Source organism: Esox lucius, chromosome 8 (assembly GCF_011004845.1).
Source record: "Esox lucius isolate fEsoLuc1 chromosome 8, fEsoLuc1.pri, whole genome shotgun sequence".
Lineage (NCBI taxonomy): Eukaryota > Metazoa > Chordata > Actinopteri > Esociformes > Esocidae > Esox > Esox lucius.
In genome coordinates this window covers 6,721,999-6,794,087 of record NC_047576.1, presented here as the reverse complement: position 1 = coordinate 6,794,087, position 72,089 = coordinate 6,721,999, and the positions used below count along the sequence as shown (strand labels likewise).

Here is a 72,089-nt window from a genome sequence, read left to right as displayed (position 1 = left end):
CCAACAAGAGACAACCCCATAAAAGACAACCCCAATAAAAGACAACCCCCATAAGAGACAATCCCAATAAGAGACAACCCCATAAAAGACAACCCCAAAAAGAGACAACCCCATAAGAGACAACCCCATAAAAGACAACCCCAATAAAAGAAAACCCCATAAGAGACAATCCCAATAAGAGACAACCCCATAAAAGACAACCCCGTAAGAGACAATCCCAATAAGAGACAACCTTAAGAGACAAACCTGGGGGAAATAAACCTATGAGGGACATTCTGTGTGTACATCTCAACTTGTGAATTGTGATTGGGCCATTATTTATGGGGAATGGAGAGAGGCCTTTATATTCACAGCACATCAACACTCCCAATGCTGGTTAGCATAATTGACTGAATGATCAGACTTAATGATCTACATGGTTTTTATAAGATTAGATGGAGCATTTAAACGATGCATTGTTCTATACAGTTGTATGGTATTCCCTCCCTGATCCCTCGGTGTCCATTCCCTCTCATCTCTCTCCCTGTTATAATAGTTCAATAATATGTTGGAGTCATAGCTAAAAATCATAGTGAATGTACATGGTGAAAGCAAGAGAAGAGGTCTTTGTTCTGAGGCGCTGATGCCTATATATTTTCTTTTGGGGGGGGGGTGACACTCTGAGGTGAGTGGGGGAGTGTGTTACAAACAGAGGCATACAACGAACGGACTCAGAGAACCCTAAACAAAGTTCTAGAACCTTCTAGCAGCCGCTCGCTTCCAGTGGTGACAGGTAATGAGGGACTGGAATGTGACAGCCTGCCAAGCCAATCAATAACAGAGAACCGTGTTGGTCAGCCAAGCTGGTCAATACCGCACGTCATTGGAAATGACCGAACACCATGTCTTTCTTACTGCTTCAGGAGTGTTCCATTAGCCCCCGACTGGTGCGGCGTCTAAGATATTGCCTTGTAGCACAGCTGCATTACTGTGGCCAGGAGTTTAAGTCCCGGCTGCAGCAGACCGACATTACCCAGGGGTCCTGCAGTGGCAAACAAACACTGGCTCCACGCCACCCTGTGCGGATGAGGGGGGTGTTAGACAGGGCTGTCTTGTGTTGTGGCGCACTAGTGACTCCTTGGAGTAGGTCGAGTGCCTGCAAGCTCAATACTGGTTAGACCTGTGTAAATCTGCCCTTTGGTCTGATGTGTACGAATTTGAGATTTTTGCCACTAACCTCTATTTATTTGTGAGACTTGGAGTACGTGATCGAATTCAAGGCACACTCAACCAGCGTGACTACCACAGAATTGGACAGCGACACACCGTCCCATTTGGTTTGCACTTAATGGGACTATCATTTGTTTTTCAACGAGACAATGGCCCAAAACGCAGTGCAAGGGCTATTGGACCAGGAAGGAGGGCAATGGTGTTGCATAAGATGACCTGGCCTCCACAATCACCCAACCTTGACACAACTGAGATGGTTTGGGATGAGTTGGTTCAGAGTGAAGTAAAAAGTGTCAATGAGTGCTCAGCATATATTGGAATTTCTTCAAGACTGTTGGGAAATCATTCCAGGTGACTACCTCATGGAAATGGTTGAGAGAATGCCAAGGGTGTGCAAAGCTATCATCCAGGCAAAGTGTGGCTACTTTTGAAGAATCTAAAATATAAATAAATTTTGATCGGTTTAACACTTTTTGGCTACCACATCATTCCATATGTGTTATTTCATAGTTTAGAATCTTCAAAATTATGCTACAATGTGCAAAATGGTAAACATAAAGAAATACCCTTAAATGAATAGGTGTATTTAAACTTTTGACTGGTACTGAATTTATACGTGTGTGTGTGTATGTGTGTGTGGGGGGGGTGTGTGTCTGTGTGTGTGTGTGTGTGAGTGCGTGTGCAAGCGTGTTTGTGTCCCAGGCAGCTGTTTACTCCTGAGTTTCAGAGAAACAGGTGCACTAGACAAAGATATAGCTAATGCTTCTAGATCTGGGTTGCTTATATCACATTTAGGCTTTGAAACCTTCTATGCAAATGAAAACAGCCTTACAGAATTCCTTAGCCTTTGATGCTTGTCAATTATTAAAGAAATTACTGTAAAATTACTGGTGTAGAATATATAGAATAAGTTATACCAAAATTACACCAAGTTTTGTTGAGGACTGAAAGTGAGTTCTAGAGTGCACAATAAATGGAACAGTTAGATGTCTTCGGGACAGTTGGATGCCATCCGGAGAGTTGAATGTCTTCCGGACAGTTAGATGTCTTCGGGACAGTTGGATGCCATCAGGAGAGTTGAATGTCTTCCGGACAGTTGGATGTCTTCGGGACAGTTGGATGTCTTCAGGACAGTTGGATGTCTTCAGGAGAGTTGGATGTCTTCGAGACAGTTGGATGTCTTCGGGACAGTTGGATATCTTCCAGAAAGTTGGATGTCTTCAGGACAGTTGGATGTCTTCGGGACAGTTGGATATCTTCCAGAAAGTTGGATGTCTTCAGGACAGTTGGATGTCTTCGGGACAGTTGGATGCCATCAGGAGAGTTGAATGTCTTCCGGACAGTTGGATGTCTTCGAGACGGATGTCTTCGGGACAGTTGGATATCTTCCAGAAAGTTGGATGTCTTCAGGACAGTTGGATGTCTTCGGGACAGTTGGATGCCATCAGGAAATTTGAATGTCTTCGAGACAGTTGGATGTCTTCTGGAGAGTTGGATGTCTTCGAGACAGTTGGATGTCTTCTGGACACTTAGATGTCTTCCGGACAGTGGGATGTCTTCAGGACATATTTACGGGACACCAAATCAAGATGAAAAGGCCAAGGAACCACAACACAACATTTAGAAAGTGTTAAATGGCAGCATTTAGGAAGGAGTTTATGCAGCTTATAAAACAATTGACGACGACTAACAACAAGATTAAACATATTCTAGCAGAGAATTTTTTGTTTTTGTTTATTTTAAAAGTTTTATAAGAGAATGTATGCTTTTTCTGTTTGCTTTTACTAGTTCTATTTTCATGTAGAACTTTATAACTAATTGAAAGAACAACAGGGTCACATCTCAACCAACACATCTCAAGCATATATTCATTAATAAACACAATAAATAAAAAAATAATACTAGTAACTGTTTGTTAAATGTTGTTGTTTGCATATTGTGGTATAAGTGGCATAGACACCTTCGTCCTGTACATTACTGCAACACCAGGTTTAGTCCCTGTTTATCCCTCACTGAGAATGGTTGTACATAATTGTTGTGTGCCTCAGAATTTGATATTTACTTTGTACATTCAGCCCCCCCCCCACCCCATGTCTTTGTCCCTCCATCCTCCACTCGTCCCTCCAATTCCCTATCACCTTGGTCAGGTCCTTTCCTTATTCTCTCTATCACCTTCTCTGTTCTCTCTCCTCACTATCTTCCATATCTATTTCCATACCCTGAATATTGCTCCCTCTTACTTCCATCTTTCATCATCAGCGTTATTCTTATCATCCCATCCTCATCCCATCCTTATCACTTCAGACTCTGGTTGTGTAACAGGCTGTCTCCTTTGCACTCACATTCCTCCCTACCCCATTTTCTCTCTCTCAATTTTACCCATCTCTCTCTTCCCCATCTCCTCCAATCTCACTATCTCTCTCTTCCCCACCTCCTCCGATCTCACTATCCCTCTCTTCCCCATCTCCTCCCAACTCTCTCTCTCTCTTCCCCAATTCCTCCCTCTCTCCTCTTTTGGGATGAGGTGACCCTACCTGTCAGCTGCTGGATTCTTCCCTGTTGTTCTGACACCAGCTTCTCCATTCCTAATCATCCTCCTCCTTTTCCTCAATCCTAACCCTTCTTTCCTTTCTCCTCCATTCTAAATCCTCCTTCACCTCGTCATTCAGCACCTCCATCACCACCAACCCCACGATCCTCCACCTCCTTTTCCTGCTTCCCGTGACGAGTGTATATGTGGGCGGGCCCTTACTCAGCTCACGCCTCACTGGCCTTGAAGTGATCCTTACATAATTGCCAACTGTCTCCAGTCATTAGGGACAGCATTTAAAAGAGACATGCTCCACCGACAGCTGGGTCCTCTTGCCTTTGCCTGCCTTTCAGATTGCATTTGCTTTAAAGGCGCAACTAAGTTATATTTAACTCAAAGCCTGACACGAGCACAGCCACCGCGGTCAGGCAGGGTCCTCCTACCTCCCATTGCACCTCCTCCAAGTATGTGGTGAACACAAAGCATCCCGAAGCATCCCGAAGCATGCATGAGGAGGGGTTTTATGCCATTTTGGGGAAGCGCGTGTTTATTGCCTGGTTGAGAAGAATTTTGAGGGTTTTTTCCGCAGTAAAATGAAGATCTTTAAAGGCAGAAATTGCATAAATACAAGAAACGACTATTTTAAATGAAAACATTAAAACAAAACGTTTCATGTGAAATCTCACGAGCAAAATGTCTATTTTCAAACCATGCCAAATCCACCCGTTCACCAAGCACGTACATACAAGCATTGTGTTCTGAGGCATCCTAGGAATCCTTCTAAAGTTGCCGTGTGAGTAAGGAACATGCCCTGAGACAGCTGGGTCACGTCCTGGCATCTATAGACGGAGAGACACAGCTGCCCTGCAGATGAGAACGCCAAGCGAAGACAGGAGGGGAGCCCGCTCCGTCAGTCTGACACCTGATAGACACAGAAAGCATATTAACAATGTTTGCAAACTCAAATGCATGAAGCTTAGCCCTCTTCAAAAACTACACATACGTAATAACAAAGCATTTACAAATGCATTCATTAATAATTTCGATGAGCACCAGTCTTTAACACATTTGAATTTCACATTGATTCCTAAGTCCATCCAGGACATACTTAATATTGCTCCTTATAAAGCATGTGACCTGACCTGAAGTGTGGGCTAAGATGAATATGCCATAATAGACATTAAGCATTACTTGATGTTCCCTAATGTCTCAAAAATTGCCTCATGAATATTTTAAGGATGATAGGCACACAATGCAGATAATCAATAAGAAATTATATTAAAAAGCTTATTGTAACTCGGTGACACATCTAAATCTTTATACGTCGTTGAGACATCTAAATTGTTTGTCAGACAAATGTTAAAGTGACTGTATGGAGGGCCCTACAGGGGGAGAGTTGGTTTGAATATGAACTGCTGGTGCTGCAATTCACCTACCTTCCACAAGGAGAATATATTCACCTACCTTCCACAAGGAGAATATATTCACCTACCTTCCACAAGGAGAATATATTCACCTACCTTCCACAAGGAGAATATATTCACCTACCTTCCACAAGGAGAATAAATTCCCCTAGCATCCACAAGGAGAATAAACTCCCCCAGCTTCACAGGAAGAATTAATTCCCTTAGCTTCCACAAGGAGAATACATTCCTCTAGCTTCCACAAGGAGAATAAATTCCCCTAGCTTCCACAAGGAGAATAAATGCCCCTAGCATCCACAAGGAGAATGAACTCCCCTAGCTTCCAAAAGGAGAATGAACTCCCCTAGCTTCCAAAAGGAGAATAAATTCACCTATATTCCACAAGAATGAATTCCCCTAGCTTCCACAGGGAGAATACCTTCTACACATGACTCCTTTGAAAATATATTTTTTTAATAAATGCTTTGTTGTGTGTAGTTGGCCTCACCCTTCATTCTAGCCAATCTGGATATAAAAAGGAAATTGTTTAAAGACTAGAAACAACCCCCCGCTTTAAACACAATCCCTTGTTTCTACCATATTAGCCTCAATTGATTTGGTCAGACATGTTACATACACAAGAATAGTTCCATTTATATATTGTCTACTAAGTGAGGAAGAACAACACGCAAACATTTATTTTAATAAGCTTTGGGTAATGTTGTCGTTGTTGTTTTTGGGACACTAGCTGCCCTCGGGGGACCTTGTGGTATAAAAGGAGGGGCCAGACACAATGGGGGGGTCACGCTTCTTTTTAAACATTGTGAGAGGGCTTTTCTTTTTCGGACAAGACCGTGGCATTAGCCAGAGAGACAAAAGGAGGTGAAGATGAGGAGGCCCTCTCCCTCCACTCTCGCCGTCATCTCCTTTCACCAGAGTGGCCTGTGGGGGCCGAACGGAAGGAGGGGCAGGAGAAGGAGGAACAAGAGTATGTTTGGCCCGGTGAGATGCTTCAGTAGATCAATATTCCACACAGTGGATGTGCCCAGACTAGGATGGGACCCCCTTGGGTCCCAAGGAATTAGTCACACATGATGGACAAGGATTTTTTCTCAGAGAATGAATGTTCTGATCCATGGAAGAGGGCTGTAGGACGGTCGATTCAACAGCGTGCCTTTGTGCTTTGTTTAGTAACGAGGACAGAAGAGTGGCCTAACTTGTCTTCACTCATTGGATGTACAGTTATTCTTCATACCCAATCACTCTTTTTTTTATCACATCCGATCCAACATTTTCCATAAGGAATATGCCCTTTCGTGTGACAAGACTTCAGTTTAAAGAGATGGTTCAGAGATTAAACCTGTTCAGATATAATTTCCGCATCTTGTTATTAGGCCATGGAGTAATACCAAGCAAGAATGGTAAAGTACTGAAACATACAGCAAACCGATACGTGACCCTTCAAATTGCCCACAGTCTAGTTAATTTTAACAATCTATTCACCACTGAACTAAAGCTTTGACAAGCTCCACGAATGGAGACCAATGGAGAGAACATTAACTGAATGTTTAGGTTTTTTATGGAAAAATGTACATGTACAGAAGTACTGTTAGACATTTCATTTAGCAGTGGAAGTTGTTGTGCAAGCAGGCATTGCTGCTGTTGTTGTTGTGGAACATCTGCTTTGGCGTGACCTCATTCAGGGTCAAGATTACCTTCGTGCCTGGGTTTTGAATTTACAGGGGGACACACGGATGGGAATAATCTCGAAGTCCTGGGGTTGTGCTAGTCAATAAACTCACCTGTGGTGAGGGTCAGGGTGTGGTGGAAATCAGATGATCCGGGGGAAACAAACACAAGTGCGTGGTTCGCAGATGTTCAGTACACTTTCAATAACAGCAACATATTGAGTAATTATTCACTGTAACCAGCCATATAACCTTAACGTCCAGAAGGGAAGTTGACCCCACATGTAACCTTTCCAAGCCATTCCATAAACAAACATCAACTGGTCGAGCATTTTCCACTGACCTGTGTTAATAGTCTGCGGTCTCGTGGCTTGTGATAGATTTTTCTGCTCTGGATTAAGAAACCCAGTGGATTATATTTTGTCAGAAGTAATTCGGATTGGAGTCACATATACAAATACATTTAACATATTTTGTATATACATGATTTAGACCCAAACTTAAACTTCACCTGAACCTGGACATCAACCACCTTTTTGAAAGTTACAGACATTTAATAGAGGTACAATCTGTTATTCAGCACCACAGATGCAGTCGGATCGAATTACAAGAAAATCTCACGGGTCAGTGAACTGGACACAGTGGATATTTGGTGAAGTTGCAGGGAGAATTTAATCTTGGGAAAGGACATTTAATATGCTACCACCATCAGAGGAAGTATTTCATCTTTTATCAGAGGACGAATATGATCTACCATCAGAGGAAGTATATGATCTACCATCAGAGGACGTATATGATCTACCATCAGAGGAAGTATATGATCTACCATCAGAGGAAGTATATGATCTACCATCAGAGGAAGTATATGATCTACCATCAGAGGAAGTATATGATCTACCATCAGAGGAAGTATTTGATCTACCATCAGAGGAAGTATATGATCTACCATCAGAGGAAGTATTTGATCTACCATCAGAGGAAGTATATGATCTACCATCTATAGGAAGTATTTGATCTACCATCAGAGAAAGTATATGATCTACAATAGGAGGAAGTACAATCTTTCTGTGATTTATTGAAATCCACATTGCACCTCACATTAAATATTTGAAGAAAACACAGATACACAGGAATTATTACACAAACATATGGCTTGATTGTGATCAAAATTAGTTATTCTTATACCTTCTCTTATACTTTCTTGGATTTTCACTAATGACTGCAGACCTGGTATTGGCTGCTTCATTAAGATCTATGGATAGGGGAGCTAACATTTTACCAACACATCAAACTGCAGTGAACAGGTAAATAAACTAGTTAATGCCCCTTCAGTGAACACACTTCATGTGAGGTCGTCTTCCACCTCAGACCAGAGAAAAGGGTTGAAGAAAGTCATTGTCCACCTACCTCTGCCTAATTCTAAACATGAACCTGAAACATGAACTGTAAACATAGGTAGCAGTTGCTTATCAACTGACTGTACTTGTGGCTAGCAGTTGCTTATCTACTGACTGTACCGGTGCGGCTAGCAGTTGCTTATCTACTGACTGTACCGGTGGATACCAGTTGCTTGTCAACAGTGTGTACCTATGACCAGCAGTTGTTTATTAACATATAGTTTGTTGATAGAATGACCTCTGTAGACTTCCTACATAAAGTGAACCTGGGCTAATTTATGTGGGCATACAGATGCAAAACAACAGCATGTTGTTACTACAGTGTTGTTACTACAGAGGGTCTCAGTGAGTGATGTGGGATTGCTTCATTTCCTATTGAACTACTTTGCACTTTCCATTTTCCATTAGTGACTCACTAAAGTAGCTCAGTGCTAATGATTCTCTGATAGAGCAAACATTTTGAATTCAGACCCAACATCCACAGTACTTCTGACAAATCTGTAAACAGATGTGAACAAACTAAAGGCAACGCTAAAAACATTTGTCATTAAAAAGTGTTTAACGGTGGCCTAGGTGGCCCAGACCTCTGCCTCCAGTGTGCAGGCACTGCTGCAGTTTGAATCTGGCCCCCAACTTTTCCAGTGAAACCTTCCAGTGTCCTCCATCTCCACTGTCGTTGTCAATAAAAAAAAAGGTGCGAAAGCCTGAAGCAAAAAAATTCTTTCAATATCACCATATTGCCTGATCACAGTTTAACGACAAGCCAATTTGTCAAGGGCCAGCAAGGTTTTCCCCACAAGATACACACACTGTTAGTGTGTGCCTGTGATCCCATCCCAATGCCTGCCTATGTGAAATTGATCATTTCTGTCTGAAAGTTTAGTGAGACCATCGCAAATGTATCAAACCTTCTCCCTGGGTATAAAAAGCTCAGTGTCAATATCACGACAACCAATTAGTCATCCGTTGGGAGTTCTGAGTTTAGCAGCCAGCTCGGCTTCCGCGCCTGATGCACCCAAACAAAGGACATCTTTAACAACATGGCGGGGATGATTCTCATGCAAAACGGGGAAGCTCCTCTTTCAGATCCGCGTGGATGAGGGTTGGCGCGTAATTACAACTAAGGGGTCTCAATGGCATCATAATAAGTGGAGACGCCCAGTGCAGAATAGGATTGTTGGTTCAAAACATGTCGAGGTTCTTATGGCAATGAGGTTCCTCTCCGCTGCCTCTCATCAGCCCACAATGGGACCGGGTTAACAATGGAGCCTTGCTGGGCCCCTTATTGCGGTTGTGTGCTGTGTGTTTGATTAGGTCTGGGAGGAACCTCTCCTGATCCTTTCTCTCCTCCCCCCAACGGGAGGAAGTGAGGTGTACAGATGACAAAAACGAAGGGGGTCTGGAGAGCATAAAGAAGCAGCCGGGCTAATCACAGGCCCTAAACTACAGGAAGTTTCCTTATGCAGTGACCCCCCCACCAGGCCGCGGAGGAGAGTTTAATCAGTGTCGGACCCTGAGGTCGGAGGGGAAGCGGAGCGCTGGGAAAGAGTGGTGGCGTTACTTGACTGCCTGTAGACGTGGAAGGCCCACTCAATCTAGGAATAAGGGGAGGGGGAGGAGGAGAAGGTGCTGTAGGAGTGTCACATTGGCAGTCCTTCCACAGCTTGCGATTGGTTTCACGGCCTTCATATTACTCAGCCTGTTTACGTCGACGGCTTCGACGCACTGAATATTGCAGATAAAAGGCCCAGATCACCAGTGGTCAGTGAATAATATCTGATCCAGTAACTATAAAATGCCTATGATACAGCGCGCAATTTTGAGTAGGTCACTGATCAACATCGCCGCCGTTAACAGTCATTAGAGTGCTAGAGAACCAATCATCAGTGTTCTTTTACCCGTGGAATTCCTGATGCTGAATATACATAACTCCTTTAGCCCCAGACAACCACCATTAGATCAGAGACAGTCCTAATGAGAGCTGTGCTACTTGTTCGACTCATTACCGGGGCCTCGGGCGGTTTCGTCCGCCAGCTTGCCTCTTGTATCACAAAGAATCCGCCGCACGTGACCCCAGCTGTGCTTTGGGGCTTGTGCACATTGACAGCATCCATGCAACTCCGGCTTGTCGCTCTCATCCTCAACTACAGCTGTCTGTGTGACTCAGTGGCGTGCTCCGGGAGCCGCACGCGAATAGAGCGCATGACTACAGATGAACGCATGGTTGAGAAGACAACTGTCGTCTTCCCAACGGGCTAACGGCCTGTAGAATTAACCCTGGCGCAAACCACTGTTGCACCTTTGGACCTTCTGTACGGTGTTGCTGTGGGCCTAGGTCCAAACGTGTGTGATTTGCTGTGGCTCCTTTCCCTAACGGCTGTAAGGATTATCTGTGAGAAGTATGGAGAGAGAGGGCTGTGTTTTTTAAGAGGGGTGCCATCAGCTGAGGACGAACCACCAGCCTGACCAGAGAGACTCAGTGAGCAGATTTTTGCCCAACTCATTATACATAAAACACATTCAGTTGAGCAGACCGGGTGGGAATGAGGAGTTGAGTTTGAGCACCAAAAAGCAGGCAGAGTGGAGCCTGAAAGACAGACAGAAGTCTATAAATAGATTCTTTACATTTTCTGCGGTTGAAATGCCTCATGTGTAAAGTTTAGTGTCAGGCCTCTTTAATGTTAAATCCAAGAAAATCTTGTTGATGTCTTGCTATTGAGGTTCTCTTCAAATGTTAAACATTATGCTTCTATAGAATAATACATGGAATACAGAAATAGAATGCTTAGAATGCATAGTGAATATACCATAGCAAATCATTATTTCAACCATTGGTACCATTAAGTTATTCAGAGGATATAATAATCTAATAATATTTTTTTTTAAATCTAGTTTAGTGAGACTAAATTAGTTCCAAGCAAAATCTGGTTTGACACACAAATCTGTTGTTCTAGGTCAGGATGAAATATATTCTAAAAATTGTCTCTGAGTCAAAAGATGTTTATCATTATCATTTACCACATTTCTGGATACTACACAGAACACCATCTGAACCATCAACACTGGAATGAAACACTGGAATGGAACCCTGGAATGGAACACCCGACTGGCACACTGCAATGGAACCCTGGAATGGAATACTGAAATGGAACACTAGAATGGAACCCTGGAATGGAATACTGAAATGGAACACTAGAATGGAACATTGCAGTGATTGAAGTCGTTGTGTTAGAGGGACGGAAAACAAAATGGTCACAGGAAGTGATTCAGTCCAGGATCCATTCTTTCAGCTTCTCATGTTCTCAAACAGCATCATGCAGAATTTACACAAAATCTACCGACAGTATTTGGTAACCAGTGCATGCTGGGAACTACAGACCACACCAGGAACACAGAACACTAAAAGCAGGGGTTCCTTTGAGCGCTGCACAAACCAACCATTAGAAAGTCCCCCAGGACAATGCCAGGCCCGCAGAAATAATTCATTAATGTCTACAAGCAAACCTCTCTCTACACTCACCAGGAAACAGAACTCCTCACTTCTCAACCCTGTATCACTGTGACATCACGAAGCCCACATTCTCTCAGTGGGGAAAGAGAGACAGAAATCGAGAGATTGATCTATCCCACGGAGACAGGAAGTTGTAAGACATGACTACAGGTGCACACCGATAAGCGTTGTAAAAAACTAATTGTTTCTGTAGAATTTAATTTGGCACCAGAAGGTCATAGGTCCCTAAGATCTCAGAAGCTATCCAGCTGCACCACAGACAGCACAGGAAGGGGGTTCAAGGCTGAGTGGGCCTGGTTGTACCCGCGAGACAACATGCAGGCAAGCGGCAAACAGGCCCTGTAAGGACCCTAGGCAGTATGTGTGTGCATTTAACTGAGGAATATTGGACACTGGATGTTCAGCATATGGCATCCCTGCCTAGCCAGTACCATTCTATCATTTGGATCTTGAATGCAGGGCTTAGCGAATCACAACGTTTTTTCCACTAATATGCTTTTACGAGCTGTGGCGTTGATGAAAACAGATCTCGACTAATGCCAGAGTTGAAATCAAAGTGTGAATAGTGATCACAGACGTGCAGGCTTCTGAAATTACCACAATGCTTTGTGTGTTCACCATCCTCGTAGTTATCAGAGTTTGTCATGTATGACAGATCAACGCGATTGGAGGCGCCAATTATTCCCTGATCCACAGCTCCGAAACCTGGCAAGTCAGCTGAAATGAAAGAGTTGACCACCATTAGGAACGATTAAATCAGTGGCTGGTCCCATGTCGGGGGAAAAATACAACCAAGATCACACAAGGCACTGCTGCCTAAACAATGACTAAAGTGCCTATAGTTTGGTGGAGGTGCTCTTCTTGAAATGCCGTGGTGACGTCTGATCGTTTTGGCCGGTTTGGCATCGCTGGCGGTGGACTCTGGGTCTGACAACACTCCAGTACTCAGAATAGGTGTGACGAATCTGGGTTTTCCACGTGAGCTAAAACCTAGTCCTTCAGCAAGCCTCTAGGCCTCAGAGAAGGATGATAATTAGACGATCATGGTCCTACTTAAAGGAGCAATTAGCAGTTGAAACAACAACCAAGTGTCCTCCCGGCTCCTGTAAAAAAATGAGGAGTGGAGCTGGAAATATTTAACAAATCTCTAAATCTGGGGAGCTGGGAATGTGAATACTTTCCATCTATTAAATAGATGTTATAGCTTCAACCATGTTTTAAGAGCATGTAGTGTTAGTTCAAAACCGTGGAAGTAAAAAACTGTTAATTGTATGGGGAGTGACTGTTGAACTAAGGTCTTGAGGCATCTGTAAGTTATATTCTTCAAGCATTAATGCAAACAGAAAATTCATAATTCATAATTAATTTATAATTCAGTAAACATGGTGGTAATTTTAGGTAATCTTTGCTACACAGTGACTGGAACTTATCTGCTAACCTGATGTATTTTAATTTCGTTTCTTAATATTTGGTTGCACAGGAAAGAATCTATGACTATAACAATGCGTTATAAAACAAAAATAAATCAACATAATATTTTTACTTTAAACCGGCACTATAACGAATGTCTATACCAGTCCTGTGTCACACAGACAACCCAACTAGAGACAATGTCCTCTACTGTAAAGCTCTCCGCCTCCATGGTTGTATTGAGTCATTGATGACTGTCCATCTCTCTTCTCAGGCACAGGATGTTGTTTATAACAGTGTGTTTATTTAATCTAGATAAGCAACTGAACAGACTGCTATGGTCCCAGTGAGAGAAGCACAGTCCATTTCCAAAAGATGTCTTATCCTTCACCCTTTCTCTTTCACACACGTTTTAGCTGTGTTCCCCTGTTTCTGAAGTGTCCAAGGTATTCTGCCTTAAAGCAGAGCCAACTAAAAATGATTGTGCTGCAGCATGTATTGTAGATCCAGACCGTTTCAGTTTGTTTACTGTGAAGAAAAATAATTAGACTGTTTTAGTCTTGTTTGTTTCATTGGACCTCCGAGGTAAATCCTGATTCTTCTTTGCCCAGAAAAACAAATTTTAGCTGAAGCTGATGAGCTGGGCAGAACAACCATGATTTTCAGCTGTGCTTTTTTTTCAGATAATGTTTTTCAGCTTCTTCCAACATATTCACAAGACAGAGGTTAACTTGAGCATTTTTTTTTTTTTTACAAATATTTGTTTTAATGTTAACATAAGATGTCTAATTGAACTTTGAGATGAAGCATGTGGATTTCTGAGAAGTAGTGATGTCCATTTGGTTCGGCAGTACAGTCTTTCTGGTTTTGTATTTTCTTACCCACAGCATTTTCAATTAGATTTTGACGGATTCAGCTTAATTTACTAATATTGTTTCAATGGCTTAAACAATGTTGGATAACATTGGTTATCAGTACTTATCTCTGTAAAGCCCCTAAACATTTGTGGGATGTTTCAGTCATCTTCTGGGTGGCATTCTTGGTCAGCTTTCAAATATACCTTCACAGACATTTGGAAACCAAACCTAAAGGCATGGTTCAGTTAATAGAGCCTTCACAGTAGTGGTATGTTATACACTTAATTTATAATTGATTAAACATAAATACATTAAACATATATCGAAACAAACATACACACACACACATATATATATATATATATATATATATATATATTTACCATCAATCTACCCACAACATGAGGATAAAGGGAATTTTTAGACACAAAATCACAGAAAATAACAAATTACTGAAAAGATAATTCACATCTTCTGATAGGTAGGTAGGAATGCAAAGCAAATGTTTGAACGTTTGCAGCTATTCTGTTTTCTTTGTTCCTCAGGCACAGATATCTCGTGGTCTACAATTAGTAGCAATATAGGCAGACTCTACTGCACACTCAGAGTTAATTGGTGAATGTGCTGGAGGCAAAAGCCAAAATTGGAGAGATAAGAAAAGAGTCTTACTCTTCCAGTCAGATGCAAATATATTTAAATGCAAATGTATTCAATTGTTTCAGAGCTTTTGGTCAGTCAACCTCCATCAGGGCAATTAGAAGCATAAATGGGAAGCAATACCACCATTTTGGTTTTAGACTAAAAATACAACATTTAAATACAACATTTAAATACATATAATGACATTTTGTTAGGCCGGTCTCGTTTTAAATCCTCTCATCAAAAGAGATGACAGTATAATAATGTTTCAGGCACATGTTTATCTCAGAATGGTCTCCATCCTGTCATAAAAAAGAAGGACTTGCATATTCTGTCTAAATGTAAAAGTAAAAAAGCTTAATTAATTTGGATATTTGCACATATTACATTTTCTTTTAGAGAAAAAACTAGATAAAATTTTTTTCAGGTGCTAACACTAGTAGAATAATAGCAAAGGACTTAATGAGAACCAAAACGAAGAACACAAGACTAACACACTGCCCAGTTTTGCAACATAACTCAGTTTAGATAAATGACACAGACTAAAATTTGCAGAGTGGCTGGGTTGAAGCTACATCGCCTTATGCTCGAATGAGCATGTAGGCCAAACGCCATGGATCCGCGATACACCCAGAGGTGAGGAGTGCACAGCGCTCGTATACACACGTCAGGCAAGCTTCACTGCCTCCCAGTGACACTGGCCCTGCCAGGGACAGAAAGACATCCTGCAAGGCACACAGCTGAATAAAATCATCCCTCATATGGGCACACAAAGCTGCATTTATTATGAAAAGATGCTGTTGACACAAAGACGGAGAATAAATGTTTTTTTTAGGAAAAACATTAATTAGGTCATGTTTTCTTCTTTTGATTTAAAATAGTGGTCAGGTATAGAAAAATGCTTAATGGTTCAAATATTTTTTATGATGACTATTATTTGCTAATATGTACCTTATGTTATCAAAACCACTTGTTTTCATGGCTGACTTAGGTATGAATGTGATTCTACAAATAGATTATTTCCGTTCAAGCAACATATTTCACATCCAGCACAAAACACAAAAAAAATGAGTGTGTTATTTATAACACAGTGCATCTTCAGATGACTGATTGTTAGGCAGTTGGTGTAGCCAACTTCTGAGTGATAAATAGTCATCTTCTTCATTTTGTTTGTTTTCTTTTTGTGATGATACCTACTTGACTGACCTCATAGGTGCACAGATGTTCCTCCTACAACACCTATACTGTAATCCAACCATTGCGCACCAATTAGAAATTGACGACAATAGCAAAAGTTGTCATCATCCTTTTTAAAATATCTAAATGAATAAATCACTGAAATTACCACAGAATCTATCCATTAAAATAAAATGTTGTAAGCTAGCAAGTGGCCCAAAACAAAGCTAGGGAAGCCCCTGTTGTAAAAGCCAGCTCAGTCACACCACTACCTGTTTGCCAAGTAATGTGATGCAAAATTAAGTAAAACAGTTGAGACAAATGAATATGGATGATTGGGCTGATTTCAGTTATCATCCCGCTACCATCAGATGCGCGTATCCAGAGCAACTAACAGTTGTAAGGGCTCAGTGACATTGCCATACTGAGGAGACAAAAGCAGGGAGTAAAGAGGGAGGGAGGCACGAAGGGAGAAGGCGAGGAGGGCGGAAGGATCAGGGATAGTTATAGACTGGGATTAGGAGCCCTCTGACAGCCCTCGGTGAAGATCAGGTCCATCCAAGTCAGTTTCTTAAGACCTTGTTAGACCGCTGAGCGAAAGGCCCCATTCTGTCTCCATCCTCATCATTATGCGACTGGGCTATTCTTCACATCGAACGTGCTCCTGGAATTCACTCAGGGTTTATTTGAGGTATGTTAACCTTTCCCCACCGGGCTCATTAAGATTCCCTCAAGTACATAAAACTGAGGGATTCAATAACCTGAATGCAGATGGGAGAACGAATGAATGTTTCCCTTTAAGAAATAACGGTGACAACAGTTGCCTGTCCTTTGTGAACAATCACATAATCTCAGCTGCTTTCTAGTTGACTTGCAATCACCTCTCTTTACCAGTTTCTATTTGAATAGTTATAATGACATAATTTCAACAGGTTTCCATTTGAATAGTTGAAATTACGTCATCTCAACCCACAGCTAGTTGAAAAGTTGTAAGGATGTCATCTCAACCAATGGCTAGTTGTAGAGTTTTGTCCATTAGGTATTGGTCAGGATGGTTTTTACTCGCTGTTGAGAGATTTAAATGTTTCTGGCAGTGGTTCTGGTCTGACAGGAGGTAAGCATGGGAGGACTGTCCTCCATCTTCTCTCAACAACATGACTCGTTCTTCCAGTAAACCTTTGTACACAGAACTGTGTCAGGGCGCATCAAACTGCTTTTCTACAACAGCTGACACAAAGAGAGAAGGGGTGAAACAACAGCCTGTCACACCGCTTTTTCCATTCTCCCTCCCTCTTTCTCTCTGTTTCTCTTTCTATGTCCTCCTCCTTTCTTTCAGTTTTTTGTTCCTGTCTTTTCTCATTCTAACTAAAGTAACTACAATATGTACACTCACTTCTTTCCCCTTCTCCTTTTCCAATTTCTTCGTAATACTCTCTATTGGCCTCTCTCTGTGTATATGTATCTCTTCATATGTATCTCTGTCTCTCTCCCTTTCTATAAACTATATCTAGTGAACTCCAACAATATTTGGATGGTGAAAATATTTATTTTCTTGGCTCTCTATTCCAGCCCCTTGTTTTTAAAATGATACAATTACTACAGTGTCACTGCCAACTGTCAACTTTTAATCTCTGGGTATTTTGATATCAAATAAAGCACTTAGAAAATGATAACGTGCTGGAAGTATTGTTATGGTTTGGCACATGTATGGTTGGCTGAGACTGGGGCTGACTCTGTGTTCTTCATTGATGATTCAACTGCTGAGAGTAGCAGCAGGATTCATTCTGATGCGTACAGAACACTCTTGTCTGCTCAGATTCAACCAAAAGCATCAAATTTCTTCATTGTGCCACAGGATTATGACCTCAACCAACAGCAAAGGACTATGTCAGGGCCAAAGAGTGAAGGTTATTGACTGACCATGTCAACCACCTGATCTGAATACAATTGAGCATGCCTTACATATGCCAGACAAGACTGAAGGCAAAAAGACAAACAGGAAGTGAATATCACGGTACTACAGGCCTGGCCGAGCCTCACCAGGCAAGACACTAACGGTGTGGTGATGTCTATGGGTCACAGACTAAAGCCAATCATTGGATGCAAAGCATGTGTAACCAATCAAATTTCATCAATCAGTCAAATGTATTTATAAAGCTCTTTTTACATCAGCAGTTGTCACAAAGTGCTTTTACAAAATACCCAGCCTGAGTGTTTTGTAAAACCAAATTCTACACAAGACTACTTAATCGTACATAATGTTGATGACTTGAAATGTATTTGTTATGTTTAAATGGGGGGTCTATGTAATGAAGTGCGGTAAATTAGAAATGGTTCATTTAATCTGAAAACACCCTTAAATTATCTCTATCAATTTAATTTAAATTCAATTACATTTTCAATGTATAGGTCCTTCCTGGCGTGGTAAATATTTTTTTTATATTGCCAAATGCAAGTGGAAAATAAGAAGGATTAGTAAAAATAAAACTGAAATCAACATTTCACAAAACAGGAAATTAACAGGAAATTTATAATAGCATTTCACATGTTAAATTATTAGCTATGTACAATTATAGTATTAATATTTTAATACTATGAAATTAATATTTTATTGCAGCGTTTCACACATTTTTCAAATCTCTTCCATTGAATTCTATTCTACATCCATCTTTGTCTCTCTCTCTCTCTTTTCTCTCTCGTGTATTGTCTACCTCTCCCTCAATTCAGATGTAATTTTAAAGGGCTTTACTATCATTGGGAAGAAAAAAAAAAGAAGAAATTTATATTGCCATAGCAAGTGGAACATTTCTTTAGACTTTTCTCTCTTTCCTTCTCAATGTCTATTGTCTGTGTTCTATCTGTGCTGGGTGATGAGTCCCCCTCTGCCCCCCTCCCTAACGACTGTTTCCCACCATCCGCCGCAGAGACCTACACCTCCTCAACCACAGCTTTAACGGTTTTAACCACTTCCTCCTCCTCCACTCCGCGCTCAGCCCTGCTGCTGGGTCGGAAAGAAGCTTCACGTCTGCAGCTTGCAGCTGCCGAGCCGATGGGCAGACCCCGATAACATCACGGAGGAAAGTGGAGCTGCTGCTCTGAAGCATGCGGAGGGAGCTTTAGGGCGGGAGGGAGGGACGGACGAGGGAAGGAGTGGGGCTGGGAGGGAGGGAGGGAGGGAGGGAGTGACGGACAGAGAGATGTAGAGGTGTCACGTGCCAGGCATGTGTTGAACCATCAGATGTGTAGGATTCGCCTCAGCGGGGTCCATTTATATAGGTCAGAGTACCTCTGTCCCAGGTAGTGTGTCAGCTCACTGACAAGCTGCAGCTCATAACCTCCGATACACTTTACAGCCTCGCGGGCCTGACTGAAACTCACAGTGAGTCACTCTCACAAAAGGAGAGCAGAGATCTAGTTTTGGTTTGAAAAACTGCCTGCATAAGTGAGGACTTACGGAAAGACCGGAGGCCGTAATCCCCGAAATGACAGTAGACTGGAAATCCATCCTGGTCTCCCGACAAGCACGATGCCTTTTCTGAAGAGGCACCTGGTCCTCATCCGCTGTATCAGGGAGCCCCTCTTCTCATGGAACACGTCATGAAACGCCAGGGAGTGAACAAACGCTTTACTCAGTCTGGCCTGTCCATTGCCCCTTTGTCTCCTCACACACACACGCTTGCGCGTGCACACACATACACACACACACACGCTCATCTGCGCCACTCCTGTGAAAGAAAGGAACGGCGAGGAAAGACAGGATGGACAAGATAAGCACAATAGAGAGGTAGAGCAAGTTGATCGCAGGCCAACAGAAAACCTTCAATATGTGATGCATATTCCAACTTGTGCCGGCTTAGTTTAAAATATTGGAATAACGGTATCTCGGTACCTCAGCAGAAAGATGTGACGTTGTTATAACATACGTATTGTATTAACTACCCACAGAGAATAAGATGTGATATGTTATTATAACATACATATTGTTTTAATTACCCACAGACATTAAGATGTGATATGTTATTATAACATACATATTGCATTAACTACCCACAGACGTTAAGATGTGATATGTTATTATAACATACATATTGTATACATTTGCTAAAGACGTTAAGATGTGATATGTTATTATAACATACCAGGGAGTATGATCGTGCCTATATCTCCAGTCACAGTGATTATAGCTACAATGCTAAACACAGACTAGCAGCCTAGATTATGGTTTAGCGATGAAGACAGTATTTTAAATGTACTGAAAGAATGGACACCTTTTACAACATGCCCCTTCCAAAGCCTTTTCAAGTTGACTAAGAGATCTGTCTCTGAGAGGCCACAGCTTCTATTTTTAACAAGTTGTTTACTTTAATGTATTTCAAATACTCCCTGGCTAACCTCAACCCCCCCCACCCCCCCCACCCCCGCCCCGCCTCATATCCCCTGTCCCCCACCTCAACTCCACCTCATACCCTCCCTGTCCCCCACCCCAGCCCCAACTCATACCCTCCCTGTCCCCCAGCCCCACCTCATACCCTCCCTGTCCCCCACCCCAGCCCCACCTCATACCCCCTGTCCCCCACCTCAACCTCATACCCTCCCGGTCCTCAACCCCACCTCATACCCCCTGTCCCCCACCCCCACCTCACACCCTCCTGGTCCCCCACCACAACCCAACCTCATACCCTCCCTGTCTCCAATCCCAGCCGAACCTCATACCCTCCCTGTCCACCCACCCCAACCCCACCTCATACCCTCCTTGTCCCCAAACCACCCCAGCCCCTCCTCATACCCCCCGTGTACACCACCCTCCCCCACTGCCCCCCCCCCCCATGTCTGCTGTTGGCTGCCTGGCTGCACACTAGGTCCATTCTTCCAACCCACCAACTTGAGGGAGGCCGGTCTGTGTATGCATGTGTGTGTGTGACTCCTCCCTGTGTACATTTGGTTTCTGTGTATACGTGCGGTGTGAGGGAGACCTTTCTGCCAGTATCTGCAGGTCCAGCTGTGTGTGTGGGTGTATATGTGTGTGTGTCGAGTGTGTGTGCGTGTGTGTGTGTGTGTGTGTGAGGGGCCGATGGGTCCACCAGTGTATTCAACAGAGTGTGTCAGGTTGTAAGAGCATCCAGCCACTACCCTTTCTGGCCCCCCACCCAGCCCTACTTGGGCTGATACACCCTGTTCTCTGGCAAGAAATCAGTCTGTCATTTCCTGGCACAGGATATTGTACAATGGATTTGATTGGCCTTTGCTTCAATAACCCACCTATCTGTTTGGCCGTCTCAAAACAGGGGGAATATGAATTAATGAAGTAACAGTGACACAAACATGAATGATTAATAATGGTTAATGGATTATTTTTGTTTGAAACATATCACTAGCCCTGGAGCAGGTGGGAGGGGTCTGCCATGATGTCCAATCATCTCCCACCACAGGGTCTGTCCAGTAGGCACATAAATGAAGGAAAACAAAATATTACCTTGCTTTGGATCACCTTCCCTTAATCTTGTCCTAGGTCACAGACACATGACCTCTGACCCCAATGAACAGATAAGACTGTAAAACATATAATCACTTTTATTTTCCTTTTTTGTTTACATTTTCATCTGTTCCTTTCTTCTCAATTTGTATTTTGATATGGTCACACACAGCATATTGTCTGTGAGACAACTGCAACTACTACCAGACTGTCTTTGGTACTGTATAAACAAGAAACCAGGCAAGCCTAGTTTAGTCGGACCGCAATAGAAAGCATTACCCTCTTGACATTCAAACCCGGGTCGCCTACGTGAAAGGCTGTGTTGCTAACCACTACACCACAAAACCCTACGTTTGACTGGTGTCAGTATAGCCTCTTGTGTCCATGAACAAATCCTCTTTTGCCACTGGCCATTTTAACAGCTAATTGGCCATTTGTGAAGGATATTGATACAGTTAAACTGACTAACGTTTCTTACTAAGCTTACCTCCACCACAAATAGCATCTATGAACTGTAAGCTTTTGCCACTGGCCGTTTGAACACCTAATTAGCCAGTAATAGGCTTTACCAGTATCTACAAACTTACTGGACTAGTCATAGGAATTGAGCAATTGCTAGCGAGTCTGCCAAAGCTATTTCATTTCATGGCATAAGAACGTATTTCTTTCTTTCATGGCATAACAACATACTTTTTTCTTTCATTCGTGAATGACATTGATACAAACTATCAAGAAAGGTGACAATAACTAACTTTTTCATCAAGTGAAACGGCGAGAGAATTGTGGAAATAAAATAAATAAATGTTGTTCACAATAGATTCGAACTTGAGCCTTTCACGTGAGAGGCACTGTCTTTAACCATAACGCCACAGCATTACGTATTTCACCAGTTGCTAAACACCATTGAGCATTGTGTTAAACGTTTCTTATTAAGTTTACCTCCACCACAAATAGCGTCTATGAACTGTTAGCTTTTGCCACTGGCCGTTTGAACAGCGTATTAGCCAGTAATAGGCTTACTGGTATCTACTAACTTCTTAGGAATAATCATTAGAATTGAGCAATTTCTAGCGGGACTGAGGTGAACTTTTCCATGCCAGAAACAGTCGCAATATAATCGTATACAGTTTTAGTTAAGGCGTACTATAACATAACTACTGTATGTTAAGCCAGCAAATGTGTTTGTCTATCCTGACCCAAAACGCATGCATGGATGCGTACTTAGAAAATCCACCATAAACAGTCGCACTATAGCCGAAAACTGTTTAATTTCAGGCTTACTATAATGTAGTCACTGGAAATTTTATATGGAATAATTCATACTTCGCTTTGCCCGCGAGAAGATACAAACTCGGGACCTACAGTTCAGAGATCCGCTTCTCTAACCACTACACTATTTAACAAGGGGTGGGTGGGGTGGTGGGTGGGTTGTCTGTCAGTCAGTCAGTCAGTCAGTCAGTCAGTCTTGGTCTTGGTACTGTATGTAAAACTACAACTACTACTTGGCTGGCTTCCACTAACAGGCTGTGTTATAGCTTTTCAGATTGTCCACTTTGGGCACACGATGAAAGTAGTAAATGAAGACCCGGCAAATGTTGCTGTGGTAGGTTTCAATGAATCTCTGCCTAGGTTTACATACGAGGGGGGAAAAATGGCGGAGACACAAACAGAATAGTGGCTTCCCTTGTCTGCAGCATGTCTGTCCTTTACTTTGTTGACTGTGCCAAGGCTTCCACCCAAATCTCCTGATAACCTGCCTCCTTATGGTGGCCAAACTTTGATGGTTTTAAACACAAACACACACACAACTCTTTCTCTCTCCCTCTTTCCTCCTCTCCTGGCTGCCTCTCACCCATTCTCCTTCTCAACATCTCTCCTTCTCTGTCTGCCCCCCCCCCCGTCTTTGTCTCTGTTTCTCTCCCATACTTTCTTTCCCTCTGATATCAACCATCTGTTTTAGCAGGGCACGTGGAGTTAAGTGTCGTCCTCCCCCCCCCCCCCCCCCCCCCCCCACAAACACACACTCCACCTTCTTTCAAAATCCTTTATCCCCTCTGCCCAAAAAAAAAATATATAATTTACAGAGAATGAAGAGTCCCTCTGCGGCTGAATTTATGAACTCTAGCCGTAGTCATGGCAACGACTGGCAACTTTGTATTTGAGAAGGGTTGGGAAGAGGGAGAGCAGAGCTTTGCAGTGGAAGAACAGCCATTGTAGCACTGGTAGTCATGGTGTCAGCAAATCAGCAAAGTAAATTGCAGGGTGTTTAGCCGAAGAGGTAAATGCTTGTTCCCCGTGCCATTTCAGACTGCTCTCAGTACCCAATTAACGCACACATATATTGTTTTGTTACCGATTAACTCAGATCGGTTGTTTTTCTTGTGGCCACAAAACCAGTGACAAAGTTTCCGTGGTCACAAACCGGCCTGCCTATGCAAATGAGCGACAATCGCTGTAACCTCGACAAGCTACTCCTGGAAGGGTAATTCATGCAACGTGTTTACAGACACTGTCAGTCGGCATCCGGTAGCTGTTCATTCTAGGATGCCTATATCTATTCGCATACAGTCTCTTATCAGTGTCTCACAGTGTTCCCTGTTTGAGGACACACAAACACTCACTCGCGCGCGCGCTCACTCAGACAGGGCGGAGGAAAAAAGCCCTGACACCATCAGACTTCACTTCACAGCCTCCCGCAGAAGAAAGCAACCAGCGCTAAGCCATCCAGCTGCTGCCGCGGAGATATTGCAGTTCACATTTTAGACAGATGTAAGGATCTCGCCGCGGCATAGCCCTGTACTGTTACCCCGCTAGTGGTAGTCAGTTTGTAGCTCACTGAGATATTTAACACTATTGAGGGTTTTTTGCCGTTTTGTAAATGTCGCGTTCTCTCAGCTGTGATTCGTCCACGTGGCTCGACAGGTGCGGTCCTGCAGTATCTATCGCAGTTTTTAGGCTCGAGATGGTTGTTGGGTAATGTTAAGGAAACGCTGATGAAACGTTGAGTTGACGATGACGGGGAGTGGAACAGTGCAGCGAACAATAGCCATACACGTCTAAATGATTCATTTTAACTGCCTGTCAAATGTTTTGATATGGTGATGTTTTAAGATGCACATCAGTGTGCTTCCCGAATTGAAGATCCAGGTGGCAAAAAGATCTGACCCGAATCTGAACCAAGCTTCATAAAATAGGATGGTGCAGTATTTTTATGAAACTTTTTTCAACTTTTTATGTCAATTGTTTTGAGAACCAATGAAAATCTAATTTTAAACCCATTTCCAAAAAGTAAAATGTTATTTAATGACAACACATTTGTCTCAATGTGCCCATCTGGTTTGTTGAATGTAAAAACCACACAAAAACAGCAATGAGAAATATATAGACCAACATGTAGACATTGTAGTGGGAAAGAGTTGAGTATGAACTGGTTGCTTTGAATCCTGAATGCTGATTGGCTGATAGCTGTGGTATATTGTCCACACACCACACCCTCTGTGCCTTATTGCTTAAGTGTACTATAAGGGGCTGTCTGAGAGACTGGTCCCATTATGCCACATGCTGCTTTTTCATGAGGCTTTATATTGAATTATGGATTACAGAGGAGCTCTGAACACAACCCAGTCACTTCTCAGGTACAGCTGAATAATTTAACGGCCTTGTAAGATTGGTTGAGGTGTGTACTGAAGCGTTATTGTTTTAACGGCATTTAGCGGATGCTCTTTTCCACAGCGACTTACAGTCGTGAGTGCCTACATGTTCCAATATATTTTTGTACTGGTCCCCTGTGAGAATTGAACGCAAAACCCTACCGCTGCAAGCACCCTGTTTTTCCAACTGAGCTGGCTGTTACTGTAGGAGATACTGTTGACTGGAGATACTGTTACTGCAGGAGATACTGTTGGCTGGAGATACTGTTACTGCAGGAGATACTGTTGGCTGGAGATACTGTTACTGTAGGAGATACTGTTGGCTGGAGATACTGTTACTGCAAGGAGATACTGTTGACTGGAGATACTGTTACTGCAGGAGATACTGTTGGCTAGAGAGATTCTGTTGACTGGAGATACTGTTACTTCAGGAGATACTGTTGGTTGGAGATACGTTTGGCTGGAGATACTGTTACTGCAGGAGATACTGTTGGCTGGAGATACTGTTACTGCAGGAGATACTGTTGGCTGGAGATACTGTTACTGCATGAGATACTGTTACTGCATGAGATACTGTTGACTAGAGATACTGTTTCTGCAGGAGATACTGTTGGCTGGAGATACTGTTACTGCAGGAGATACGTTTGGCTGGAGATACTGTTGGCATTCTCCAGCCAACAGTATCGATTGAACTCACAGGCTTCCAAGCCGCCATGAGAAGTCGCTAGAGTGCGACGAGCCAAGATAACCATATTCAATACTCAAACCACCCAAACCAGGAAGAGGCAGGTCACTCCGCAGGACAATTGTGATTAACCGCCAGCAAGATTCGAACGCTTGTCTCATAATGAGAGTTACTTTTTTCTCGTCTAAAAGTGCATTGAAAGCAGTAACTTCACAAAAACATGTACAGAACTCTAAACATTTCATAACTCCAGCAGTAGTCTTGTGAATGGGGAAGCACAGCAGATTGTATGCAGATAAAAGCTTTTCACCCGCCTAGAGATGATAGATACAGAACATGCCATTCTTTTGGCTGTTTTAATTAAAGATGCAGTTTGGGAATAACAAGCTACTTTTTAAACCTCACATTTGGACTCCATGTGCATCATCTATAAGTGGAATCACCATCATACCTCAGTTAGCCATGACATTTCAGATCTGTATGCGAGTAGTTTAGTTGGGGCACATATATGACAATGTACACACATTTTGGGGAACCTTTTTGGCTTCACTGTACCAGTTTTACAACCCAGAATGCATCTGCAAGTATGGTCTATGATTCAATTTTAATCAGCGCACATCTGATTGGACTTTGTGGATTCTCTCATAGACAGTTTTTCAATGGCCCCCAAAACAAAGACTCTCTCATCCAGTAAGTGAGTGGCCTCCTCTGGGTGAACCATTGTTGATTCTATGGGACCTTTATTTGGCCGAATGACAGGGTTTCCATTAACGCACGCCAAAGGTCCACATTCCTACGGCAAAATGTTCATCTTTACCACTGGACTCAGTCATTGAGATGAGATGGATGGGTAAACGGGGCCTGCAAGAGGAATGGGAGAGAGGGGTAAGGAGAGGGGTAAGGAGAGGGGTAAGGAGAGGGTAGAGAGAGGTTGGGAGAGGTTGGGAGACAAAGAGAGAGGGAAAAAGACAGATGTGAGACAGCGAAAGAGAAACAGAGAATCAGGGAGTGATAGGAGTGCTAAATAGACAGAGAAAGAGCGGAAGACGGAGAGACAGAGAAAGTGAGTGAGATAGATGGAGATATATAGAGAGAGGGAGAGGTAGATAGAAAGACGAATGTTGAGTTGCTTGAGTGTTTTGGTGTAGTTTATGGCCGCGTGACCCAGGGGTGAATTAGATCAAACGCAAATGGACTGACCTTCTGATGGTCTGATTCTCCAATACCCAGCAGAGTTAATAGTTTCATTAATTATGGTCTTCCTAGTCCTTATGCAGCAAAATATTTCCAAGACATCAAACTAGCACCACACTGCTGGACATTTGATATAGGGTCAATACAGCCAGAAACAACGGCCAGAAACAACTGGAGGCACGCCGTTCAAAAGGGTCAATGTTCAAGACTCCAGAAACCGAAATGACAAACGTGGAGCTTTCCGAGCAGCAAGGCTCCTGTAATGTGTGTCAAAAAATACCAAATAATACCAGCCTTCTGCAATATTGACCAACAAAGGTCAAGTCTGGTGATGGAGGCGGTGTCAGTATCTGGTCATTTATCGCCTTGCCATTCATACTTCACCTATTCACAGGTTGCTACACTGTACATAGATCATAATATAACTTTTGCAAAGTCTTTGTGTACTTTTATGTTTGTAAGTGTTCTACTTACTTGTAATTTCAAATGATGAATTCAACAATTGTTTCATATTTTGCTTTGGCAGTTATTGTACATACTTCCATCCACAGTATTTACACATGCTTCAGCAAAAAATATATAAAAGATTAATTGAATTGATAGTGAGACAGAGAGAAAAAGAGGGGGAGGGAGGAGAGAGAGAGGAGAAAGGAGAGAGAGAGGGAGGCCCCTGGCCACTGACAGTTGTACTCTGCTCTACACCAGCTTAGGCCTCACTTTTTACCTGGATACAGTCCGAAGTACATACTAATTGATCCAGATACAGTCTTGACTACATCCTAGATGACCAGGATAGTCTTGACTTCATCCTAGATGACCTGGATAGACTTGACTCCATCCTAGATGACCTGGATAGTCTTGATTACATCCTAGATGACCTGGATAGTCTTGATTACATCCTAGATGACCTGGATACAGTCTTGATTCCATCCTAGATGACCTGGATAGTCTTGATTACATCCTAGATGACCAGGATACAGTCTTGACTCCATCCTAGATGACCAGGATAGTCTTGACTCCATCCTAGATGACCTGGATAGTCTTGACTCCATTCTAGATGACCTGGATAGTCTTGACTCCATCCTAGATGACCTGGATAGTCTTGACTCCATTATCAAGGTCCCTTATCAAGGTCTGCTAGAGTGAATTAATGACTCTGTATACTATACAAATAATTCGATGAGCAAAGACTGTGTCTCTATTAGCTTATTTTCCATATAGCTTTCAAAGTAAATACAGATTCACATTGTACTAACTAGAATCCCATGCATTCTGAACTAACCACGTGCTCAGAGTTAATTTCATTCAATTCACTGGTCCATGTAATAAGTTGACCCTTTAATTGGCAAATGAATATGTTCATCAGAGAAGTGGAATGATAAGGACAGATAAAAATGAAGGGCTTGTTCAGTGAGTCTGTATAACGATGTGATTAAAATCCTATTACGTATGCACTTTCATTATTGAATCCAATATTAAATCTAACGAATGAGAGTGGCATAATTTGTTTTACAGCAAATCATTTAGCGTAAGTAGAACTGCCAGCACATTGAATGCATACATTTATTCACCTGAAAAATTGTAGTGATATAGTTGGTGAATACGCAACCAGGGGAGATGGATAATCTTCAAATGTATTCTTAAATGTGATCGTAGGCCCATTTTTCTAAATCTGGATTTTGTTGACTGGACTGAATTAAAAAGAAAATGCAAAGTATAGAACGGTGGTTCCCACTCAAGTAAAATAATATGTTCAGTTTGGTCTTAGTTTTATATTTCAAATCAATTCTCATTTTGTTCACTTTCTATTTTTATTCCCATTCAAGTAAATAATACCTTTGTTCAAATGACTGTATTTCAGTGTGTTTCATCGTAAACCTACTCAATCAGTGCAAAAACAGTAGGTACATTCATAAAAAAACATTGAGCACAGCCAAATCTGTCCCCCCCCCCCGATTGTTTAACTACCCTAACGGAAAACAGAGATAACTGAAGGTTGAAGGTTTGCAAGACTTGAACCCTGTGACAAACAGTCATGCTCAGACAGGCTTTCTCAGACACACACACAACACAGTCGTGTGGATTATTATCAGCAGTCCTCAGCTGAACCCTCAGGAGGGTCCTCCACCCCCCCCCCCCCCCCCCCCCCCCCCCCGGTGCTAGGGCCAAGGGAGGCTGTCTTTATCTGGGCTGCAGGATGGTCTCATCCCTCCCTGTCTGCCTGGCTCTTCCCAGCTTTTGGTTCATAGTTTGGGGCCAGGTGCCATGTTGGCCCCCAGTGTGACGTTGGGGCCAAACCTATGGATGGTTGAAGCTTCGGGGAGATCAAGTCCCATCTCTCCTGTCTCACAGCAGGATGACCACACAGATGGAGATGTGTGTCTGTTTGTGTCTGTTCATATGGATGGCATTTGGTGGACGTTTGCCTGGCCGGCATTAGGAAAAACAGCAATCTGTTTTAACTACATGTTACTCGTTTTGACCATTCTGATATTTTGGCAAGGACATTTACACAGCTGGAATTTGACCTAGCGAACAATATACAATGTATATTAACACAGTCAACAACACAGAACTATAACACAAGATCAATACAGCAAACATATAACAAGTGGACTTACAGAGAGAAATCACAAAAACCCACTCAATGGCCAGTTTATTAGGTAATCCAATTAGTACTGGGTCCTCGTTCCAGGAAGTATTCTTTCACTCCTTAATGTCCAGTGTTGGCAATGCCGTTCCCTCTCCTAGTCATTAGATGACCGCAGTGGAACCAAGCATGGTCATCCGTGCCTTCCAAGGCACCGTACTGCAGGTATACTGCTATGTCATTTGTTTGTGTGACTGTATATTTTTACAACATGGAATGACAAGTCTACACAAATGACAAGTCCACACAATGGGTTTTAATTATTCCTTGGTTTACTGTGTGTTTCTGCAATACAATGTGGTATATACCGCTGTCAGTGGTCTTGTTCTAATTGTTCTAACTATTCTAATTCTAATCTGGTTCTAAAACCTTGTCATTCAGTCCCTGAGCCAGACAGTGAATGCTAGCTAATCCCAAATCAATGCTGCAAATATGAGTATGTTTGTAGTGTACTTACCTGGTAAAATAACTGTAAATAAATAAATAACTTTCAGTGGGAGCACTGCAATGCAAAGTGGAATATAACAGGTAGTCGTTGTAGCAACAGATACCCAGAGACTATGGATTTCAGAACCAGTTTCACAGGACAGGTTTTCATATGATTCTGTTTGTATTCTTTGAAAAGCATATAATTTGTTTACATTATCTGTTTTTCTATTTCTGCTTTCAGGCCAACTATTGAGAAAAAACTGACACTTTCAATTGTCTGAGAACAGGTGTTTTCTTGGAGTAGCAGAGTGAGTATGAAACTTAACAAGAATTAACGAAAGGTTAACTGTGCTCTCATACACTTTTTGTTTCTTATAAAACTATGCAATATATAAAAAAAATATATATATATATTAATGATGCTATCTGTTGGTTCGACTTATCTCCAATCTCAATCTTTCTGAGGCCAATGGTTTTGTTTCAACTGAAATGTTGCCACACAAAATAATTATAAAAACGAATTATAAATAGTTTTTGAAACCATCTCTGCCTGGCCTCTAGATTGACATTACTCTAAAAATGGACAGACCTACAGAATGTGCGCACACACACACTAACGCGCTGAGAAGTACAACATTATGTAGTTAAGTATGAGATTATGACTGTACCAAGGTATTCTCTGATACAATAATGCATTACCTATATTAGCAGACATAAAATGTTTGTGTGTGTTTTTGTCTGTATGGGTGTGTGGTTATGTGTGTGTGTTATCATGTGTGTGTGTGTGTTATGTGTTTGCGGCCTGTGTTTACCAGTTTCACACAATAGGATGATGCAGCCCAAATTGGCTAAAATCTGGAACAGACATGCTGTACTGGTTTCTGGTAAATGCTACTGTTGCACCTCCAGCTCCAGTGACGTGATGGCCAGTAGATTATTTTGCTGATCCAAAATGGTAGGAAAGGGGAACCTTAGGTTCTTCTGTGGGTGAGAGATACTTATTAACAGAAAATAGAACTCATGTTCAGATTATTACACAATAGGCCTATGTACTTTTTTCTTCTGATTATCAGTCTTTCATTGAAGGTTCCTTTTTTTCTTGGAGGTTCAGACTACCTCCATTGTGAAATACATCTTTTTTTTCTCTTTTTTTTTTTTTTTACTGAATGGTGCTGGCTTATACATAGAGAACAAATAGTGCTTTATAAAACCCAAAACAGGTTCAAACCCTCGCTTAAGTTCCCCCGTTGGGGCCAAATATTACAGCATGACGTTCTGCTCCTCCAGCCGGTGGCAGGAGGGTTGTTTCACCATGGCCTTGCCGCGTTGTGAGGGCATCAGGACGACACGTAAACCCTCGACGTCGACGGGCACGCGGGACAAATGGAATGAGCTCCCAGTGCCTCAGAGTTATCGAAATGAGGCCGGACAGAGAGGGAGGGCGGGGAGAAGTGTCACCGGAATCGGAGTGACACCACAGCCCACGTGGCATCCTGGCAGCGGTCGAGTCGAGGCAAATACAAGAGAAAGCTCTCCCGAATATTGATTTAATGCTGCATTCAAGCAGTGGAATATGTGCCTTTGTATTACCTACGCTCTATTTCCCCCGCCCCCCTCCCTCCCCAACCTTGGGGATTGCTGCCACCAGAGGCGGTGAGAAAGAGAGCGATGGAGAAGAGAGAGAGAGCAATAGAAATGTACTGGGATGACCCACGAACGACAGACAAATTGGACAGTGGACAGTCCAACCGTGGGGTATTGAATTGTCCTGAAATACCAAATCAGAAGAGAGAATAGGATAGCGTGAATCAATACACTATCAGGCTGCAGAAAACATACCACAGACTTTTTATTAGCACAAAATGGCACCCTACATTCGAAGGTAGTGTACTACTTTTGACCGAGCATTGGTCAAAAGTAGTACACTATACGGTGTATGGTGCCATTTGGGGAACACGGGGAGTGGTCCCTTGATCTCCCACATTCATATCACATGCAGATGAAATGCTTTCATAACATCCTCTGTCGGTTTCATAATCCATGACTACATGCCAGGTAGATGAAAAGAAATGTGTGGCGGCAGCTTTTGGACCAGATTCCAAACAGGATTGATTTTCGTTTAACCAGTGGATACATTTTCTCATGAAGAGGCCGTATATATTCTAATTGAATGTGTACAATGTGGTTATAATTTGTGTTCAATCTGACTACCATGGTAAATTAATCCATAAAGTACTCTGTGCCATTCCATTTCAGTACCTGCCATGTCATAAGTCACATTTGAACTCTTTTTTAAACAATATTTGATGAGACCTAAACCGTAATGTATTATGTTAAGCTTCAATAGTGTTGAACATCATAAAGGTCAATATATTTTCAAAAAGATCTATGCCTATATTCTAATATTCACATGTGCCTACTTAATGTCAGTTTCATTAATGGCAATCTCTATTATATCATTAGTGCAGGCCCATTGAACTTTCATACCTCCCAAACATTTGTACAAAGATAACCAACTGGGGTACATTTTGACCCCAAGAACAAAGTAACAATCATTCAAAAATATAAACTTTATTCATATAATAAGCTTTGTAAGAATTTTTTCATAAAAAAGCTGCATACAGTGTTACTACCCTGCTATGCACAGTATGATACACTATGTAGTCTCCCTACTAGTTAACAAATATCGCACGCCGACATTCACTGTTTTTAGACTGTGCATCCATCTACTGGCTCTTATGCACGACCACCCCTGAATTATTCCAAAACAGGGATTTCGCTCGCACAGCACCTGTTTGCACAATGGCATATGCACTCATCATAATCTTTTGTTTAACCACTCCCATCCTGGTTAGTTTAGCTAGCTAATGACCTGATGTGTGCTAGAAAAGTAGCGTATCTCGTTAGCCTGCTGGGCAACGAAACGTATGCTCTTCTCACCTCGGCGGAAGAGACCGTTCCTGCTCCATTTTCACACTCTGTGGAATATAAATATTCTACCCGATAAGTGATTTATTTGCGGTTAAACTATGGGGAACCGCTGGCAACAAACCCAGCAGCAAGAATTAGCATCGCTGCTAGTGAAATAATGGTAGTGGTTGGGCCTAAGGCAACAAGCATATAACAAGGAAAGGAACCAGGCAATAGACTATAACCACTACGCCATGAAGCTAGACGTGAACTGAGTCATAGCTTCCTGACATTAGATCATTTTGACATGGATCAACATCACGCCAGTTCGAATATTTCGCTAGACACCATAAAGCATTGTGTTAAACTGATTAAAGTTCCTTATTAAGTTTCATCACAAATAGCATCTATGAACTGTATTGCTTCTGCCACTGACCGTTTTAACAGCTTATTAGCCTTCCGGCAAAAATGTTTATGAATTCTCAAATTACATTCACACCAAAAAGCAAATAATAATAATAATAATAATAACAACAAGATGCACATATAGAAAATCCTTAAATTGTTTATATATATATATATATATATATATATATATATATATATATATATATATATATATATATAATCTTTCTAAATTACTTTGACTTGGTAAAAGGTTCATATTAACATATATATATATTTTTTATTTAAAACTGATTCAGAACTGATCATTAAAGATTTCAATAATTAAATAACCCCTAGAATATGAACAAAACGCATAGTTTGAGGGTTAATAATTTTTCAATATTTTTTTCTATTCTCCAAATTACCTGTTTCTCTGCATTACTAGTAGCATATTAGACAATTATTGGACTGTAATATGTCATTTAATGACTAAATCAAATTGTTCCTTGTCTGGAAACTGTGCACACTGCACACACATTCTTGCACACAGATCTGCCTCGCGCAGGAGGCGCCTCTCTCCGTTCGCTCTCGTGCTAATCCAATGGAACAAAGACCAGCCTTATCAATTTATGCTTGTCTAGCCAATGGCGCGACTCTTCATAGCTCACATGACGGCTTTCTCTCCGGTTTCTCCACACATCGTTCAATTGCAGGATTGTGGTATCATTGAACAACCGAAACCGGCGCGGCAGGACGTCCACTACAGCACAATAAATATTATACATTAATAGAACTTGTAAAAGTTTTTCAGATTACCATCCGCAGATATGCTATTCCATTTTCGAATGGACTTTTCCTGACTGTTGACCGCGGACATTCTTGAACCTCACGAGACAAAAATCAACCGTAAGTAGAATACTATTTATGTTACCTCCGTTTTCATAGGCTATACGTGCGCTTATGAATGCATAAGATTCATTCCAGGTCTGATGAAATAGCTAAGACGTAAAATGTTTGTTCCGCACACCTTTGTACCCGGGGTTACGTGTTAGCGTTTTGAGAATACATTTGTCATATCTAAAATAGCCGAGATCGGTAAGTTGAACCAATTTCATTACGCGTATAGTTTTAGAGTTTTCTGTTAACTGTCGGGAATGGTTGCCTGTTTTTTTTAACTGCCTAAATAAAGGAACGGCAAACTCGCTGACCCTAAGTGCGCGTGGGGCTGTCCGACCGGTCGTCACGGTTGGGCGAGGGCAATTAAGTAAAGAGGACTAGAACCGTGGTTCTCAAACATATATTCGGGGACCCCCAATGATTCGATGTATTTCATCTTGATTCCAGAACTAGCACACCTGTTTCAATATGTCAGCCAGTCATCCAACGTTTGATCATAGGAATTCGGTGAACTAGTCAAGAGCTAAAACAACATGCAGTGGTCTCTGAGGAGTTTTTTTTGAGAACCACTAGACAAGGCAATTGACACTCAAAGCTCGGCTAAAAAGATGGGAGTAGGGGTGGATAATTCTTGAATCATGTTATTTCCGGACAAAAATGGTGAGACTCACACTTCAAGCTTAGTGGAAAAGAAGACTACTAGCCATGACGAAAGAGTTCTCATTTATTACTACGAAACATGCCTTTGCTTGAAGAATCAAATTCCAGTACAGTTGACAGACGCACTACATGAGGTCATGTCATCCTTTCAACCTAAATTTATTCACACACAGAAGGGAGAATAGAGAGATAATTAATGTGTGTATGTATGTGTGTGTGTGTGTGTGTGTGTGTGTATATGTATGTATGTAAGTATGTATATTATATTAAATAAAAGAACACATTTTCTCAATTTCACTGCAATCAGCAAAGAACAGGCCTGGCTGTTTGATGTTTGGCAAGGCTTTAGATGGTTTTAATTAGGACCTTTAAAATGTCTCCATTCTCTAGGGCGTTGCTCTGGGGGAAAAAATAAAACAGAATGAGTGGAAAATGGGGGGGGGGGGGGGGGGGCAACACGGAAAGTCACTTAAGTGAAAGATCGTCAAATCAAATTTTTATAACCCCCTCTTGCCTTCTTGTTGCCGTGGTTGTGCTTCTCCTTTCTGGGGGTCCTGTATTTTCTGTACAACGCCCCCAACTGATGCTGCTGCTGGCCTGACACACCTGATGGCCAGCACACCTGAAGCCCTGAGACCTGACGGCTCTTACGTTATGATCAGCTGAGTTCTAGTCAGTCTGGAACGACCAGTTGTTTTATTTATTTTTCTACCTGACTGCCTGTCTGACTGCCTTCCTGTCTGCCTCTCATTCCGCCATCCACAATCGAAGTGCCAGGAACACTCTGTTTGCATGGGGCCAAATACGCTGTTTCTGAGGTGTGGATATGGCAGGGGACAGTGTGTTACAGACGCGCACACACAGGCAGACAGACAGGAGTAAGGAAAAATGAAAGAAAACACTGTTCCTGTCGAGTGTGTGTGGTTTCATGTGCGAGTCTGTGTGTTTTGTGCAGTGCTATTTTAGTAAGACTGAAAAATTGTTAAATGGCACCTACGTGTTTTTTTTTTTTTTTTAAACAGGCAAACAGAGCAAGCGTCTATTCACACGCTATGGCCTTTTTCAAAGCCAGCCATTTTTGTACTTTCTTCTTTATTCGTTCCACGGTATAAAGTCTACAGCTGTTTACATTAGCGCCTTGTGAGCTTGCATGCATGAATTGAGAATTGATATTTCTTTTCATTGAAATCGAATTGACGGTTGTATTGTTCAGGCCGCTGAAAACTGGGGTTTTCTACCGGTTCTGCCACAGTCTCGCCTGGGGCTGAAGGCTAAAGCACGCAGGTTTCTAATGAGAAAACACAACCAAAGGATGACTTACTGAGCTCTCATTAGGACTGGTGAGTTAATGAAAACGGTTCAGGGGAAAGATTGTCTTTGGATGAAAGGAGCTTTTGTGAAGCCTCAAATACAGACTTCTCCAAACTTCAATGCAGCCTATTTTAATCTGATAATTACATGTCTTTAGCTGTTATAGAAAATATTTGCTCTCCGTTCTTGCAATTCTTTCTTGTTGGGTCACCTCAGAATGCTTTCATTGGTCTGAGGATTTCTGAATGTTAAGCTAGCCTGGTTTATGGAAAATGGCTGATTTGAGTAGAGCCTTTGTGTGACACAGCGTTCTTTACACAATGAGGTTGACAAAAGAGCCTGTAGTTTTCATGTCAAGTAAAAAAAAAATATATATTGAATGACCATTTGTTCAATTCTAAGTTCTATCTTTCACTGATAAAATTTTGACCAATGTGGATGATTATACTCTGTTAAAACTTAGCTCCCAAGTTCCATTTCAAAACAATTTGATGTAGATGTGTAATTGATTGGAATAATATAAATTATTTATTACTCTTTATAAAGCTTAATTTGTTGGAAAAAATAACACCTTGCAATAGAACAAATGTGTTCAGGCTTAAAAGGCAAAAGCTGCTCTCGATAAAGAATATATTTCCTTTATCTTTTTTTTGTTGCCTACCTTTCACACTCCGAGATCTGTAACTTGTATAGCCACAAATGGCTTCTTAGCCCGAATGAATTTCACAATTTTTTAACTGATGTCTATGAGCCTCGGTCGAAATATAGGGCATAGCGCTTAATTTGGACACGGCCACCTCTGCTGTTATCCTTTGAAAGGAGGAGCCACAATCTGGAGAATGGAGGCGACAAGCCACTTGTCCCTCCCACACTTTGAGGCGTTCTACCTGGAGATGAATAGGAGGCCCTCCGAAACGAAGGCCAGCATTTAGGAGAAGGGACGCGACACGGCTTATTGTCATATTATGTTCCCAGTGGCACATAGCTTTCATGCCACCAGTTGGCAATAGGCCATCTGTTGCTTTCGGTATCAGGGACCCAACATTGATCTCATGTGTTATTCTAGATTTTCTCTTGATTTAAAGTGCTTCTGTTGAAATTAGCAAAAAGATAAGTAATTGTGTTTATGTATTGATAGATATGTAAGAAAATGACTAATGCACTGGCTAGTTTATTTACTTGTTCTGCCCTTCAAGTTTATACTCAGCATATCTCTTGACACACTAAATGGAGTTTCATCATGGGGTTTGTTTTAAAATGTCACAGTAATATTGTCTTATGCAAATCACAGTTTACTAAAGGTCATTAAATCCCATATTTATATCTGTACTGAAAAAACAAACCTATATTGGAATTTCTATGACATGATATCACATACCATGTAAGACCTTATCATTGGAATGCAACATGATGTTTATTACAGGATATGTGTGTGTAAATGATTGAAATCATGGCCAGGTATGTAAATTATTCATTTAATAACCAACATGTTCTTTCTGGGAATGGTCTGCAGCCATAAAGAGGTTAATTGTTTTTGAATATCTGTCAAGAGGGAGAAAATGGGCGACAAACCTGGATAGCTGATGCGGTTGTTCAGTGTGTTATAGGTTACTGGTTTTCTCCATGCTGAGAAGACAATGAGAGAGCTGGGATAGGAGAGAAGACTAGTAGAGAGATGAGATGAGATGGGACGGGACAGAAGACTAGTAGAGAGATGAGATGAGATGGGACGGGACAGAAGACTAGTAGAGAGATGAGATGAGATGGGACGGGACAGAAGACTAGTAGAGAGATGAGATGAGATGGGACGGGACAGAAGACTAGTAGAGAGATGCGATGAGATGGGACGGGACAGAAGACTAGTAGAGAGATGAGATGAGATGGGACAGAAGACTAGAAGAGAGATGCGATGAGATGGGACGGGACAGAAGACTAGAAGAGAGATGCGATGAGATGGGACGGGACAGAAGACTAGAAGAGAGATGCGATGGGACGGGACAGAAGACTAGTAGAGAGATGAGATGGGACGGGACAGAAGACTAGAAGAGAGATGCGATGGGACGGGACAGAAGACTAGAAGAGAGATGCGATGGGACGGGACAGAAGACTAGAAGAGAGATGCGATGGGACGGGACAGAAGACTAGAAGAGAGATGAGATGAGATGGGACAGAAGACTAGTAGAGAGATGCGATGAGACGGGACAGAAGACTAGTAGAGAGATGCGATGAGATGGGACGGGACAGAAGACTAGTAGAGAGATGAGATGAGATGGGACAGAAGACTAGAAGAGAGATGAGATGAGATGGGACGGGACAGAAGACTAGAAGAGAGATGCGATGAGATGGGACGGGACAGAAGACTAGTAGAGAGATGAGATGAGATGGGACAGAAGACTAGAAGAGAGATGAGATGAGATGGGACGGGACAAAAGACTAGAAGAGAGATGCGATGAGATGGGACGGGACAAAAGACTAGTAGAGAGATGCGATGAGATGGGACGGGACAGAAGACTAGAAGAGAGATGCGATGGGACGGGACAGAAGACTAGTAGAGAGATGAGATGGGACGGGACAGAAGACTAGAAGAGAGATGCGATGGGACGGGACAGAAGACTAGAAGAGAGATGCGATGGGACGGGACAGAAGACTAGAAGAGAGATGCGATGGGACGGGACAGAAGACTAGAAGAGAGATGAGATGAGATGGGACAGAAGACTAGTAGAGAGATGCGATGAGACGGGACAGAAGACTAGAAGAGAGATGAGATGAGATGGGACAGAAGACTAGTAGAGAGATGCGATGAGACGGGACAGAAGACTAGTAGAGAGATGCGATGAGACGGGACAGAAGACTAGTAGAGAGATGAGATGGGACGGGACAGAAGACTAGTAGAGAGATGAGATGAGATGGGACAGAAGACTAGAAGAGAGTGGGAGAGAAAACAAGGCCTGTGTTGTGCACCGACGCCACAGGGGCTGTCTGGCCTTCTCAGAAAAGCGAGCAAGTCCCGTTTAGTCCCGTAGGGTGACCCTTGACCTCCTGCATGCTCCTCCCTGCTCCAGGTGCAAGCCCTCTCTGCTGGAGTTCATACACACTGGAGAACCGGGGTGAAACGCTTTGTGAAAACAGATTCTTTTCAAATCGCTTTTTTTCCCATTGTGCTATTGTATTGTCTCGGGGTGAGGATTCAAAGCAAAGATGGAGTAGGGGGAGACCGTTTCACCAGCACTCTTTTTTTTTTCTGAAACCAATGATGCCCCCACCCACACACACACACACACTGATGGAATGACATGTTGAATAATCACAAGCGCCTGAATCAAAGCTGTGTCATGTGTAATTACTACACCGTTTTTGCAGAGGGGCTTCCTCCACCGACCCTCCGGCAGTTGCTGTATTACTGTGGTCAAGAAGGAACCGTCAAACGCGTCACCGAGGCAGAACTTTTCAGTCCGTGGTTCTCACCAATTGTCGTGGCGTGTAGGCGGCACTAAAGTATGGATTACCTCAACACAGGTCCAAAGAGAAGGGCTCTGCTTGCCCCCCCGGGCTATCAGTAACCAAACAAAACTGATCAATAAAATGTACCAGAAAGGGAAGAAAGAGAGGATTAGCCACCCGCCAGCTCACTGGTGTCGGCCCTCGTCTTATAGCCCAAACTGATCACTCCCTGCTCTAATCGGTGCGCGGGGAGACGAAGTGAAGCCTGCTGGCAATCAATAAGGCGAGTTTGTAGGAGACTGCTGCTCGGAGGGTTCCGGGAAGTCTTTTGGCATGGCCGGTATCGCTCTCCGTCTGCCGGGATCAGATAACGCTGCCAGGGGCCCGGCAGAATGGGCCTCGGTGGCCCCGGGGCAGTACTATCGGATGCATTTCCTTCCGACCGGCACCCATTATGAGAAGATTGGATCGGGCGAGATGGGCGAACCAAAACATTATCAGGCTTTGGGGGGGCCTCTCTCGCCGCTCTGCTTTGAGACGAAACAGACCCTGAAAGAGTGGTGTTTCTTTTGGCGGGGTGGGGGCTGAAAGTGGTGTGGGAGTGAATGTGTGGGTTCAGTTTTCCACCCCCATTCTCCTGTCTCCTGTGCTGGGGGGGAACCGGGGAGCTGCTAGCCACACCCGTTGCTTTTTACATGATGGAGAGAAAAAAAGATCCTGTTTTGTCTTCAACGCTTCAGACAAACACTTGAATTCGACCAAGTGTTTGTCTCAGATTACCTCCCTGCACCGCGAAGTGAGCAGGGAGGGCCAGGAAAATCTAACAATAGAACACTATTCGAGATTAAAGAAAAATTTGTTCATATGTCCAGTGGTGTTTCTCTATTTCAGAGGAACATTATTTATATGGCGGATAAACGACAAAAGCTAGAAAGAGGATTATTGTCGTTTCTTAGCTTTTCCAGGTAGACGCTGATCATTGCCACTCAACTTTCTCTCTCGTTTGAAACAAGTCTCATTTTTACAGATGTCTCAAGTCTGTCAACCAATCTGCTGAAGCTTAATTTCTTAATTTTTCCCATTAACATACGTGACTGATGTTCCGATTGATCCTTAAAAGACTGAATGAGTAAAGCAATTTTCGCCTAGCCCATCATACATGGCCGTTGACAGATCTCCGGATGTGAAAATTGTCATAATTCCATGACGTTCCCTGTGGTGCTAGGTGATGCTTACACTAGAGCCACGGTCATCTTGTCACAGCATTGTCCAAAGAGACATGGTGGGGATTGTGAAGGAAAACATAACCACCCTTTAGAGGAAAGGCAGGGAGGAGCTGAGAAAGGTGGAGAAACATGGAAGGGTCAAAATGAGAGCTGTCCAGTGAGCTTCACCCCCACTGATTTACAACCCAAAATGGGGAATACGTTCTACCTCACAGCCATGGGGAAAAGGATTCCACATTGCACCACTTGATGAACATCGTTTTGTCACCAAAAAGCCACCCAACGCTCCCGTTTTATCACCTGAAACCCCTCACTCTTGGTACAGGATGAAGTGGCGGTACAATACAACACTTTTTAAATCAATGTCTTTTGTCAGGCGTTGAGAATAGCCATTACGCAGTAATGAAGTCAGGATTCTCGGTGGGAGTCCACCATACGCGTAATTAGAAAGGTTCCTCTCGGCATCTCACCCTCGCCGTCTCCTTGTCTTAGTGGCAGCTTGTGTAATGGGACGAGGCGCTCGCCGTGTGCGTTTTACATGGGCGTGCGGTACTTGGCGACGCAGCGCGGCGTAACACGCACAGTCGCCGTGGCAATCTCGCCGTGGCCTCCTGAGAGTACAGCAGCATGTTTAATTTTAAAACAGGACGGACAATTAAACTACAGCTCCCAGGAGGCTGTTCACTTGGATAGCGGCCGTCCCATAAACCCCCCAGGGTGTGACGGGTTGGCCGGGAGTGGATCGGGGAGGGGGGGGCTCTCTATATACTTGCCCCGTCACCTCCTTAATGTGTTCTGAATTAGTCCCCCTATGCACACATTTGTTCTCGGCGACTACGGCAACTACTGGCTGCGTTTGTCGTCCTCACCCAGGGGAACCAGGCCACTCCTCCTCCTTTGTCTCCGGGGCTGTATGGGCTTGGTAGCATGTCGGTTAGCACAATGTGCCAATGCAATCAGGGCATCGCGGCTGGGGGGAATTTAATTGTCCATTAACCTTTTGAGATCTGCTGCTTGAATCCCCATTGTCTGCGTCGCTGCTGTTCATTCCCGCCTCTGGACGCGTGCCAGACGTCTCGTTGGTGAACGCGAGGACGAGGACTATTCTGTCGGCTGTACAATCCTACTGTTGTACGCGAACGTAGTGTGGATTTGGTGGATTTTGGTGTAAGTTGTCTACCACTGGCAGCACAGGAACAGTTCCAGAGTGTATGTAAATGTACTCCAAGAGTACAATGGAAGTTTTAGATTTACTATGACGCTGCCAGATGAAATGGCTGGTACGTTGTCCAGGCAAGCCTTCCGGGGTGTCTGTAATCAGAGGGCTTCGCGGTGGAACCGTGGCGTTGCGCGGACAGTGTAGGGAACGATCTGTCTGCAACACGTGGACATTGGTTCTGACATTGACGTTGGTTTCACATGTAGAAAGGACTTGTCACTGATGGGTGAGGTCTAAAAAGTGACCTGCTGATGAATTGGCCCCTGTGTCATTATGGCGATTTGTGTGGAAGTTGGAAATTCAAGGAAAAGGTTAATTGTTTTGAAATTCAACTTCAATTCAGGCTTTCTGTAGAATTGACATTCGTTATAGGAGATACGGTTTCTGCTGAGAAAATGATATATTTTTTTAAAACAACCATTAACTGTATATGAAATTAGGATAGAGGAAATTAAATCATCTCATAAAACACAAAACTGTTTAAGTTACTCAATTGGATGCATTCCTCTTGAGTGCATTCAATCCAGGTATTGTTTAATTTGTCAAATGCAGGTAGAAAATGGAAATACCGTGTATAGCTTTGTGTAAGACCTGACCAAGGAAATGTGTTTTAGATCTTTCATTTTTATTAGAAGCATGTGTGATAAACATCGGTTCTGTACTCAGAATTTTCATTCTTCCCTTGATTTCCTTCCTGAATCTCCTTACTGTGTTTTTTACACTAGCATTAAACAGCATGTTTTACACATTGTATGGGACATGATTCTTCACTGAAAATCGATATTTTGTCACTGACACAAATTAGGATATTTTTTTTTATGTTCTTATGTGAGTGTCAGAGCGGTAATTAGACACTGTTCCATTTTGAATTCAAGGTAATTTATGTTATTTAATCACTTATTGTCTGTCGATTTTACTCTAATGTTCATGATTTCACAGAAAATGCGTTTCGAAACATTCAAAGAGAAACCCAAGTCATCTTTCCAAGTGAGTATTTCACAATAAAATTCCTGGTAAACCAAACTCCCAGAGGGAGCGCCTTCTGACGCTCAGGAGCAAATATGACAGCTGAGTTATTGTTTTTGTCGTACCTCTTCCGGACTCCTCTTGGTTCTCGGAGCTACGTGGCAGTTGAGTCATGCCCAACACCTTGTCCTGAGGTTGACAGTCTGAGAGGTGACGGCCATTGACAGAGGACGCCTCAAAATCATCTGTGTACGCTCTGGCCGGGGCCTGTCGGGTACGGCACGGCAGGCCGAAATCCCTCCATTTGTTCCACACCTTTTTCCTGCTTCAACTCTGTTGTCCTTCACCCTTACAGGTGTTGAAGGGTTAGGGTCAGAGTTCAGCTGACATCGCTGCTCTGTGATTAAAGTTCCTGGATTGTTATCATCAGATGAAGAACAGAAATGGACCATGAGAGAGAGGTTAATTAGTGCCTAATGGTTATTGCATTTAAGGAAGAGTTCGATTTTCAGATCTGCACGGTTGAGTAGAAACCTCTACTAGCTCACTGGACCTGAAGCATTTGTAATAAAACATTTGCGTGACTCAACTGCAGAATCCGCTCATCACCAAATAAATAAGAAACCACTTTAAGATGATTCTGTGAATAACATTATTATTTTACCTCAGTTTTGGGCAGGGTGTGTCGTATGTAGTTTATATGTGCATAGTAACTGTCATACCTCAAGTAGCTGTGAAATGCCAAGCTTAAAAGTGAGTGGTTATGATGACTTGGGGCACCCATCGACACGTACTGTACATGAGACAGTTTGACAGTTAGTGAATTTCATCCTTTCGACATGAAAACCTGGTGTTTCCGTTGGGTCTGCAAATCATGGAATCGACGGGGTGATGTTGAGATTATCTTTGCACAAACAGGGAATTGCTCTACCACTCCCTGCTCTTGGGAATTACGAGGCACATTTCCCCCCCACAGCCCACAACGGGAGGCAGTCTTCATCCGTCCTACTGATTAATGAACAGATCCCAGCAAGGCCTCTGCTCTGCAGGATAGGCAGCTGACACGATAAAGGCTGACGATTTTTTTCTCCTTTTTTTTTTTTTTACTAGCTATCAAGCACACAGATTAAAATGTACACACACACACACACACTGTATCTGACGCTACTGCAGTCACAGTCTCACACTCCAGATGAATTAGCCAGGCGCCTGGGAGTTCTTTTTTCTAAACATAATGTTTGTAGATTAGCCGTGGTTAATGGTCCAGTTGCCTGGGAGGCCGGCGGGCTGTGATTGGCTGTCCAGCCCCCCTTATTGACACCGGAGACATATGGTACTGCGGGCAGCCCTGGCATAGAAATAGAATTACAGATCATTGGTATTTTGTACGGCAGTTTGGTGATTAAGACATTCATATACAGACAGGTTGGAACATCATTCTTCCAAAAGGTGTTCCCTCATTTGGTGTTTTGATGATGGTGGTGGTGGAGGAGGAGAGAGAGATGTTTAACACGTCAGTCCAACATCACCCATAGGTGTTCAATTAGCGCCGAGACCTTGTGACTGTGAAGGCCACAGCAAAGGACTGACATAACCTCCATACTCATGAAACCATATCTGTGACCCTTCATGTCCTGTGGATAAGGGCATCATCATCCTGGAAGAGACCCAATAATGAACCCTCTTTCAAAGTCACACAAAACCCTGTCTTGCAATCTAGATCCAAAACTGAGATCAACTGGGCCACAGCAGGGCAGAATGTTCATTGCTTAATTCTGTCATGCAGTACCCTTGTAGGGAAGCATCTGCATTCATTATGTTCCTCCCGCATCGTTTATTCAGGTTTTTCCCTTAAATCTGTCACCCGCCTGTGTATACTAACATCATTACAAGCGCTGTACGACAAGCTATTAATGGGCGAATGAGGAGATTCTGGTCCTACGCCCCACAAGTTTTCATGGCGTCTGCGGTTGAGTTTCTTTGAACTCTTTACCTGCTCTGTTGACCTTCACCCTTTTAATTACAGCTGAGAACATGAACAGGCTGGAGTGATGTCACAATGGGCAGCCTGTATTTCCTTTGGGGCAAGAGGGAAATTAGGAGATTTGCAGTTTTTAGCCTGGCCTGTGTAATATCACTCACATCATTTCGGTACCCTGAGATGTTGTTTTATTCTGAACGCCAGAATTAGAACTTTTTTATCTAGCGTATTTTTTAAGCCGCAGATCCGCTAAGTGTAGTTGTGGATTTGTTTTTCATCCCGTTTTTCTTGGTCATTTGATCTTTTACGAAGTCCTTTCATGAAGACATGGGGTCCTGCTATAGGGCAGCCAGTTGGCTGCAGTAGTTAGTTAGGTTAGTTCACAGTGGTTGGACAACCTGCCCCCCCTCCCTGACCTCCTCTGGTAATGCTGAGTAGAGGGAAAAGTGGAGGGGAGCGAAATCGAGAGAAACACAGAAAAATTACTATGAAATACCCCCCCCCCCCCCCCAACAGTCTCCTCCTCCTGCGTCCCAGCGCCTGTCGAGACATGCCTTCCTTTGCAGCGGAGAGGGAGAGAGCTGGGGGGGGGGAGAGAAGAGGGCGAACAAAGGAGCAGTGTCACTGCCTCGACGATTTTCGGGGAGGGTCTGCTGACTGGCTGGGGTAGATGGGGTGTGGCTGGGGTAGATGGGGTGTGGCTGGGGTGGTGGGAGTGTGGAGATTAAATATGGAGCGAAGGGCGTAGAACAAGCAGTGAGCGTTTTACGCATGTAAGCACACGTGTGGATGCACACTAGTACACTCACACACACACAATCTTGAGGCGAGGTCATTACGTGGGGTAATGATTGATTTACGTGAAATCCTGTTTTCACTGACCCCCTTGGTAAACCCCTGACATGTCTAAGCTGACCCCTGAACTTAACCTCTACACTAAACATTTTTTTTTTAAGTGATGACCAAACTGAAGATCCTCACTTGTTAGTGGTTTCCTTTGTATAATGTATATATGTTTGAGAACTTTTAGTAGTCCTTGTTCCTACTAGCAACACACACACACACACACTCACAAAATAGTCAGGCTCTCCTGCCCGTGTCTCCAAAGTGAGTTGCGGGAACTAGAAGGTTTCCACTGTTTACTGTTCATTGTGTAACATTTGCTTAACCTTTCTTTCCTTTATCGGTGCAGCTGTGCATTCAAAAAAAGCTGGGGAGCTGGTTGGTATGTGGTGTGTCTGTGTTGGGGAGGGGGGGGGGGGTTAGCCAGGCCCCCCCACACTTTGTCTCTGTGCAGTATGTGCCAATTATTCAGGCTTTTTAGCGTTGCTCTTCTAAAAATGTTATCGGTTTGGGCTTTGCCACACACCTCATGTTCAAATAGGTGCCACTGAAGATGTGCTGCCATTTACTATGGGATTAATACATTTTTATTTTAACGGCATATATTATTTTGTACGGATCTCTTTTGCTCCCATTTTGAAATTAGGCTAACCGAATAACTAATTGTAATGATTAAGATTCAGAAAGCTATCCATCTTTCTCTCTCGTCGAATGTAGTTTGCCCTGCCTGCGCTCTGCTATGCCTTTTTGCGAAAGACGACTCAATATGCCGGAACGATTTCTTTACCGCTTTCCTCTCTTTCCTATCACATTCCCTAGGTTACCCGAAGGCTGGGAGGAGAGAGGAAATGGCCGAGATTAGAGGAAGAGAGGAGGATGAGGAATGGAAGAAGCCCCGGAGGAAGGAGGGCGGGGTTAAAAGTGTGACAGAGGTGAGAGCCCCGAGGTCAAACAGCGCGTCTTGTGGTGGTGCTGGTGTGGGGGAGGAGTCCTCGTTTACCCCCTCCATCACCTGCATACCAGAGTGCGTGCGTTGGAGGATGTGCGTTGTTCGCTGGAGGATGTGCGAGTGTGTGTCTTTTTGAAGGTGTGTGTGTGTACGGGCAATGAGCCACACGTCATCCTGCCTCTAGTAGCTCCTACCTCTTCCCTGATGCCTCAACCTCCTCCTCATCTCTCTACCTCATCTCTCTCTCTCCTCGTCCCTCATTCATCTCTCTAATCCTGACTACAGGGTTCAACATTAACTATGGCCCACTGGCCCAGGGCCAATAAAACCTAACGACAGGGCCAGTAGACAAAGTTAGTCATTGGCCCGGACGGGCCAGTGCTCAATTTTCCCATTTAAATTCATAGGATCGTATGAGAACGTTTGCTTGTCGTCATGGTCACTCTTCCTGCTTCAGTTTTTGCTCGTTTACGCATTAAAATGTCTCCCCCCAACCCCCCCCCACCCCCCATCGACATGCAAGTATGTCGATGAAAAGATGAAAATTATAATTTTATAGTAATATTTTCATTACTGTTCATTAAAAAGTAATGATTCACGTCACATCATATTTATGCAAACAGCAATTGCTTGTGTCAGCTCATGTCTCACAAAATTGTGGTGTGAATCAATATTCTGATTGTGTTTTTTTTTTAAACCAGTTTGGGCCAATAACAATTCTGTCCAGGCCAGTAGATTTCAGACCAAGTGACCCGATGGGGCCAGTGAGGGAAAAAGTTAACTTTGGACCCTGCCAGTTAAAAGTCCGGTTTAAGTCTCATAGTCACCAGATGAGGTGTTTTACAGAAGCTTTTAGACTGGGCCCATATAATGAGAATTAAATGGTTCATCTCACGAGGACCAACAAAGAAGAACTTGATCCACTACTGCAACTTTACTCAAAACGTAGTGGATCCAGATAAAATCAGCAGCACATTCCTGTAATACCAACATAACAAAACAACCGACAATTTAAATTGTTTGTAATTACAAGATCAAATCCTAAACTGTGGAAAATACTAAAAAAACCTTTAAGAAAAAAAAAAAAGATTTTATAAGGTCTCCTTATCGTTCCGGGCATAATGACAGAAAACGTACTACTCTGAGGACCTTGGGAAATGTTGTAGGGAAGGAGATAATAAAATGCCTATTTTATAGTAACAAAAACCTGAGTACCTTACAACATAATTTCTTATTTTAAAGTAGCATTCATGGCCTGAAAGGTTAGAGACACCTGCACTAATATCAATTAAAAAATATAAATCATATTTTCTGGCGCCTAAACACATTCTACAAACAAGACGCAGAAATAACTTCCCAAACGTATGTTACTCTGGTGTTTTTTTTATACCTTTAAAACTACCCTCGCCCACATTTACCGATCTGTCACTAAAGCCAGGTATTGATTAGTTGGCTCTACTGTATTCCACAGTGCTGGCTGTTCTCTCAGTGCAGTGTGGAAATCAAACACTTTAAATCCTGAGAATTATCAGCGGTACGAAACCAGAGGTACTCATCTGTTTCGATGTAAAGTGCCCAGATAGTGTGACCTGGTAGTAATTCTGGAAAGGTTTTGTTCTACATTTATGTTAGCAGTTTGCCCTAGCAACAGTTCATTATATTTATTTTAGAGTTGGAAAAAAATGTAATCTTATAGTCTTTAAAAAAAAATAAAAAAATTCTCACATTGATTTCAAGCACTTTTACCCTGTTTAATTGGGAACAAAATCGTACATGATTTCATATTTTTTATATTATCACAATATCACTTGAGGTTTTCATGAGTATGACCAGCTAAGCAGTTTATAACTGCCTTTTATTTTTATCAGATCTGAGTTCCAGATATGTGAACTATGTTGTAATATTAGTTATCTTATCAAAAACATTATTACCTTTTGGATATTTCAATGTAATATACATCTCTGGGATTTTTTTTTTATTTCCCTTCCAAAAAAGTTGAAAAGGAAAGTTTTGAGTGAGGATTTTTTTTTTCAGGAGCTGTATATTTACATCACTTACTTCAAACTTAATGTATGTGGAATTCCTCTAAATGTTATCCTGCGAAAAAGCCAGCGTGCATAAAGAAGTAACACGCAGTCCACACTAAGGAAATTGTCCCAATGCTATTTAAACAGACTACTCCAACCTATTCCTGCTCTTCTGATTTCCTTCACATTTTCTCCACCTCCACTATCTTTTGTGGCTGCCTACCGCTGTATCTCTTGCAGCAACTCCCAACAGGCTCAGGAGAGTTGAAGACTGTCATGCCTTCTTCCTAGTGATCTGCACCACGCCATTATTCTTTTTTCCACAAGGACGTGAGTCAGGTTAGCACTTGTGAGGACACAATTGTTTGACAACCTCTGTTGGCTTTTGCAGGCACCCGACCCCAGGGTGGTGATGGCCCAAGAAAATCCTCATCGACGATGTTAACCCCAACCCTGGGGTATTGTTAGACAAAATACATTGCCCCATTGAGCTCCCATCCACACGTCAGCCAGCAGTAAAATCAGTGCTTGAACATACATGCAGTGGACAGCTTTGCACAGAGGACTGGCTGTGCCACCTCCAGGCCCCTAAACAGAACTCAGCCGTCCGTTCTGGGTTTCCATTGTGACTACACAGCAGCCTGATCCTTTCACATCCTTTCCAAAAGAAAAAGCAAGACACTGCACTATGTTGCTGTGTTCTGGTGTTTCCCGACCCAACGTCTCAGCCACTCAGGCTAAGAGCATTCTGTCGTTCGTTCTCCTGGGCTAAAAGCTCCAGTAAATCAAATGCAACACTGCAGCCAGCCAGACTGACTGACTCGCCGCGCTCCTAGATTATAGGTAGCGCAGGGATATAAAGAGAAACGCCGTAAGCTGTAATTTCTACCCTCTCTTCTTCCAGTTGTCTCTTCGTCTGTGGTGGAGGGGTAGGACCCAATTGTCCCGGAGTGTGGTAGCAGGGGTTAAAAGGTTGGAGCTGTTGCTTCAAAATGGCCGTTGAGGTTACTCAGAGACCCAACCACACCCACATGAGCTGCCTTTGTCTTCCACGAAGGCTCACTAACTCTTTCTCTCTCCTCCCATCCCATTCTCCAATTCTATTTCTTTCTCCATTTTTCTCCATCCATCACTTTTCTCCTTTTCTCACCCATCCTCACTCCCTCCTGCAAGGACAGGATCCACTTCCTTTTCTGAGGTTCTTATTGGACAAGTTTAGGACTTGCCTTCTTTTTCGAACAAGTTTTCTCTGGGCTTATTTACATAACGAGAAAGAGAATAAAACGCTCTCTTGGTTTACATAATAATTTCTCTAGCATTTAAATTTACAACGGCTTGTTGGAGACGTACCGCACTGGATTGTGGGCATTAATCGAGCAATGTGCATGCACTTCAATCGAATATGTAGCCCTATGCTACCTCGGAAGATTGACATCTGCAGGTTTACACCACAAATTAATTCAACGTCTCAAGTCTTCTTTGATATGTCTCAGGAAATGGGTCATAATGTAAATTAGCCCTTTGTTTCTGAAGTAATAAATTAGACTGGTTTGAATGGCAAGGGCATCCCCTCACTGTTCTTACCACACGGCTCCCTGGATTAAAAGGAAATTCATCATTAGACCGCGTGAAGTGGTTTTTAGATGTTTTAAAACTATTTGTTTTTGGTTCGTAATGAACAGTACCATGGTCCTTAAGGCCTAGTGGTTTTCTCTCCAGTGTCACGTATCCTTGAATGGCAGGTTACTCTCTGCACAGTGGGTGTCAGGTCTCTCCGTGTAAATAAGGAGAGCAGGTCTAACAGCACCTGGGGCGTATAACCTCCATTGTTCTACACCAACATCAGGAAGGCTAAAGTGAGCCTCGCGACCTTTCCCCCTTGGCTAAAACAGGACATCCATCAGCTAGAGGTTTGAGCTGAAAGAACCTCATCATTGAATGAAGGGATCAATCCCAGTTGTCCCTCTGCCAGTGGGATGAGCAATGGTCCTGTGTGTGTTTGTGCGTGCGTGCGTGAGTGCGTGCGTGCACGCATGTGTGAGATAAAGTGTGAATGTAAAAATATAAGATAAGAGTAATAGTGATTATCGTAATATTTTGAGGGCTGTAGCTTGTTTACTGAGAGCAATAATGATTGTTATCATCGGAAGAGAGCATTTCCAATTACAAAATGCTTTTTAAAGGTAGACACATTAATGTTCGTATCAGTCTCTGCAAAATGCCAACTAAAGTCTATTTGACATCCTTGTAATATTTTTCTTTTAATTCTCTCCAGTAAATATTTTGTATTTCCTCTTGATTTTTTTTATTTCTATTTGTTTGACAGTGCCTTTTGCCTATGCTGGACAGTGCACCAGCATCTAGCGTACAATACAATCAGTCCTCTCAAAATCCAGACGTTCACTTCCCTTAAAAGATCTGAAAGCACATTTTGTGGAAACTTCTTTTTTTGGGTGTTGGTGGGGGGGTTACTGTGAAACAGTACACACCACTGGAGGAAGGAGAGATTATTGGGACTGAATCTGGCTGTGAGGTCTCCATAATACCAGCGACCGGAGACAAAGGCTCATATTCACTGCCGGGTGTTGATAAGAGGAAGCGTACTTGGATGCGTCACAAACACACCCATCATCTGTTCGGGGTTGTGAAAGAGCCAGTCGAGCTACACTCAAATCAGATAAGATGAGAGGGATGTAGTTCCCCCACCCCTCCCCCTGTGCATTAGCCCAACAGAGCCAATTCACCAAAGCTAAAATGGCCGCCTCCTCTCTACAGACTCACCCTGTGTGTACGAGGATAAGTAGCTCTGACTGCAGGAGTCGTATTCATTAGGCGCCAGAGGAAAATAGAATGAACGCAGTTGGGACCACCAGAATTTGTGCAGTAACAAACGTTCATTTTTAGTTCCCGTCGCAGGTTGTCTTGCTATGTTGTAACCTAATGATTTTGGTCTAGCTGGATCGCGCAGCTCTTTATCAGTGACATTCCCATTGACACTCATTAGGCTCAGCTAAAGCCTCCTCCTGACACCGTAACATATTAGGCTACTGACCTTTCTCTTGTCCCGCAACTCGGGAACTGCTAGCACCAGTTAGGGGTTGTTAGCCACGTGGCCTGGAATGAATGGCCATTGATAACATCTGCGCTAACCTCCAACAGAAACAGATTAATGCCCTGAGGTTTGAGGTTTTTCGCACATTTAGGAGCGGAGGAAGAAAAACACAATATTTAAAGGAACTGTACTCCTACTCTTTTTCTTTCTTTCTCCCTCTCTCTTTCTCCCTTTTCCCCTCTCTTTCTCTCTTCTGTTTTCCTGCTCTCTTTTCTCTCCACTCGTTCATCTCTTCTCTCTGGCTCTTTCGCCCCCCCTCTCTTTCTCCCCCCCCTCTCTTTCTCCCCCCCCCTCTCTTTCTCTCTCTCTCTCTCTGTCTCTTATCACTCACTCTTGCTCTTTCCCTCCTGCTCACTTTTCTTCCTTCTCTACCGGTCTTCACCATAACGGGTCCTTTGGCTGCCCACACCCAGTACGTATTTATGTCTGTTGGTAATTCCTGTGTTTAAGGGTTCCACCTGGAACCCTAAAGGGTTCTGCCTGGATACGCAGAACAGGTTATCGGGGAGGGAATGCAAAATAAAAATTTTACCTCTGTTCTTTAAATGTTTTGTTTCCCTCTGGCTTTTGAAGCACTGCATCAGAATGTCACTGACTTCAGCCTAGCATCCAGACTCTTTGTTTCTAACCAAACATTTGGAGTGAAGCGGGCAGAAGATCAAAGGGTTTTAGATCTGGTTGAGGTATTATTGTTTCTGCCCTCAACTCGGCTGACGTTAGGCTTGATATAGAAGTATTTAAATCCCTTCTTTCAAGTCAGAAGGAGTCACTAGTGGTCATTTTTGGACTTATCTGTAAAACTGATCACAGAAGCTCTGAGAGGTTGTTGTCTATGTGTAATGTCTACAGTTTGTCTGTTTAAGAGCGTTTTTACATTAAGGTAGTTTTATGTAGATGAGAAGACCTGTTGCCAGATTTGAGCCGGGGGGGGGTCAGTTTAAATGGGTGAAAATGTCAATGGTGACAGGTTTCTGACCGGGGTCTGACACTTTTACGACAGATACTCCGTGTTGCCACTGAGGTGTAAAAACGATTTCAGGTGTAAAAACGATTTCTCGCTCAATGTGTATAAGAGTGGAATGTGTAGTGACTTAGGAATAAAGGTCCTAAAGTCCTTGCATTAACAGAAACCGAAATAACGAATTTTATCATTGGGAATCGATTTAAAATATTGCACACTGGCACCTAAAGTCTAATATCAACATCAACATCATTTGTTCGACGGAGACCACCATGTTAGTTACCAGCTGAACAAGATCATCAGTGATTTTAGAAGTCTTCTGGGTCATTGTTTTGGCCAAATCACTTAGCATGCATGTTTCACCTTAAGGCGCAGCAAGAGTTTTTTTTGTGGCAAATGTGAATTGAATATTGTATTTTCATATTGTACATTTAAATTACGATTGTTGTCGTTTAAATACGCTCCAAGAGATGTTCTTACGCACTGCGACTTCCTGAAGAAAGCACATTTAGTTGATCTGTATTCTGATTGGGTCGCTGACATTTCCTTTGTCATGGTACCGGGAAACACTTGGAATGACGTATATTTGGTAACACTACAAAGACCATACGACGCAAACTCAAATAATTTAAACATTTAATCTAAATAGCTCTGCCATTCTATTTTCTTTCTATAAAAAAAAATTCTGCCCAATTTTGTTATATAAAATTTGTTATTAAGACCTTCTACATCGCAGTGACTCACAGACAACTCGGGAGATAGGATGTCAAGACATGTCTGCGGAACACCTGATCTGATTCCATCTGATCTAATTTAAAGTCATTTGCTTCTTTTCCAAAAAGGTGTTTGTTTAACAAATTTTCTTATTGTTATTATTTTATAAACAACAATTGTTACATAAGCAGTTTTATAAGCAGTCACTCATTCCTGTAGCATCAAACACGCATAAATATTATGCATGAAAATGCTGTTGTATTAAAGTGTTTTGTATTTTGTATTTAAATGGCACAGCATTAGATTAGATTCACCTTTATCGTCATTGAACAAGTACAAGTACAGGCAGCGCCTGTCTTCCAAGATCCTTGTGAACTTCTGTGCTGCTTTCATGAATACCTTCATGTCTTCAACAAAATGATTAGAGCAAATTTGTAATATGCTACCCTTTCCCAATCCTGGTCCTCGGGACCCAAAGGGGTGCATGTTTTAGTTTTTGCACTAGCACTCACACACCTGATTCAAATTAAAGACTTGATGATAGGTTTATTATGTCAATCAAGTGTGTAAATGGTAGGGCAACATTTAAAACAGGTGTGTGAGCGCTAGGGCAAAAACAAAAACTTGCACCCCTTTTGGTCCCTAGGACCAGGATTGGGAAACAGTGTAACTAGAATGTAAGAATATTTGAGTCAAAATGGCTCCAGTCAGCCAGTACTCGCCGTTCTGTTGTTAAAGCCCTGGAATCCTTCAATTCCTTGGCCAATGTTTATGGGATGTAAAATGGGGCTAGCTTTAGTTTAGATGTGTTGGATGTGGAAAGGCACACAGTGGACTTAGACAATAAAGACCTATGGGAGGAGGTTGGGTGGATGTTTTTTGGGGGATGACTGTTCTCTGTGGTCTACTGTACAGCTCCATACCACCGCCTGCCCGCCTGTTTCTAATCCATTTCCCCTGGAGATCTACCATCTATTTGAACCTGTTTCCCCTGGAGATCTACCATCCATTCTAACATGTTTCCCCTGGAGATCTACCATCTATTTGAACCTGTTTCCCCTGGAGATCTACCATCTATTTGAACCTGTTTCCCCTGGAGATCTACCATCCATTCTAACATGTTTCCCCTGGAGATCAAATGTCCTTTCAAACATGTTTCCCATGGAGATCTACCTGGAGATCTACTGTCCAGCAAGGATTTAAATCAGAACCTTTTCCTGGGGAAACCTCTTCTTGTGTACCTGATTCCAATAAGCAAATAGTTGGTAGGCTGAATCAAGTTAGTTAAATCTGGGATTGGTGTGAGAATGTACACAGGAGGGTGGTTGTCACTTCTGTGGGATGTACTTCACTCACTAAGGTAAATCTGTCACTGTCGCCTGGTTCTCTACACGAGTTATGGAGAAATCCATGCAGTCGGTTTGCGTTCTAGAAACAGCATGGGTTGTCGCCAGGGACGTGGCTGGACCTATTTTGAATAGCACTGTTTAAATATAATACCACTAAATGTATTAGCACTGTTTAAATGTAATAGCGCTGGAAAGCAATGGCACGTTTTGCTAATAAATATAACCTTTCAGCTAACCCATCAAATCTTTTATAGAAATGTATGGAGTTAAGAAGAAAAAGAGTGATCGTAAAAATGTCACAAAAGTGAGTTGTTTGGACAAGTGACGTCATGGTATGACTGAAGGCAAGAAAAGGTAGCTACAAAATTCAAGTAGACGCTTACGAGTAGACTAAGATCTGTCATTTGTAATACAAATATAAATAAATTATAATGTAATTCAACAAAATGGTAATGAGGCCAATAATAGTGAGTCGTATTTTTTAACACTAACCAACTACTGAAAATAAAAATGTCCATTAATGACGTGTTGAAGTCTAACACTTCCCCGAGTTGGTTTGTTGGAAAGGAGAATAAAACACCAGGAGTCAGGTCAATTACCGTGCCGCATATTCCGTTTATTACAAAAGCTTTTGGAGACAAGGGTCGCCGCACAATGTCTAAGGATCAACAGTCAAAACATCATTTTTATACTTCCACTACGCCCAAAAGATAGAGGCGTTAAGTTACCAAGCCAGTGTGCCATAGGCCCAATCCCAGTTCTATTCCTTATAGGATAACTGCAAGTATCCCCTTGCCCCCCTTGTGGTTTCTGTGTTGTCTGTCTGACTATGTGTGTGTCTCTGACCTGTGACCTGTTTCTCACAAGACAGACATACTAAATCTTTCTCTCCCCGGCAACCGCTTGAACAGGGTTTCCTGTTCTCCTACTTGCACCTTCAGTTTCAACACAGTTACAAACAATTAATATTTTGCTTCATTGGTTACAACAGCTTACAACAGTTCACTAACTTATACAATCAATACATCTACATTGGTTACATCAGCTTACAACAGTTCACTAACTCATACAATCAATACATCTACACATGCTAGCTAACATTTGTAGGTCACTAATAATCATCAGGAACACACGTTGCAAAACTGGGCGTTTCACAGATTCTGTTTGTAGATGTTAATTTACTATAGACTATAGTTGACAAATGTATATTGGCTACATAGTACAGCCGGTTTTATGAATTGTTGGTGTTAGATTGATGAAGACAGAGTGGACTTTAATTCCTTCATTTAGATAGACACTGATCTAAAATGACTTAAATTCTAACACAAACTATGAGACAGGTGTACTTTTAGCCAACCTTGACCAAAAATAACCTTATTTTGATTTTACACCCGTTGTTACTCTAAAAATACATGATGAAAAGATGTTTTGGGCAGTACGCCCAGACCCCCAAAAACAAGGCTTTGCCCCCCCATCCATAATATTCTAGTGACGTCGCTGGGTGTTGCCATGTCAAAAATCATGAAAAGTCACCACTTCATTAGGTTACCGTGGCTCACTATCACAGCCGTAGGTTCATGGGACGACATGCGTGCACAAAATCACACGTTCATATAAATGCATGTACTCCACGTTTGTTGGATAAAAGGTTTAGTAGGTCTGTCTGCATTTATATAAATGGGGAATCCTTGAAGTTGTCTGTCTTGGTGAGGTTGCCAACTGCAAGACCATTTGATTTAATTGGATTACAACAGGTCAATGAGTTTTGGTTTAAAGGGCTCTGGACGTTCCTATTGGTTAATCAAAATGTGTATCTCCAATAAAATCAGACTGAGAAATTCCAAAGGGCCAAAGAAGGCACAGGGCTTTATGTCATAATACATACTGTAGTTTTAGAAGTTACAGATTTCCAAAATGAACAGAGATTCTTGAAAAATGTATGGAGACTTGGAAACTGATTTCATGTGGTTGTTTTTAATGTATTCAATTGATTTATTTAATTTGACAAACCCTGCTATATATTGCTAACACTGAGTCCAGCTAAGCTGACTGAATTGAGGATAATATGAAAGATAGCCCACTACTCCTTGAGCAAGATGGATGTTCAGTAAAAGGTTACGAATTGTAAAAACTCCATTAGACATTAACAAGTGCACCTTATGGATTCTTCAAACTACAGCTAGATTAATATACTAGACCTTACTTCTGGTGGTTTGGTGAATGTTTCCTTCAAAGTTCTTGCATTTAATTCCTGATAGTATTTTCTTTAAAACTCAGTCAAAATCTGCTCTCCAGTGACTGAAACAAAAGAATGTATTTTTTGTGTGTCATTTTTTGAGGGGGCGTAAACACGTGGGTGTTCCCATGTTTTAAATTTAGTGAGCAGCACAGAAAAATCAGCAAAATCTGCTAAACAGATTGCAAAGTTTGTGCCCTGCTTGTCCCTAATGAAGACACACCCTTCCTGGTTTCGGCAAGTCTATCTGATTGCTCCCCAATGCTCGGACATGATCAAAAGATGGAGAGGTGCAATGAGGGAGTGATATTCTGTCTCCAGAATAAAGGCCACATTTCTTCTCTTCCCATATTTTTGTTTCTAAAGTTATTTTATTTTTATTTTATTTTTTTATTCTGGGGCTTGTTTTTATGCTTCTGCATTTTAACACTGAAATATATATTTTATATTTTTAAAAAGCCTTGTGGATTTATTCCACAATACTTCTTGGAAATAGCTCAACGCTGCTGTCAGCAGTTGCTTAGAAGTTATGACATATTCTTTACTCCCTTTTTTTGCATCAGTGATTGTCATAAAGGGCTTAGACACGAAAGAGATGAAGCTCCGCGGCTAGAAGAACTGAGGCGGTAGGGAGTTCTTCATTCAATGTGGTCAGCAGTAAGGAAGACACCAGCGCTTCCCACCTCCTGACCCCAGAGCAGAGCTTCTGTCGCACGCGGTGTCAGACGTATTCTGGGGTATGACTAAATACAGATCTGGCTGCTCCAAATTGCACCCTATTGCCTTTGCTGAGCACCTTTTCAGACCAAGACCCAGTGTGGATTCTAGATAACAGGGTGCCATTTGGAATGCAGCCCTTCAGTCCCCGGTGGGGAATTAGTGTCCGGGTTGTGTTGAAAAGTCCAACAGGACGTTTAGCCAGGGGGGAAATGTCAGGGGCCACGGTGGTGAGTTCTTGGCTCGGTCGGTATCTTGGCTATGGCAGGCGTGTGGCACTCTGAGGCGGCTCAGTGCTCCGACTGAGGTATTTCCAGCCAGCTTAGAGATGTCATTAATACCCCTGACAGTTGGATATTTCTTATTATGGACACCTATATTTGTTCGACATGTTTACATGGCACAGATGCACAATGTCCAGAATAGAGTTGACAGGTTTCCTCATTCTACGCGACAATCGTATCTGTTCTACAAAACCAATATCTATCTGAAGTCCATCTAAAGCTCCGTGCAATTCGATCCTGCCGGTAGCATAGCTTGGATGAGGACATGGGTGGGTGGAGTAAGTCGTGTTCAGCTGTAATTAATTGCTGATGGTTGACCATGACATTGACATATTTTGAGGTTGACATGCATAGAAACATCATACTCATTTTACCCCAACCAAGTGTTAAACACACACACACAAGTAACAGCCTAAATGTGGGCTAATTTTACTCAAGGTCAATAAAGAGGCTAACATATTTTCCCTCACGACTTCATTCTCCCACGTGCTGCAATGACATTTCCGTTGTTCGGGTGGAGTTTCTCTAACCTCTTTACCGCATCTGGTGTGATGACACGCGAAATCAAGTGATTCCATAGTTGCTGAGAGGCGTCTCTCGCTGAAAGAGGTGTGTGCGTCTGTGTGTGTGTGCGCGCGCATGTGTGGGTTTGTACACACGTGTACAGATTTGAATATGTACTTAAAATCTGTTTTTTGTAAGTCCAAAAAACCACCAGAGAGAGGAAAACAAGGGACAGTTTGACCTCACGGAGACATGTAGCCAGCCCCTAAAAGAAAAAAGCCTACCAGCTTAAGGGTTCTGGATGAAGAGTGTAAAAGATGAGTGTGGTTAATGGCAGTGTTCAGCAAACCTGAGTCATCTCCTTTGCTCTCCTGTTTTTTTCTCAGGTCCAGACATGGCGGAGTCGTGGAGTCTGTCTGTCGTCTCCTGCTCCCTGCCCTGGCCATGGTAAGAGCCGGTTAGACCCCCTCCTGGGGCCATTAACGAGTCATATATAAATTATGAATAATTTGTGATTATAATGCGTAATTAAATAATATAATGAGAGAATCCTGAAAAAATAAGTATCCAGAAGAAACTAAGCCGTGACATTTTATCTCCTGCCCTATACACTTCAAATGTACTTACACAAGCTTCCTAACCATTAGTGTTGCATGTTAATGAATCGAAGTGTGTGTGTGTGTGAGAAACAGCAGTAGGGTCTCCGTTTCAGACAAAGAGGTTGCACACACACACACACACACACACACACACACCGTAACTTTTCAATTTTCCCACATTTATCCCGTCCCCAGTCCGCTAGACGGCAGGACCAAACACTGGGCTGCTGGGTTTAGGAAAGCTATCGTAGGCTTGCTCTTAGTTACCACGGGAAAGCCCCCCCATCTCTCTCTGCCTGTACTCTCTTTTTCTCTCCTTCAAACTCCTCCCTATCCACAGGAAAGCCTTTCCCTGTCTCCCCCATGTCTCACTCTCTGTATCTCCCTGTCTGTAGGTCTGTCCTTGTCTGTCTTTTACCCTGTCTGTCTCTCTCCATGGCTGTCCCTTTCCTTGTCTCTCACTCTTCCTGTCTGTCTCTCGCTCTTCCTGTCTGTCTCTCGCTCTTCCTGTCTGTCTCTCGCTCTTCCTGTCTGTCTCTCGCTCTTCCTGTCTGTCTCTCGCTCTTTCTGTTTGTCTCTCGCTCTTTCCCTGTCTGTCTCTCGCTCTTTCCCTGTCTGTCTCTCGCTCTTTCCCTGTCTGTCTCTCGCTCTTTCCCTGTCTGTCTCTCGCTCTTTCCCTGTCTCTCTCTCTCGCTCTTTCCCTGTCTCTCTCTCTCTCTCTTTCCCTGTCTCTCTCTCTCTCTCCCTATGTGTATCTAGGTTGTATTTAAGTGCCAGTCTGGGATTCATATCAATCAGTGCCTAACACGTTAATTCACATCAGCAATTGTAATGTCCAATTAAGGAAAGAAGCCTACCACCGTTTGTCTGCCATGGTATAATTAGGAGGTGTGTGTGTGTGGGGCCATCAGCTGTATAGGTTCTGAGTGGCGTGTTTGTTATTCCACCAGGACACATTTGGATTTAGTTGCGACTCTGTTAGTACCTCATGATGATCATGCAGTCTGTGACCTGGATTAGTCTGAGCTAAAGGGCCCTCTAGTTACAGATTCAGCATCATCTTCTGCTCTCCAGTCCTTAACCATTTGTGGGTAAAAGGCTAATCCACGGTCCTTCCTCGAGTGACCACGCCTCACCTCCACCAACTCCTGGCATTAATGTACAGTTGCATAAGGTAATGAAGAACACGGACACAGCTTATAGCTGTCAGTTTGACCCTCAGATGCACTCAATTGAACTTACGTTCATCCGTCGGGACTTGAAAACGTACTTCATGTGTCCTGTAAGTCTTTGGAAGGGACATCTTTTTGGCGTGTGGGCTTTGTTACATGACCGTGGTGTCCAAATGAATACACGCACAGACACGCAGCGTGACCACTAATGGATAACTAGGGATGTTCTCTGTTACGGCAGACAACGTACATACCAGGAGGATTTAGGAAAACTGACTGATGGAGGGTTGAAAGATGAATGTAATGTTGTTATTCGCTATTTTACTCTCCATCCATTCATCCACTTCAACCGCAGTCTCGCTCTTCTCTCTGCGTCTTATTGTCATTCAGGAATCAAACCGTTCGGTACACCCATTATGATTCAGTACGCACACATGAACTGAAGAATTACGATATGCCAGTTATTATCCTATAATCTCCAAAACGTACTTGTTGCGCTGCAGTCCACCAGGTAAGGCAGGGAACTGCATGGGGCCCCAGGCCGTTAGGGGGCTCCTGAAGGCTGAGAAACTACCCCACAGCAATGTCTCAAAATGTGGCAATCGCAGTGACCGCAACCCCCTCACTCAACAACCAATGGACAGTTTGAAGTGACATCTCTGTAAGACACCTCCCTAAATGTGCCCCACATGGTATCTGCAGGTTTCAGCAAGTTAAATTTAAGACCTTTTTTACGACAAAATTCCATTTAAGATCAATTTCAAAACCACACCCACATAAAAGATTGCTAAGGACACCAATTTGACTGAAGTACCCACTGTTGTTTGAGCAGCAAACCTACTGTTAACAACAGCGTTACAGGCTGTACTTCGCTGGACTGTCATTTGTGATACGACCAAATAAAACAGAGAAGTGCCAGGCGTTTATTGGAGGCTTTTTGCAGTGTTTTCTTTTTTTTTTTTTTTCGCTTCAAATGGGATTCCACAGATTTAATTCCCATATAATGTGTGAGGTTTGAAAGATCTCTTGGAAAAAATAAAGTGGGCTTCTTTTTCTTTCACTTCAACAGATTACAACCACAAATCTAAGTTGCTGTTGTCCAACGGCTTCTGATTGAATTTGCACTTCCCCATGGTACCTGAGAGAAGTTTAACAGCCAATGTCCACTACGTAGCTACATTAGCTAAATTACCTAGCGTGGTACTAGCTAGCTATCTACCTAAAGAACAAGAGTATTGGGAGAAGAGCAGCCAGCCGTCTTTCAAATCCACTGTGTGGGAAGATTTTGGATTCAGCATTCAATGCGATGACGAGGGTAAGAAGACCGTAAACAAAATTCAGTCTGCAAGCATTGCTTTGCCACTGTCGGTTACACTTCTAACATGATCATCTCATTCGTACCGAAACGTTCCGTTACAGTGACCCACAAACCACGATACGTACCGAACCGTGGGCCCACGGTCTTCTTTAGTCAGTAACAGGCTCATCATGTTCTGAGGAAATATGAATCCCATTGTGAAAACGGACAGATGCTCCCTGTCTTTGTCCCATCACACCCACACACACACCAATTTTTTTTAATGTTGTTTTCTCCTCACATCATATTTTGCTACAAAAGGGTAGCTGGCTGTTCAGGTCACTATTCAGAGGAAACACGCTACCTCATTATACTGTAATGTTGTCAGGCAGGACCCAGTTTAAACACTGAAACCCAAGGAGAGGTTTGGACACCCCTGTTTGAGGAAATCGTGAGGTGGTTTTCAGACCAGAAGACTGCCTGGTTATCCAGACGGTTGTGTGAAACACAACGGGTTTCTGCCAGAGGATGTATGGATTCGGTGAATACGCGGTGCCAGTGTTTAGTTACAACAAAGGAGTGGGCGGAGACGTTGGTAAGGGCCCCACCACCACCAACCACTGGCTCGTCTGTGTGAGTCGGACGGAGAGACCGAGCCCAGTTCTGTCAGCTATGATTAGACAGTGGGATAAATATGATCTGCCCAGCTGTCTGTGTCTCTGTCTGTCAGTTTGTCTCAGTCTGTCTGTGTCTCAGTCTGTCTGTGTCTCAGTCTGTATGTGTCTCTCAGTCTATGTGTCTCAATCTGTCTGTGTCTCTGTCAGTCTGTCTGTCCGTGTCTCTGTCTGCCTGTAGAGCTGTGGTGGCTACGTAGCAGTAGTGGCGGTATAAAGGATGGCTTTATTGGTGTGCTCTTCACACCCAGACTGACGCTAGGAAACTGCAGCTATTTCGGTGAGTGAGTGTGTAGAGTGTTTTTCAGTGCTCAGTGTCTGGGCGTCGATAAGGGTGTCACAGCCTGTCCCTCTGTGCGTGCGCATGTGAGTGTGTGTTTGTACTCACCACTATATAACGGCCTTCCTGTCACAGGATCCCACACATACAATTACTGTAATGAACCCCATAGACATAACCTGTCACAGGGAGTGTGTGTGTGTGTGTGTACATACTGTCAGGAGACAGAAGAAGCCTGAAGATTACTCTCACCGTCATCATTCTCCAAGCTGTTCCGTGAACTACACACAAACACACATTTAGTTCCATTAAAATGTTTTTTTACCTAACCTTAACACTAACTCTAACCTTAACACTAACTCTAACCTAACCCTAACCTCAATGAATTAACCTTTATTCTTAACCTAACCTTAACCTACCCTAATTCTAAACTTAACCATGAGTCAGATAAAGCTTCTTGTTAATAAAGTGAGGAACATTTTGTGAGGACATGATTTAAAAGTGAAGACATGATTTGAAAGTGAGTATATGATTTTCTTGTTTTACTGTCGTTGTTCGGTCCTTACTCAGACAGTGAAACAGTAACACAAACACACACCAGAAAGTGAGAAAATGATTTGTGTGTGCACAGATTGAGCTGAATGTCTGTACCTGCAGGCGTCCTCTAAATCTCACCAATTTACTGGAGAGTAATTAACAGGTGACAGGAAACGTTGTCACAACGTAACCTCCAGAACGACCACATGGTCCTACCAATCAGTAGATGTCCAAAACACTAAAAGGTTTGTTTGGCACCAACCCAAATTATGAAGTATTTAAACTGGTATACCTCATGAACATCAATGGTTGCTGGTTGCTGCTAAGAGGAAACCAGTTTGTCCTGTACTGCGTTGTCTGGCTGTCTGTTCCTGGTGATGTCAACATTGATAAAACCACCCCTGGCAGAAAGGAGATCTGAGCCGCATGACTGTCAGATTCACACGCTATCACAATGGCAATGAGCCTAAACAAAGCTTCTGGTATTTCTTTACGTAAAGAACTATTTATGTTTCTAAATGTAGTTCTACTGAAAATATCTTAGCACCATTTGAGACATTTGTGGAAAATTATGATGTAAAATGTTGTATTGAACTCGTTTCTTTTATATTTTGGATTGCAGCGTTTTTGTAGGCTCTGTGACTATGGAGATTTTGAACGTCAGTGGCCGCTAATGACCTTTATATTAATTTACTGTCAAAGCAGTCTCTGTCCAGCCATCATCAGCATATAAGCGGTCAAATGTCAGAGCTGCTCGTACCATCAAGGCCAGCTCGTCTGAGGGGAGGACTATGACCTTTTCCTCCAGAACCATGTCATGTAAGCCTCCCCCTTTCCTCATCCCTGGTGATGGCCAGCCCTGTCACTTTACCTCAGGCTTGGATGTCAGTTAAGGGCCCCTGTCTGGTTCACTCTAACCTAAGTCTGTCAACTTTGACCTCTGGCCAGAGAAGACCTCACACTGCTACTGCTGCAAATCCACACAATGTCAGTCAAACTGTTTTCTTTTAGGGGTCTGGGAGTTAGAGGTGAGCGACAACAGACAGTTCTTCAAAGAGCCATTAAAGGCCTGCTTAGTATCTAGTTGTTTTAGAAGGAATAGACCCAGATGGTAACTAAGCAAATCAAGTCCATCCATATAGAGATAAAGACTTCTGGTTTCTTCCTGTCCACTTGGAGATTAAAAGCAAATCACTAAGACGGCCACCCAGCCTCTCCATTCCGGATCAGACTTGTCATTTCAATCCGATGTCAAATGCAATTACTCAATTTGTGCTCTGGTTCTCCTGCAAAGCAACACAGCTAAGCCTCACACACAAGCCATAGTCTCACTGCTTGTCAGTTACCTTTTCCCAAAAACGCTGCACGCTGCTCCATGGGAGCAAGGCCCTGGGCTCACAGTGGACCGCCAGATGACATCAATCAGGAGGTTGCCAGTCAAGACGCTGCCTCATCCGGATGCCTCTGGGCACCTTCTGGTGAGGCTCGCCGACATTCAGGCCGCTCGGTAGCAGTGTATGTCGATTGGCCGCAGATACCACCGCTGGCGCGCTCATGATGCGTTGTTTACCAAAAACTCAAATGAGTCAGGGCTTTCGAGATGACTAAACGGTGACTAAAGCCTTAACCACTACCGAGACTGAAAAACAAACGTGTTTTCCTGCCCCGTGCAATTGTAAAAGACGACTAAGCGTCTGAAGAGACGCTTTCGGTCTCTGAGCGTAATGATGTGCAAGGTCTTTGAATAGGTCTTTAGGTGTTGTGCATGATAATAGAAGATACCTCATGTTAATTGTTGGATGGTGGAAAAGGGCTGTAGCTCGGTGTATTGTTGACAGGATATTACAACAGCCTGTGAAACATCATTGATAATGGGACTTCATTTAAAATGACAGATGTGTTAATGACTTCACAGTGATTAACTAAATAGAAAAACATGTTTGAATTCTCAATCAGCTGTTCTTTCTCTCCCTCTTTAGCTATGCCGATGGATGAGACCGGAGCGAGGGGGGGGGGGGGGGGGGGTTTGGATGAAGTTGGATCGAAGGCGCAACACAAGTTTGTCATTGAAGTAGAATGTTACTAAAAAAATAAATAAATTGTGTCATTTGTGAAACCTTATGTAGCCACCCTCTGATAAGAATAGGTAATTGGAGCCGTCTGATAAGTGAACTGAAACATGAAAGACAATGGCTGTGGCTTTGTGATTTTTAGACAGGAGGAGTCACAGAGAGGGATGGAGAGGGACAGATGAAGAGGGATTGAGAGAGAGGAGTGACAGAGAAAGGGTTGGAGAGAGTTGATGGAGGGAGTGATATACACACAGAAAGCAAGTGGCTGACCAAGAGACTGACACAGAGAGAGGCAAGAAGAAAGGCAGTTATAGACAGACCGACTAAAGGGATGGAGGAAATGAGAAAGACGGAAAGAACGAGGGACAGAAAGAGAGATTGATGGAGAGATAAATGGTTCCGCCACATGGGGCTTCTCCTCGTCTCTCTGAATCTCTAAGAAGTAGGACTGTCTCGCCATCAGGCTTTGTTCGCCTCGGTGAACATTCAACGCTGTCGGTGAGTTTTGAGCTAAATTGACAAAAACCATCGACCGTTGATTGTACCCTGTGGCGAGTCTCTTGTCGCTCAACGCATAAGGCCCCCGACGCTCGGCAACACCAGAGGAAGAACCCCTGCCTCTCCTGCCCAAGCATCTTCATTTCTCTGTGAACAACCTCCCCCTTCCTCCCCCGCCCCCCCACCGCTGCTGAAAAAATAAATAAAAAAGATGTGGAGAAAAAAAAAAAAAATAAGCCTTCAGCCTATGACCACAGCAAAGGTCACAATCAACATTCATTGCTGTCGGTGGGTTTAACTATGTTGAAAAGCTCGCTGAACAATGAATGGAACTGTGTCCCAGATATCCGGCTCCAACCAGCTGTCAGATGGGATATCGTCCGGATATATGCCTTGTTTTGTATTATGCGTTTCACCCCCACAGGCCCGTATGGAGAATGTAAGTAGACACTGCATCAGCACACCTTGATCATACTCGTTGGAGCTCTCTCGTGTGGCTGTGATACTGGCAATAAATTCTATATTTGGAACCGTCTATGTGTTTATGATTCCGTGTGGGGGTCTTTTCTGACAGAGTCAACAGGAAAAAAGACATATGTACTGCAAGTCTCTCTTACAAAATGTATACTGTGCATTCCTCGGTTTTTCCCACTCATGCTGGAATTCCTTCGAAGTTTCTGTAGCAATGTTTACCCCAGGCCTTTTTACAGCATGCATTACAACACACTTCCAATTCTGAAGTGAAAGGATTCTTGTGAAAGCACACCAATGTTGGGGTAGTAGTAGTAATAATAATAATAATAATATAGATAATAGTAGTCGCTTTTCAGTAAAAATAATATTAGTAGTAATAGTATTAATAGTAGTAAAAATACTAGTATTAGTAGTAACAGTATTATTAATTACACTAGTAGTAATAGGAATATTACTAGTAGTATTGATAGTAGTAGTAATAGTAATATTAGTAGTAGTATTGATAGTAGTAGTAATAATAGTAATATTAGTAGTAGTATTGATAATAGTAGTAGTAATATTAGTAGTAGTATTGATAGTATTAATAGTAATAGTGATAATAGTAGTCACTTTTCATCCAGTGCCCACAACCAATTAAGGGGTTAATTTGGGAAAGAGCTACTTTGTAAATACTGCAACGTTGGTTTGATTGAATTTAGCCAAAATGAGACAAAGATTAAGTTCAAATAAACTGTTAACAGCCATTGCCAAGATTCAGGAACGGACAACTGAATACATGATTTAGCCAATGATGCGTTTAAAAGCTAGATAATTGATAGGGAGTGCAACATCAGGGACATAAATAGGAGCCAGATGGACTAGTGGATAACACAAGCACCCCACTGGTTGTTTTCCATCTACACAGGGGAAGCCCATTGGCCAGAGCAGTGGAACCTGAATGATACTGAAGATACTCTCATCAATTAACAAACTGATCTAAATACATTCTACGTTTCTTTAAGCAGAATTTGTTCAGAACAGCATGGACTAAGTTCTGCAGCAACTCATTTCAGCAAATAGCATTGCTGCAAACACACAATTCCCAAAATGTTAATGTTTTTACTATAAATTACACTGAGTTTAAAAATAAATCCTAAAGTATCTTTACATTTTTCTTTGAGATAACTGATATTACTCTCCCCACAACAACAAAAATAAGTAAAATGTTGTCTTTGAAGCACTGTAAAATACATTTTATTCCTACAGATGACTTCTCACACTAGGACTCACAGTTTGTCCGACAAGTGTCTTCAAAGCCTCTCAACAGCCTGTATATACAGTAGCATCAGCAATGCAGGGTTTAATACATCTTTGGTTTTAGCCCATTATTCCCTTCACAATGTTGCCGATGGTCAGACATATGCCACAGGCTCCAGGGATTATAATAGGACACTTGAGGCCAGCAGACACTGATTAAACATAGTCTTGGACAAAAAAATAAATAATCAGATTCAATAGAATTCCCTTCACTTCGCCTGTTGTTTTTTTTTGGTCCTTAGACTAGGAGCCCTACTAATCATCCAAGAGAAACAGGTAGTAACCGTCCCCCATCCTTAGTGGGCTTATAATGAATGTGAACATTCAGCAAGCCAATGAATTACACAAGCAGGATTCCAGATCTACAAGGCCCAGTTTATACCCGCTTCAAAAAAAGTTCCTTTGTCCTGATCTTGACCACTTAAACTTACACATATGATCGGTTGACAGTCAAATACCAACATTTGAGACCATTTCCACAAGCAATATAAAATAGATGTCCCTATTGAATTTGAATGGGTAGCAATTTCTCCCACAACAGAGAAGTATAATTAGACTCCCATGGTTGCTCTGCCAAATAAAAATTATACTAGCCTTTAAATTGGAGGTTTGGACACCTCAGAAAATGCATCACTACGATACAAAGCAACCATGTTTGTTTTGCATAATACACTACCATTCAAATTTGGCATCACTTAGAAATGTTTCTCCATTTAGATCAAATTAATCAGAAATACAGTGTAGACATTGTTAATGTTGTATATTACTATTGTAGCTGGAAACAGCTTATTTTCCATGGATAACAGAGGCCCATTATCAGCAACCATCAGTCTTGTCTTCCAATGGCACGTTGTGTTTGCAAATCCAAGTTTATCATTAGATAACCCTTTTGTAAATGTTAGCACTGGTAAAACTGTTGTGCTGAATAAAAAAACTGGCCTTTAGACTAGTTCATTATCTTCAGTATCAGTGTTTGTGGGTTCGATTACAGGCTCAAAATGTCCGGAAACATAACTTTCTTCTGAAACTTGTTAGTCTATTCTTGTTCTGAGAAATGAAGGCTATTCCATTTGTGAAATTGCTAAGAAACTGAAGATCTCGTACAACACGTTACACTCCCTTCACAGAACAGCGCAAACTGGCTCTAACCACAATAAAGATTTGTGAGAGGCCCCAGTACACAACCTAGCAAGACGACAAATACATTCAAGTATCTAGTTTGAGAAACAGACACCTCACAGGTCCTCAACTGCCAGCTTCACTAAACTATACCCGCAAAACACCAGTCTCTACATGAGCAGTGAGGAGGCAACTGGCATTCTAGGCACAGTTGCAAGGAAAAAGCCATATCTCACACTGGCCAATAAAAAGAAAAGATGGGCGAAAGAACAAAGACACTGGACAGGGGGAAAACCCTGCCTAGAAGGCCAGCATCCCGGAGTCGGCTAACCTCATAGATCCCCCAACACTAACATGCTATCCTCGTTGATCACCCACACCTGGCAAAGAGCTACTTTTCACCAGAAGCCTGTAGGGCCCGTTTAGAAATAGTACACTAAAAGGGGAATAAGGGTCTGCTCACAAGTGTGCTCTAGAGGGTGAACCTTTAAGGATGAACCTATTCCATGTTGTTATTACACTGGAACACAAGTGCACCATACATTCAGCCTATTCACACAAATTATGTTTAAGCCATTTTAATAAGGATTGAGGCAGTCCCACCATACCTTTCTGCAATTTTCCATTTCAGTGTTGAAATAGTAGTGTTGAAATGACAGGAAGAGGGGGGGACCCAAAATGCAGTGGGCTGGATCCGAATCCCTGCCGACGGAGGCTGGTAGGCGAGGGGGTTGGCTGCCCAGAAAGCTTGACCCGGCTTGACCTCAGGTCACAGGCCAATGACGTTCAAATAACATTTGGGGCTGGGGGGGGGGTGTACATAAGTAAGACAGACAATTACATCAGAATGATTTTTTTATATGATCATCCTTACGAACAACATAGAGAAACTATGCTACAATTTACTAGTTAAAAAGAAATATGTATATAAAATGATTTGAACACTGACTATTATACAGACTGACTAATGCACAACCAGGGATGTATTCACACAGGGGTGTAATTCATGTGTCATTCTATTGGAAAACATTTCATTTGCCCAGCCAGAAAATGTCATCAACTGACAAATGAATACACTACAGATTGGCAATTTTATAGCAACCAATATCTGACATGTATTATTCATTATAAAACACTGTAGCCACAATTCAAATCACCATAATGTGTAAATATGGTTATTTTACAGTGTCTTGACCACTGATATTGTTTTAGATGCAATATATTTTGGGTTGTGCACATCTCAAATACAATCACTACACTACTAACAATACAATGCCAATGATTTCTGCCTAGATATAAAGTATATATATATATATATATATTAAAAAAACTGTATTTACAAACCCTGATGCAGACATACAGATTTAGTACATGCAAAGGTTCTCACATCATTTTCATTATTTCCTCCAAAACAACCAGAAGAAAAATGATATCCCACAAACGAGTCTCCGCTACACCAGGTGAAACAGTTCAGCCCAGTTAGTCTCTTTTACTGACCAAATCTGACTAACACCCATAGATGAAAAGAACAGTACTAGTATGTTCACGGTCATGTGTGCACATGTGATGTGAGACTACATTACATACATTGTGCGTTCGTAACAAAACAGCATACAGTGCATACATGGGGCAAATCTGAAACATACATGTGTAAACAGGTGATCCTCACATTACTTAAAAATACACTGTTAGTAATATTTTAAAGGCCAGTTTATCCACATAGACTCCTTGAGATAAATGCTAGGTCGCTTTCAGCAAAAAAAATGTAAACAATCATTCTCATCTGGATGTCTTGGAAATGTGTTGGTTTGGGATAGTTCAAATAAGTATTAATATCTGTAATAATCAATCCCCGTGAGCAGAGGCAGTTATTTCATACCCAGCCCTAACGCACCTTGTGGGTTCAATCAACCATTTTGTTAACATTCTGTTTTGTGCCATATCTTGTGTTTTGGAACCACAGATTGAGTGTCAAGTTAACACTTTGTCTTCAGTCAGCTATAGCTAGCTAGCTGATGTTAATTTTTTTTTTTTTAAATGCATCTGGATAATTTCAGATATTTCATTACACTTAGCTGCCGGTTCTTGATCAGAGCGTGGGAGGAACAGGAGATGAATGCAGAACTGTTGAGGCACACGGCTTGAAAAGGAGGCAACTGGCAACTATTCACATGTTGAAGTTTCTCGCACCCAAAGCTGCTGAGGCCACAAAAAATGGAAGAGAATCTGTCCAGTTATAAGATTTAGGTTCTCACAGATTTACGGTCTACAACATCCTCACCATCCTCCTCTACCATCTGACCCGCTGTCTCCTCAAGCCTGACCCTCTTTAATGTCAGAGGAAACAGAAATCTTGGCCAAAGTGGGCTGACTTTGATCTAGAGGCGATTCTGCGAAGGGCTACAGAAGTTCAACACGTCATCATGATCTGTTTGCTCTGAAATCGAGTTGGTCGAGTACCTACTCTGATAAGCCAGCATCTGTGACGCAGTACCCAGTTCTTCCCTCTGGGGGTCACTACTGTCCTACCCTGATATCAGGAGGCCTGAGTTGTCTCTCACCCTCCGCCAAAAAGATCTGCATGGCTCGATAGAGCATGTGTACACCCAGCTCCCGCTTCTTCTTCATTGGCCAGGTGGATACAACGCCATAGTAGTCCCCGCGCTTCTGGTTGGTCAGCATCTTCAACCCTGCAATTCATTTTGTTAAAGCAGATGCCCATTTTGAAATGTTGTTTCATACCAATGATTATTTTCAGGGGCTGTCTGTTTTAAGCTCTGCAGCTTTCGGACCTTTTCACTTTTTTCTGCATTACAAGGAGTGGGTGAAAAAGGATTGAAACGCTCTTTTTTCGATCGAGATCAAAGTCAAAATTATTTGACTGTTGAACTGATTTAGGCTTGCCTTAACAAAGGGGTTCAAGCAACAACTATATTTAAGTTATTTTAGTTTACTTTTACAGACAAAGTTTTTTTTAACACTGCACTGAAGACATCCAAAGTTCAATTGCACCAGTACAATTGAAGGCCAGGAAACAAAGTACAGAAATCTTTTTTACACAACTCAGATTGACTTCAATTGTAAAATCCTGGCTGCACACTCTGGCCATCTAGCCACTTTGGACGTAAAACAATGGCTAATCACCTATGGCATCCACCATGCAGGCCTCGCGTGTGTACGCCTCCACTGGGATAACATTTTGGAAGCAGTGCAAAGAGATGACCCCCTGCCCGGCGCGCCACACCTGGAGGATGTGCTTCACCTTGGAGCACAGTTTCTGTTGCACATTGGAGGGAGATGCACATTACAGACATAAAGTACAGTTTGCAACTGATTTTTATGGCTTACCTTTGATATTACTAATTGTGGCTTCAGAAGGTATGCAGACCCCTTCACTTGTTTCACATTAGGTTGTGTTAAAGATCTGGGGAAGGTTATAAAAAAAATACTTCCCAGTAGCACAGCGGGCCCCATCA

At 42.5% G+C, this 72,089-nt stretch overlaps 1 protein-coding gene and 1 long non-coding RNA gene across 3 annotated transcripts in view; one reads left to right on the top strand and one right to left on the bottom strand.

Annotated features, from left to right (window-relative positions):
- The first annotated feature begins 33,876 nt into the window (after nt 1–33,876).
- Nucleotides 33,877–65,167, top strand: LOC105025367. Its single transcript, XR_001198269.4, has 4 exons — nt 33,877–34,104; nt 46,562–46,674; nt 58,982–59,042; nt 65,134–65,167. It is a non-coding gene; the product is annotated as an uncharacterized LOC105025367 (long non-coding RNA).
- Nucleotides 65,168–69,222: 4,055 nt separating this feature from the next.
- The window catches only part of ankle1 (ankyrin repeat and LEM domain containing 1), a 9,876-nt gene continuing 7,009 nt past the window's right edge, over nt 69,223–72,089 (bottom strand). For both annotated transcript variants that reach the window (XM_010898702.5, XM_010898701.5), the window contains exons 8-9: nt 71,758–71,890; nt 69,223–71,303 (exon numbers count right to left, since the gene is read on the bottom strand). In XM_010898702.5, the coding sequence (XP_010897004.3) occupies nt 71,131–71,303; nt 71,758–71,890 (306 nt within the window). In that variant the 3' untranslated portion in view covers nt 69,223–71,130. The remainder of the gene's footprint in view (nt 71,304–71,757; nt 71,891–72,089) is intronic.